Consider the following 72,089-nt stretch of genomic DNA (forward strand, 5'->3'; position numbering starts at 1 on the left):
ACAGTGGTTTGGAAGGGGATCTATAAGCTAAGCTGAAAGCATATTTTCTGTAAATTCACATTATCTTTCTCAGTCATGTGAGAATGAAGGAGTAGTTTCTGTCCTGTAACTCCAGTTCTGTAGTAGGGGTATCTCTGTTATAGTCATAATCTAGTGAATAGTCCCGCTCATGTGCGTGGACCCCGGCAATCAAAAATAATCTCTTAAATTGTCAGAAAATTGCAGAACTGCAAAGACACTTAAGAGAGAATTTAAAGACAAATAATGCAGCCTATATCCACAGGATACACTGTCCAGTACTTCAACTAGAAATTCCACCAAAAAAACAAATAGCACAGCCTGCCCAGTTTCCTCCATAGAGAAACTTGCCGCTACCAGAAAAAGCCTCTGGAATGACAGAGAGGAAGGCATGGACAGACAAGCCCCATAGGCTGCCATTATGTGGCTTAAATAGGATACTGTGCCTTTAAGAGAACTTTCCAGAACTTCTCCCAGTATCCCAGAATGCACAGCAGGTCCCTCTTACTTTCAGTTCTTTTTGAAGGCGTAACACGCCAGACCTGCAGCATTCCTTACATGAATATCTCTCTCCACCGGGGAGGTGGGAGGGCGCTTATGACTATAACAGAGATACCCCTACTACAGAACTGGAGTTACAGGACAGAAACTACTCCTTCTGTAGTAGGGGATCTCTGTGTATAGTCATAATCTAGTGAATAGAATGCCAAGCCCATCCCCACACCAAAGCGGCGGTGGAGAAAAGAGAAACAACACCACTACTGTGCGAACAAATTTCGCAGCGAATCCTGCTCAACCTGAGCGTCTGCCCTGGCATCAGTGTCCAGACAGTAATGCTTAGCAAAGATATGGACCGACTTCCAAGTGGCCGCCTTGCAGATTTCTGCAATTGGAACATCACGGAGCAAAACAGTTGTGGCAGCTTTGCCCCTGGTGGAATGAGCATTAGGTTTACCCCCTAAGGTCTTATTAGCTTTTAGGTAACACAGCTGTATGCAGGACACAATCCACCTAGAGATAGACTGCTTAGAGATCGGAAGACCCGTCCTGACCGATCCATAATTGATAAACAATTGGTCTGACCTACGAATATCTTTGGTTTTATCCAGATAAAATTTCAACACCCTCCTAACATCCAGGGAATGTAAAGACCTTTCCGCTGGAGATGAAGGATTCTGAAAAAACGTAGGCAAAGTTATGGTCTGGTTGACATGAAAATCAGAAATAACCTTGGGAAGAAATTTAGGGTGAGTACGCATAACAACCTTAGCAGCATGAAATACAGTATAAGGTTCTTGGCAACACAACGCCTGAATTTCACTCACCCTGTGGGCCGATGTAATGGCCACGAGGAGCGCCGCCTTCCAGGACAGGTGCTGCAACGAAGCCTTATGAATAGGTTCAAAAGGCTCCTTCATCAATCTGGACAGCACCACATTCAATTCCCATGAAGGCGAAGGAAGCCGGACAGGAGGGAACACTTTCTTCAAGCCTTCCAAAAAATCTTTGATCATAGGGATCTGAAAGAAGGAAGTCTGTGAAGGGCATTTCCTGTAGGCAGTCAATGCAGCCAGATGAACCTTAATGGAATGGACATTAAGGCCAGACTGCGCCAGATGTAGAAGATATGGAAGGATGACATCTTCCTTACATGTCGTCGGGTCATAGTTCTTGGACTTGCACCAGATGCAAAACCTCTTCCACTTGTAAGCATAAGAAGTCCTAGTGGAAGGTCGCTTAGCCTCCATCAGTATGTCCATGCAATCTTCTGGGAGATTAAGATGGCCATATTGCACTATCTCAGGAGGAATGTATGGCTTTACAACGTGGGCTTTTACACCGCGTGCCGTTACAACGCGTTTTTTTCAACGCAAGTCGTTACCACGACTTGCGTTGGAGGGGTGCGGACTTATGAATTTTTTAATTTACTATTCTAACACCAGCCTACGTACAGTAGGGAAGGTATTGGATAGTAAATTTAAAAATTCCTTGTCCTGCAGCGCCCTCCAGCGCAAGTCGTGGTAACGACTTGCGTTGAAGAAACCGCGTTGTAACGGCACGGCGGTGTAACAGCTGCATCGTAAAGGCTGTAAACCCTCAGGAGCCATGCCGCCAAACTCAAAGACGAGAGGTTGGGATGCAACATCTGCCCCCCGAACTTCGTGAGAAGGTCCGGCCTGCACGGCAGCCACATGTGAGGAAGGAGAGACCGGTGAAGCAGGTCCGTGAACCACCACTGTCTTGGCCATTCCGGGGCAATCAGAATCATCCGCGCCCTGGACTGGGACAGCTTGATGAGAACCGTCGGAATCAGGGGAATGGGTGGAAAAGCGTATAGAAAGCTGTTCGACCAGTTGATCCATAACGCATTCCCCAGCGTCCCTGGCTGGTAGTACCTGGAGGCGAAGTCTCGGCATTTGCTGTTTTCGGCGGTGGCAAACAGATCTACGCCTGGAGTCCCCCACCTTGCGAAGACTTCTCCTAGTACTTCGTTGTTTATGACCCATTTGTGGTTTTCCTGAATCAGTCTACTCAGTGCGTCTGCCTGAACATTCTGCACACCTGGTAGATGGGTGGCCGTTATCGCCAGTCCTCTGGCCAGAAGCCAGTGCCAGATCGTCTGCGCCTCCTGTGACAGTGTGCGCGATCTCGAGCCCCTTACTTGTTGAGGTAATACATCATGGTCGTATTGTCTGTTTGCACAAGCAGAGAGTTGGTCTGGAAGGACGGAAGAAAGGCCTTCAGCGCCAAGTGAACAGCTCTGAGTTCCAGGAAATTGATGTGATATGTGTACTCCGTCTGGGACCACGTCCCTTGAATCTGTAAGTCTCCGGAGTGCGCCCCCCAGCCGTGGAGAGATGCATCCATCACGATAGTCTGCGTGGGAATGTCCTTGTGGAAGGGAACCCCTCTCAGGAGATTCTCCGCCGAACACCACCACCTCAGAGACTGAAGAGCACGCAGAGACAGTCGTATCTTGTCGTCCCAAGATCCTCTCCTCTGATCCCACTGATCCTCCAAGCACTCCTGCAATGGTCTCATGTGCAGCCGTGCGTGAGGCATGTGAAAGAAACAAGAGGCCATCGATCCCAGTAGAGAAGACACCGTCCTCACTGTTGTAGATGGAGTGGTCATAAGAGCCTGAGCCTTCCGAAGGAGTGATAATCGTCGATCCTCCGAAGGAGACACGCTTGCTGACAGCGTATTGATGGTGGCTCCCAAGTACTGTATGCACTGGACCGGAGTCGGGACAGACTTGGACATGTTGATGTGCAACCCCAGCTTGTTCAAGAGCACGCACGTCTTCTGGAAGTGCGCTTGAGCTTCCGAGAAGGAGGAGGCCTTGATCAACCAATCATCCAGGTAAGGGTAGACAAACACCTCGAGGCGCTAGGTGGTGCACTAGCGAATGGTAGCATCTGCGTAAGGCTCCCGCCGTCCGGCGATAGTTATCCTACAAAACATCCTTTCTAAGGCACTTCTGGGCGCTATGCTCATGCGAACCTGCTCCACATACCCTCTGGCGCATTCTGGCCAAGTTTCGGGAGAATCGGAGCAGATCTGAGCTGAGGAGCCGTTTCAGAGACTTCGGCGGCCGGGACCAGTGGAGCGCTTTGATTTGGAGGTCGGCCGCACCAACTGCGCGAGACCGAGGTTTCCTTTGCGGCCTGGGCCCTGGGTGACGCGAGACTCGCGGCCTTGCTAACGGCCGCCCGAACGGCCGTGCCCGCCTACGCAGGTGACATCGGGGACGGGATTCCACGGAGCGGTGTGGTGTGTGCCCTGCGGGGGGGCCAAGGACGATTTGGGACAACGATATCCTGGTTATGTGCGGAGACGGGCTGGAGTCCTTCCTACCGCCATTCCACGCTGCACGAGGGATCGGCCTGCGGGAAGGCCCCCCCGGGGACTCGGGTGACAGGTATGAACTAGTGCCGTTTTGATGCTTCCCGAGGATCTTCGCCCCTTTGCTGCTGAACGCTATTAATCTCTCCTCAGAGATCCCAAACTGATACGGCGACATTGCAGTGAATGATTCCCCTGATTGGCGGGAAGCTACTGGGACTGTATCTGAGGTAGGGCTCCAGCGCTCTCAAACAATATAGCGCCAGTGGAGACTTGCCTTATGCGAGACGACTGCGGCGGTGTCTGTTGTGCTGAAGGTATCGGCCTTCCCCCTTCGCCTGGACACTGCGGGTGGAATGCTACAGGGTCGGGACCGCAGCGCCCAGAGCTTTAATGACGACATAGACGCCATTTTGGTTTTTTGGAATGGAGAAAATAGGATCGCGCTAAGAGATTAATACAGCATGCAGTAATACCCTAAAACTGCTGAGGGCTCAACGTGCGAAGGCGAGTTGCATATTGGGTTTGAAGGAGGGTGGAGCGGAGAAACATAGACCAAGTGACGCACAGTGCTCCTTGCATGCCATATCACTAGGAGAGTTTATCCTCCCCTGACTCTTTCTGTGCATAGAACCCACCTCAGACTGCTTACTGACGCTCTGTTGGGAGATAGTTTACCAAGCGTGACGCAAGAATGGGGCGGCCGGACACGAGACAGCCGAAGCTCACCTTTGACTCCACCAAGAAGACGAATCAAGCTGGAGGACCTCGCCATAGTCCAGTAGGAACAAATGACACATCCGGGGACTCCTCGGACGCGACCGCGAGCCTGCAAGAAGTTTTGCGCAAGATGCGGCAAGGATTTGCGACAATTGCTGACAAAGTTGACAGAATGTCGTCGCGCATGGATGCAGTAGTTCATAAATTGGACGCCCACGAAGACCGGCTGAAGGAAGCGGAACAGCGTATATCGGACTCGGAAGATATTACTACGAGACACGCCACGCAGCTATCCAGAATGGACAACCTGGAGGTTATTGCGTCCAAGAACGAGGATTTGGAGGCGAGAAGTAGACGCAATAACGTTCGCATAGTTGGTATCCTGGAAACGGCCAATGTGGGCAGGATGGAGGAATACGTAGAGAAGATGCTCTTGGCGGCAATTGACGCAGAGGTTTTCTCTCCGCAATTCATCGTGGAGAGAGCGCACCGGTCCTTGGCCCCTAAACCGAAACCGGGTGCGCCTCCTAGACCTATCATCGCTCGGCTATTGAACTATAGGGACAGAGATGCGGCCTTGCGTGCGGCCCGCAATACAAAGACGCTCTCGTATGATGGCAATTCCTTCACCATATATCCGGACTTCACGCCGTTGGTGCAGGAGGAGTGGAGGAAGTTTCCATCTGTGAAGGCCAAATTACGTGATTTGCAACTGGACTATGCATTGCTCTACCTGGCTCGGCTGAGAGTCACGTACCAGGGTCGGCAAAAATTATTTTCAAACCCTCAGCAAGTAGAGGATTTCATCAAACAATACAAGCATGCTAACAGGAATGCTGAGCGAGCGGAGGAAGAACCGGATCCACTGCACGATGAGATGGAGAACGGTGAACAGTTAGTGGGTGAGCAATGAAACACTGTCATAACTGAGGCGCTTGAAACATGTGTGGGGGACAGACAATGTGGGATAGGGACTGCTGTCCGATGAAAGTACTGTACTAACATGCGAACTTTAGCATGTCCCCCATCAGTGTGGGCATGGGGTGATATGAGTATCATTATGGTCCTAACAATAAGTGTACTCTTTATCTTCTGTTTTCTATTGTCTACTGATGGTATTGCTTGCTGATGTGGCACAAGAGTTGCCTGAGGTTATGTCGCCGGACACCCCTCTGGGTCACTGGGTCAAACTGCAAGTCACATTGCGGTTTTGGCGAAAGTGAGGGGGTGACGTGTAGCCACCTAGAAATGGACCCCTACGGGAAATACACCAGAAGTTTCTTTATGGGTTGGGAATACACTAGCCCTAGTTCTTGGGGCAATTGTGGGTGGGACGGGGAGGGCACATGGCTGGCAGGTTGGGGTTTGCTTCAGTGGGAGGGGGGTGGATCTGCAATGTTCCAGGAAGGGTATGAACACAGGATTTCATTGTGGGGGGAGGGAGGTTTGGGACAGTTAAGGGTTTTTTTTCTGCAGAGGGGGATGGTGCGGGAAGTTCATTGGAGTATTGTTCTACAAGCTCATGGAAGTGTGTTGCTATGGGTGCTGTGGCTCCTTGTGATCAGACTGTTGGTTCATGTGAAACATGACATACTCTGCTATGGTTGGCTGTTCGGGACATGGAGGTTTGTTTGGACATGGCAGGTGACGACCACTTAGCGAGACTTTCGGTCCTATCCTGGAACGTGAGGGGACTCAATGATGCTCGTAAAGGCAGGAGGGTGGTGGCCTATCTGGAGCAGCATAATGTACAAATTGCGTTATTGCAAGAAACGCATTTGAGTCCACGCACAACTTATTCATTTGCTATCAAGTGGGCAGAGATTAGAAGTTTCTCTTCATACTCCATATGCCAGGTGCACTGCGATATTGATCAGAAAGACTGTGCCGTGTGTAAAATTTGGTGAGCCTACAGATACGGAGGGGAGGTTTGTTGTATTATGGGGTAGACTTGGTACTGATACGGTCACGTTAGTGAATTGCTACGGTCCTAATGTGGACTCGCCTGAATTCTTCACGCAGTTATGGGATAAAATACTGAACACTGGATCAATGCACATTCTGTGGGGAGGAGACTTTAATGTTACGATGGCCCCAGGGTTAGACAGATCCGACGGGAGCCCCCAATATAATAGATGTGCCAGGGATGCATTAGCTGGGATCATTGGTGAAGGAGGACTTATTGATAGTTGGCGGTTTGTGCATGCTGGGATTCGGGAGGGCACACACTTTACTACACATGCCAACACATGGGCGAGATTGGACTACTGCCTCCTGTCCAGGGGACTGATGCTTAATCTGGGTAGAGTGGCTCATTAACCATGATCCTATTCGGATCATTGCCCGGTACTGGTGCAGATATCAATACCGGGATTAAATAGGGCCACACCAACATGGCGTATGCAACCCACGGCGCTTCTGGATGCATTGTTTAAAAAGGAGTTAGGAGAGGAAATTTCAGATTTTTTTCCTCGCAATCATGGGTCAGTAGATAGTGTTGAAATCATCTGGGAGGCGTTTAAGGTGACAGTCAGAGGATATTACATTGCAAAAAGCTTTGGGGTACTTAGAGACATTAGAGGAACGCTTGAGAAACTAGAAAAAGAATTGAAGGAGTTAGAATTCAAGATGACTAGGGAACCAATGGGTCCCATACATAAGGAATTCAGGGATAAGCTCACACAGTATGAGGAAGAAGCAGATAGGGAGGCTAGGTTCAGAGGGAAACATTGGCAGGCACGACGATACTGTGAGGGAGAAAGGCCAGCCCGTGCACTGGCAGAAGTCACTAGGCAACCACGAGGTATCATGCACGTACTGGAAATGCGCACACCGGAGGGTAGGACATGCCGGGATTCGAAGGGTTTTCTAGGCCTTTTCGCGGCTCACTACAAGACGTTATATACAACGCACCAAACTGGGGAATTACACTTTGGGAGCTTCCTGGATGATGTAGCGCAGTGTTGGCTGAGTGACACACATAGGCAATTCCTTGGGGCTCCAATTGAACTTGATGAAATATGTGATGCAATAATGTCCCTTAGTAATGGCAAGGCTACTGGATCGGATGGACTACCGGCCGAATTTTATAAATGCTATATTGCTATAATGGCTCCGGTCTTAAAAGAGGTCTTTGAGGAGTTATTGGAAGTAGGAATATTGCCGAGGTCAATGAGGGAAGTGGTAATCACCTCTTTGTTGAAGCCTCACAAGGAGCCCGCTGATTGCGACTCATACAGACCACTTTCTTTAATAAACTGTGACGCCAAGATATTGGCGAAAGTGCTAGCAACTAGGCTTTCCCTGCTTATGACCAAGATAGTTCTTCCGGACCAGGCTGGGTTTGTCCCGGGCAGATCCACATCTAGTAACTTGCGTCTCTCTGATTCAGACAATAGCGCCCGACCTCCCTGTAGCTGCAGTATTCCTTGATGCTACAAAAGCATTTGATTCAGTTGAGTGGAGCTACCTGTTTGCTGTTCTAAACAGGATGGGGTTCCCACAAATATTTGTTGCATGGATCAAACTGCTCTATACGGATCCAACGGCAAAAGTACTTATAAACGGGGAACTTTCGGACCCGATTTCCCTCACCAGGGGCACCAGATAGGGGTGCCCATTATCCCCACTACTATTCGCGATCGCGATTGAGCCATTGGCATGTCGTATCCGACAACTGCACAAACAGAGCGCTTTTAAATGTTTCCAACGTCAAATAGACGTTTCACTCTATGCTGACGATTTAACGCTATATGTGGTAGACCCACAGACTACCCTCAACCCATTACTCAGGGAATTTTTGTTCTTCGGTCGGCTATCTGGCATACAAATCAAGTGGAGGAAGTCACAATTTTTTCCCCTGACTCCTGCGGTGGCCAGGTTCGCATTGGACTATCCACTGGAGTGATGTGACTCTGATCTCCGATATTTAGGGATCCAGATATCAACTTTGAAAGATGAGACGTTGCGACTCAATTATGGCACTGCCATTACTAAACTGACGGAGGATGTTAAACGGTGGATATCCCTACCGTTCACCATGGCTGGCAGGGCGTCACTAATTAAGATGGTGGTATTACCTCGTTTTTTATACTTGTTTCAGAATATCCCATATTATCCAGGTGCTTTTATTTTACAACATTACGTTCGGAATTGTTGCGACTGTTCTGGGCCGGCAAGCAACCGAGATTGGCATGGTCTGTCATTACACAGCCTTATGCCAGCGGAGGCTTTGATGTCCCTGATTTTCCGCTTTATTACCTGAGCGCTCAAGCACAATTTGCCTACAATTGGTTTAAGCCCACACCATTCATGCCGCAGCTGGCTGTGGAGGAATGGATTGCTCGACCTCTCCCATTGCAAGGCATAATTCATGGCCCAGTTACTGTAATTGAGACGCCGGTTACCACGGTGACATGTACGATTGACGCATGGAGGCGAATACGGCACCATTTGCCAGTCACTCTCCTGTACGCCCTGGCTATGCCACTGGTGTATCACCCAGGTCTATCCCTATTGCAGGAGAGGGGTTTCCAAATGATGTGTACTAAATTGAAAATTTACACCTGGGGCAATCTGTTTGAAAATGGGCAATTCAAAACACGTGAACGATTGTTTCGCGGATGCCAACCTACACCGCTGGACATATTTTACTATGTTCGTCTACGGCAGGGGCTGCGGAATGTTCTACCGCAATTCCCTAAGGAACCTGACACGGTTCTTCCATTATAGTTGCTGCTTGCATCTGAGGATGGTAAGCATTTGGTATCTTACCTGTACCGTAGCATCCGAGGGCAGTGTGAGGGGAGAGAGTGTAGAGCTCTTAAGCACTGGACTATTGATATTGGTAGAGACATCACTGAGGCACAATGGACATATTGCTGTGATCTCACTTCTAAGGTATCGGCCAGTTGCAGATTGCGGATTATTCATTGTAAGTTTTTGCAAAGAATGTACTATACGCCCGAAAAAAAGATGAGGTTTCACCTATCGGATAATGCCAAATGTGAGAGGTGCCAATCAGAGGGCGCAGGCTTCCTACACCTGGCATGGGCATGTCCAAGGGTACTCGCCTACTGGACTCAAGTTCACACAGCACTACAAACGATGGTGGGTGATAGGATTGATAGAGATCCCCTCATAATGCTCCTGGGATATACTATGCAGGTACCCAAAGTGTACAGGAAGTTTGTAGACATTGCACTTTTGCTAGCGAAACGGAGGGTTGCATGTAGATGGGGACGTGGCAGAGCTCCGAAATTTAAGGAATGGCTAACTGATTTATTATACTGTCAGGAGCAGAACACGATATATGCAGATACACAACCATTGCACAGTAGAGCCAGGGACATATGGGATCCATTAAGAGAATACTTATTGGCTACTGCGGATTCACCTGCTGATGGGAGTCAGGGTGCTGCGGACGCAGCATTGGATGTGGAGTAGAGGGATTCTGAGTTATTGATCTGCTGGGTACCAAATGAAGCGTACTTGCACAAGAACTTGGAAGGATAGGATTGAGGTACTGAAGATAAGATGTGTCTTCCTGCTGATTACATAGGGTTATGGAAGTGTTGCAAACCTTGGGGTTTACACGAACCTGACTGTATGGTGCGGATGTATCACACGGTTTCTGAGTAAATGTGAACCCACTCGGGAGGTCCCAATGTGTAACAAGGGTGCTGGCACGGATAATTTAAAATTGAGATTTATAACGCCCCTGTGATTGAGTGTCCCCCCTAGACCTGTCATCCATATTGATATATCATTGCCATAGCAGGACAGAGATAACAGCAACCAAATACTTCTGTTTAGCATGTATCTTCATGGGAACAAATAGAACACACCCCAAACGTACGTTTCTAGTTACTACAGTTCACACCAAAAAGGAAAAACAAAAAACAGCATTTCCTGGACCTTGCACTACAGTTTATCATGCTAAAATGGGAAGAGGCATTGACTACTGCATTCTGCCGCCGGGCCTCCGGGTTGTCGACACATTGGCTGTGTATATATACGGGAGTGTATGATACGTTTTCAAGTATGCAGCCGGCCCATGGGGTTGTAGGCAATGTGCTGTGTACCTCTGTTTTTTATTTGGTGCAATAAAGGTCTTTGAAATCTTTAAAAAAAAAAAGGGTAGACAAACACCTTGTTCTTCCTTAGGTGTGCGGCTACCACTGACATGCACTTCGAGAATGTCCTGGGCGCAGACTTCAGCCCGAATGGCAGTACTGTGTACTGATAATGATTGGCGCCGACTTGGAATCGCAGGAACTTCCTGTGTTTGTGTGCAGTGGGCACATGGAAGTATGCATCCTGTAGGTCTATAGCACACAGCCAGTCTCCCCGTTGCAGTTGAGGATAAATCTGATGCAACAACAGCATGCGAAACTTTTCTCTGCGAATCCACTTGTTTGCTTGGCGCAAATCCAGAATGGGCCTGAACTCGTTCTTGTCCTTTTTGCGAACCAGGAAGAACCGGGAGTACAGACCTCTTCCTCTTTGAGACAGAGGTACGTCTTCTATCGCCCTTTTCCTTAACAGGATATCGGCCTCCGCCTGGAGCTCGCGCAGCTGAAACTGCGAGCTGACCGGAGGGATTGATGGAGGCGGGCTGGTAAACCGAAGACTGTATCCATTGCAAACAATATTCAACACCCACTTGTCCTGAGTAATTTTTCTCCACTCTGCCGGAAAAAATTGAACGCTTCCCCCCACACGAGTGGGTAACGGATGTAGGGGAAGTAAGCGCTCAGGGCCTAGACCCGGCCGGGCCTTTAGTCGCTGTTGCTGACTGTTGGCCGCCTCTGCCTCTCTGGCGCTTCTGGAACGGTCTTCGGAAGTGTTGCTGTTGTTGCTGCTGCTGCTGTCCCGAAGACTGGCCACGCCCTCTGCCCTGTCCACCGAACCGTCTCTGCAACGGGCGGTACGACTTCTTGTTATCTTTGGGTTTTTCCAGACCCACAGCCGTGAGCGTTTCGGCCTCCGCCTTCATGCGGGCCATTTCATCATCCGCATGTTTTCCAAATAGGGTTTCGCCAGAGAATGGTAGATTGGCATCCCTTTGTTGTGCGTCAGGTTTTAGTGACGTGAGGCGGAGCCAGGCGTGTCTTCTCTGGTTAATCCCATGACAGAAACCATGCGCCGCCAGCAAGGAAGAGTCGGCTGCAGCACTGATGACCTGATTCGCCACCAACATCCCCTCATTCAACACCTCTTGGAAATCTACTCTCTTATCACGTGGCAGATGTTCTACAAACTGCTGGAGGGATTCCCAGAGGGCTCGGTCATACCACCCCAACAAGGCCGTGGCACTCGCAGCCTTCATGGAAGTTGCCAACGTCCCACAAACCTTTCTCCCAGACGAATCCAGCCACCTAGATTCCTTATCTGGTGGAACTGTGGATGATGGAGTGGTGGCATGCTGTTTACAAGCCGCCGTCACTATCACAGAGTCTGGAGGGGGTTCCACCCTTAGAAAAGCCGGATCCGAGTCGGGAGCCCGGTATTTTTTCTGCAGTCTCGAAGGGGCCGCCTTAGTCACCGCCGGGGTGAGGAAAAGGTCCATGGCCGGGTACCAGTGGTAGCAATGGCCGAGACAGATGTTTCTGGTGAAGCGTCTCGAAGATCACCGATGTCTTGGGCGTGGGCACCGTCAACGAGATGCCCAATTTTGCTGCACCTCTTTAAAGGACATCATGAAAGGACACCAGATCGTCAACCGGTGACTCCGACAAAGTCGGAGAATAGTCCCTGGTCCCCGAGGACCTCGTCTGGTAACGAGACCTGCCCCTCCTGTGGCGTCATCTCGACCGCGTGGACGACCTGTTGCGCAATCGTTCCCTCCTCCTGAAGCGAGATCACGATCTCCCAGTTCGTGGACACTCTGCAGGCCTCTGTGGAGGCGTCTTCCTTGGCCTATCCTGGGGTAGTGGTTTTGGAGTCCCCTTAGGCGGTGTAGGGAGCGGAGGCAGTGACACCGACCTTGGCGGAGGAACAGGAGGTATCTCCGACCGAGGAGCAGGCCCACGTGGCGGAGGCGGTGGTGGTGGTTGCCCTTCGGGAGGAAGTGGTGGAAGAGGAGGATTGATGGGAGGATCCTCTCTAGGTAAAGGAGGCGGGGGCGTCTTAGGCCGAGGTGGTGTATAAACCACCGAGTACACCGAGTCCGGTGACTTCTTCGGGGGAGGTGACTGCGAATCAGCCCCTCCAGTAGGTGATCGCCGTCTCCGGCATCCTCCACCAGACCCAGCATGACTTCTGGCACCAGAAATCCTTCTGCGCCGCTTAGGAGAGTTGGAAAGTCTCAGAGACGCTGATCTCTTTCTTTTCGACGTCGAGCGTCGCTTTTCCGGCATCGAACGCTTCTTCCTCGACGCCGAACGCCACTTCCGCGACGTCGAACGTGCAGTCCTCGACGATGAGCGTCGACTCCTTCTCGGTGCCGACCGCTTGTCCGAGGTCCTCGACGTCGAGTATCACCTCGACGCCGACCGACTGGTGGTGTCGCTTCGACGGCGAGCGCCGGTGCCTGTTGGCCCTTCTTCGACGTCAATGACGCTGACGTCGATGACGATGACGAAGACGCCGTCGACGGTGATCTCAACGGCGGCCTACCCCTGCCTTTCGACGTCGAACTTCCACGCTGTCTCGACCCGGAGCCCCGGGGAGATGGGGAACACACCGTCATCATCCCTCTCGACGTCGTCGTCGATGCAATCGACGTCGACGGAGACCGGGACCGTTTGCTGGGCTTCCTGACTCTGGGGAGCCCCCCAGAGGCCTCAGCAGAGGCAGAGGGAGCCTTCCCAGCCTGCCCAGACCCACCTGCAGCCGTCTCTCCTCTAGGCCCTGAAGCCTAATCTTCAGCCTGTCCCTCAGGGTCCTTGATGAAAAGGTCTGACAGATGTCACATTCTTCAGGGACATGTGCTTCAGGGAGACAGAGTATGCAGACATCGTGTGGATCAGTCTTGGCCTTCTTCCTTCCACATGCTGGGCACTTGTCGAAGAGAGCAGGCATTTTAGAGCCCTAAAAAGCCTGAACAAATACACAGGAGTGAAGGGAAACACCAAGTACACAAACTGAAAACACTTTTAAAGCCAAAAGTGCACACAATTCCAATAAACCCTTGAAAAAGGGAGAGCTCAATGCACCAGGGTCCTGTTAGCAGGAGCTGGAAAAAAGAACTGGAAGTAAGAGGGACCTGCTGTGCATTCTGGGATACTGGGAGAAGTTCTGGAAAGTTCTCTTAAAGGCACAGTATCCTATTTAAGCCACATAATGGCAGCTTATGGGGCTTGTCTGTCCATGCCTTCCTCTCTATCATTCCAGAGGCTTTTTCTGGTAGAGGCAAGTTTCTCTATGGAGGAAACTGGGCAGGCTGTGCTATTTGTGTGTTTTTTTGGTGGAATTTCTAGTTGAAGTACTGGACAGTGTAGCCTGTGGATATAGGCTGCATTATTTGTCTTTAAATTCTCTCTTAAGTGTCTTTGCAGTTCTGCAATTTTCTGACAACTTAAGAGATTATTTTTGATTCCCGGGGTCCACGCACATGAGCGGGACTATTCACTAGATTATGACTATACACAGATATCCCCTACTACAGAAGTCTGACATTCTCAGTAAAACATGTACATCCAACAAGGACAGAGACTGTCAGTTGATTCCTTTGTGTTCTACTGCAGCTTCCCAGAGTGTTCTAAAGAACAACTAGAGCGCTAACATTCCTACTTATTTCAAAGGTATGGCACACCTGAAGTCATCTTGATTGGAATAAAGTGGTAACTCTTAAAACATTTAATTTAAAAAGGAACAACATGAGGGGGTATATTTTGCCATAGAAAGTATGATTAGTGCTGCAGAAAGAAAAATGAGGGCACATTTTGAGTGACTTCTCAAATCCTCTTCTATTTCATTAAAAAATTCTGACATGCAGTCTCCCAATATGGCCACCAGAGACAAAAGAGCCCAAATGTAGCCCAAATATCACCCAGATGTAGCCCAAGTATATCCCAATGACAGAATGTCCCAGAGTGTTCTAAAGAACAACTAGAGCGCTAACAGTCTTACTTATGACAAAAGTATGGCACACCAGAGGCCATCTTGATTGGAATGAAGTGGTAAGTCTGAAAACATTTAATTTAAAAAGGAACAAAATGAGGGGGTTAATTTTGCCATAGAAAGTATGATCAGTGCTTCAGAAAGAAAAATTAGGCCACATTTTGAGTGACTTCTCAAATCCTCTTCTATTTCATTAAAAAAATTCTGACATGCAGACTGAAACATGCACTTTGTATACCAGCAGCAGACTTCCCTGGTGAGCAGTAGCTTTACTACAGTGATCTAATGAGCAACTAGAGTGCTAACATTCAGAATTTATGGCAAATGTGTGACACATCTGAATGCCTTCTTGATGGAACCAAAGTAAACAAACATTGAAAATGCAATAGATCTCGCCCTCGTTTAAGTTAAAGCCATTCTGTTTGTAATGAGGTGGCTTTTTAGCTTTGCTTTTATTAGTGTTTTTCAAACTTTCATGTAAATAACATGCATATGTATACATATATGTATATGTATGCATGCATTTATATTTGTATTTATATAGATATGCAGATTATATATGTTTATATATGAATGTATATATATATATATATATACACATACATATATATAAATGCATATGCATATATATGTGTATATGTGTGCGTGTTGAGAGAGGTAGAGAGGTAGAAGTTGAGAGGTAGAGGTAGAGGTAAAGAGGTAGAGACTAGTGGAGAGAGGTAGAGAGGAATCAATGAGTGGGTTCATGACATGGTCAGTGACATCACTGATCACATCTCAAATGACATCAATGATGACATCACTGATGACATCATCCACGTGACAATCACATACACATTTTCATGCACTAGTAAAATCTTTCATCACTCTTTGAAAAATACAGAGTATCATATTTGAATCCATTGACACAGCAATACAAGTATTTAAAAACCCACTCATTGATTCCTAGATGTATTCACACATCTAATCACTTACATGTAGATTCACTCATACATGCTGTCAATCAAAAATAGAACACTATCAAAAATACTTATACACATATATCGACATTACACACCAGCACACAACCTATTCACATATGAAGTTATCCTACTCACTTATGCAAACAATGGATCATACTTGCATACTTAGTTAGCTACACACTTATACAAACACCACTTCATCTATTCATTTAGATAGTAAGTCATATTTAGTATATTATAAAATCATTATTACAAGTATACAGTTATCCATACAGTCACTCGCACAATCATTGAGTCTTATGTATACTTATTTATGTACAACAACTGCCTTTTATTTTTCTAGTCTGTTGGACATGTACCATTGAGAAATATATTTGCTCATCACCACACCCATAAAGAAATTCACTCACCCAAACAACTGTTAGAATCATGTAGTTTTAACTTCATATATCTACTGAATCAACTATTCACACATCTTTGGGCAGTCACACACCCTCCACCGAACCACACACACATTCACTCTCCCATACAAATACTCAATTAACTAATCAATAACTAATATAGACTTTCACATAGCTAGTAACCAACTGGAGAACCAGTTTACACAACAACTGACGAAGTGATACAGATATTCACACAGTTTAGTCACTATCCACTATATTTAGTGAGACACTATACATTGTTAAAGTCCTCTAGCCAAATATTTATTTTTATATATCCACTCATACTTCAATGCAAATTGCTATGTAAATGTAAATGTAAATGTACAGGAATTTATATAGCGCAAATCACCAAGCGGTTTCTAAGCGCTTGCTTAGGGAACCCTTCCTGGTATTCCCCTGTGAGATAACCCCGGCAGGGTATCCACAAGGTGAAAGCCAGGCATCCCGCCACGAGGGGCCGTTGTGGAGATTAAGCAAGCTATTGCCCAGAGTCGCAGAGTGTGAACCCATGAATCGAGTAGGCACCGGAGCGAGAATTGTCGAGTCCATGGACATTTTAGGACTCAAGACCCCGCCGAGCCGGGAATTGAACCCTGGTCCCAGGCTGACCTCTGCTTCCAGGTCTGCCTCCTCTAACCAGGGAGCCACACTTCTCCTCTATATATATAATGCATATTTAAATAACGAAGCAAACCACATTCACTGGATGATGTCATCAGTGATGTCATCATTGATGTCATTTGAGATGTCATTGGTGATGTCACTGACCATGTCATGAATGATGTAATATGTGACATCATCAGCAGTGGATTGCGGTTGCGCGAAATATAGTTAGTACAACTAACTATATAGGAGCAATTTCAATGGTTTGGTATGAGTGAAATGTCCAGCTAACTATAACACCCCTAAAACTTATAGTTTTTTTAGTGAATTTCAAAGGTTTTTTAAAAGCTAATTCCTAACTATATAAGGCCTGAAACCTATGTTTTTTTTAGTGAATATATATATACACACACACACACATATATATGTATATTTATAAGTTATAAGCAAACCAAAAATGCTCTACCTCTGGAAACGCAGACCTAACTCATTTTTACATATATATATATATATATATATATATTCACTGAAAAAACCAAAGGTTTTAGGCACGTTACAGTTAGGAATTAGCATTTAAAAAACCTTAGAAATTCACTGAAAAAAACATAGGTTTCAGGGACGTTATAGTTAGTTGAACATTTGACTCATATAAAACCAGAGAAATTTGCCTGTTATAGTTAGTTGTGCTAACTATAACTTGCGCGCCCGCAATGCACTGCTGATGATGTCACATATTACATCACTCATGACAGGGTCAGTGACTTCACTGATGACATCTCAAATGACATCACTGATGACATCGCTCATGACATGATCCAGTGAAGTTGTGTTTCTGTAAAGGTTAAATATGTTTTATATATATATGCCAAGGTGTATTGAAGAATGAATGCATTTACAAGTGCCTAAAGGAATTATTTCGTATGTGCGCGACTGACTGTTTAAGTGAGTGATTGAATGTGTCTTACTGAATGCAAGGGTTAGTGATTAAACTGTGTAAAAGTCTGTATTAGTCTCCATTGGTGTGTAAGCATCTGCATGGATTGCTGAATAGCTACATGAGTGTCTATCTAGGTTAAATTATTTGTAGCCTGAGTATCACTATGGGTCCCTGAGTATGGATTAAAAAGTGCATCTGCAAAGGGCTGTATGGGTGAGTTAGTGTTTCTATAGGTGTGTGTTGGTGAGTGAATAAATGTCTCAGTGGTATATCTGTGAGTAACTACATATGTTTTAAGGCAGTAGATGTGAGAGTTGGAGTATATTAAGTTATTTTAAGAGTGGGTGTATAAATAGGTGTCTGCTTCTATCAGTGATTGTATAAGACTGTAAATATGTGTTAGTATCCGTATAAATAAGTGATGTGGTATGTCTAAAAATAACGAAGTTGGTGTGTATAACTGTATACATGACTAAATGAGTATGTGATTGATTCTTTGCATGACTGACTAGGTGTGTGAGTAACTCTATGGATGAGTGGCAGAGTGTGACTGTATGTATACGTGGCTGGATGTGTGTGTAGACCTAGGAAATAGTGAGTGCTATATAGTATATGGCATTCTTCTGTGTATGGTTTCAAAAATAGTAGTCAGCATTTTAGAATGGGTGTATCAAATTTTACATTAGAGCATCAGTATGTGCATCAGATTGTCACGTGTATGATGTCATGAGTGATGTTATGAGTGATGTCATTTGATACGTCATGAGTGATGTCATCAGTGATGTCACTGACCATGTCATGAGTGATGTAATATGTGACATCATCAGCAGGGCATTGCGGGTGCGCAAGTTATAGTTAGCTCAACTAACTATAACAGGCGAATTTCTCTGGTTTTATATGAGTCAAATGTTCAACTAACTATAACGTCCCTCAAACCTATGTATTTTTTAGTGAATTTGTAAGGTTTTTTAAATGCTAATTCCTAACTACAACGTGCCTAAAACCTATGGTTTTTTCAGTGAATTTCTAAGGTTTTTTTAAATGTTAATTTCATATTTTACTGTTTCTAAAACCCATATTTTTCCAAATATTTTTAAAAATATTTTGCAACTCTCTTACACTTCTTTTTTGTAACTTCAAAAATTATGTACTGTTTTATATCTTCCCCAAAAATATGTATATACTTTATTCCGGAGAATACTGCACTCCCATACCGGTAGGGTACTAAGCTCCATCAACTAGCAAATCCTATACGCCATATTGCTAAACTTGTAAATGATGTGCATTTCGTATCCGATGACTTCGCGGCACTGCATCCTGCGTAACATCATTTAAGCATGAAGTCACCCCAGCTGCTACTTTGGTATCCGAGGGGTACACAGTACCAAGCCACGCGTTAAGTCATGTACGTATGGGGTCGTGCCTGCTGCGCGTTGCGTATGTGACAAGTACACGCTGGCAGGACCTGTGTTACGTCACAGACGTATGGAGTCACGCCAGGTACGCCATTCCCTCATTTTTTTTTGTCTCAAAAGTATATCTAAATACCTTTAAACAGTATATGAGAGCAAGCGATAATCTAAAATATTTAAAACATTTATATATTTCTAACTGTAATAAACTTATATAATGATAAATATATTTTGTCAAAACCGCGTTGGGTGCGGCCTCCTTGCGTGCTTGGTGCGCGATTGCCATGTGACCTTAAAAAAAAGCATTTCATTGCTTCATAACATTTCTTATTGTAACAGTTGGACGACCCCACCCATTTTACTCATTCTCTGTACAGCGTTTGACGAGAGACACCACTTCTGCTTAGAGAGCTTTTTTAAAAAACTTGTTTTGCTGTGTATACATATCTTATACTACACACAACATGCAACGATCATCTTGATCAAGATTCATGGTCTGTACATTAACCTTCCACATGTGATTGCCATGCATCTCAAACGTTCCATTAAAAAACAAATATGTGTTACACGATGCCCCTGGTGTGTGTGTGCACATTATCGTGCTCCCTTTCGGCCTGGGTGTTCGTGGCTCTAAGAAGTATCACGAGCCACAGGCAGAGTGCACATCCTAGATTACATGTGATAAACAGTAAATAGCAATGTGTAGATTTATTTTTCTTTACTCTCTGTTGACAGGCTTTACCTATATACTAATGTGTTATATATGAGACTTTCAGATTCACATTTGACATGTATTCCTTGACTGTAATGAGTGTTATCACTGTGCATGACGTAGCCTCACTGCTGACCCTCCCTCCATTTGACCACATCTACATGTGTACGCTTCGCGATAGTAACACTTTCAATAATATCGCACACCATTGACATGTGTGTCTGCAAATATCCACAACCTTGACAATGACATGTAATGTTCACCATTCAATCTTTTCAAACACCATCTCATTAACAATAGTTTCCACCCTCCCGACACATGCTACACTATTGTAAATTGCACACTCTGCGAGGTCAAAACTACAAAAGAAACACACATAAGTACACTTCCTGGTCATACAGCAACTGAACAACGCCCAGGTCCCTGGAATAATTATTCACACCCCTACGCTGGCCTGGTGTACGCAAGCCCAGTCCGCTTTGCGTACGTATAAAAAGGATAACCATGATGACGCACGTCCCTCTTCTTCCACACTGCCTCAGGTGATATGGCCGCATCCACCTCGCATATCACAATGTGCAATAAAAAAAAGGGATCCATGAGGTGTACACCATCCTGGCAATCAACATGGGCTCTAAATTGTAAGCCCTACTGACCATCATCTACAAAAGGGATCCATGAGGTGTACACCATCCTGCAATCATCCCTCCACCTGAATTGTGAGCACTACTGCCCATAGTGTTTGCTCACACAACAATGACAGCAGGTTACCAGAGCAGCCTGGGTGCACAAGGCCTCAAATTGAGCGCGGTGTGGCGGGAGGGGTGGGGTGCATCACCCTGGCTGCGCAGGTGCGAACAAACAATGTTGCTGTGCGTAATGATGTGATCTCTGACCTGATTCAGTGTCATCTCTGTCTCATTTTAAAGACCTGCTGGACCGTACTGTAGGCCTGAGCCAGCGGGCAGCACTGCCCTACAGACACCTCTTGAGCGCAGGGCTGCGGAAGGGGTAGGGTGCATCAGCCTGAGTGCGCACGTGCGAATAAGCAATGTTGCCGTGTGTAATGATGTTATCTCTGACCTCATTCAGTCACATCTCTGTCTCATTTTAAGGACCTGCTATACCATACTGTAGGCCTGAGCCAGCAGGAAGTGCTGCCCTACAGACACCTGTTGAGCGCGATGCTGCGGGAGGGGTGGGGTGCATATCCCTGAGTACGCACGTGCGAAAAAGCGATGTTACAGTGCGTAATGATGTGATCTCTGACCTCATTCAGTCACATCTGTCTTATTTTAAGAACCTGCTGTGCCATACTGTAGGCCTGAGCCAGCGGGCAGCGCTGCCCTACAGACATGTGGCGGTGGCTTTTAGGACACTGTAGAGAGCTTGTTACTAAGTGTACATGCACACAGGCTTCCGCCACTGCATTACACGTGTACATTATGCTTCTAGCATGCGCTCTGTTTCTTTCTACATGAATCTTCGTATAACGTATTATTATTTAACCTTGTGAATTCTCAAGCACTCCAACTCCTCTTTGAACCACGATTAACACTGACAGTTGGTAGATCGTACTTCAAAAACGAAGGATGCACTCAACTCCTGTTTTCTATCAAGCTTGAAATAATCCTTCATTTACCTCCAGACGTTTCCACCATTAAATTATTACTCCCTTTTCAGACATTCAATTGATTGGCTCAAGAAGGGCGGAGGGGAAGCTGATCCCCCAATGATGCCCTGGGCATTCTGACACCTTCCACTGTGGTATCAAAACACCTTTCCCGACCGGAGACCTGGTCTTCTATCGTACAAACGTACCCCGGACTCGGAGCTTGTATCAACACTTCGTGGGACACACCGGTGGTGGCAGATGAGCAGTGAAGCCTCGGTGTGCAAGACCTACAATTGAGAACAGTGCGGGGGAAGGGGCTGGGGTGCAGCACTCTGGGTGCACAGGTGCATGCAAGCAATTTTCCCGTAGCTAATAATGTAGGACTATATTATCAAAGAACAGTGATAACATTATCGTCGCTTTAGCGGCAGGAAACTGCGGCTAAAATGGCAATAATGGGCTTGATAATATGCCCTTGGGAATTCCCATAGAAGCCCAAGTTCTATGGGAATTCACAAGGGCATATTATCAACCCCTTATCGCCACTTTAGCTGCAGTTTCCTGCCGCTAAGGCGGCAATAATGTTATCGCGTTCCTTGATAATATGGCCCCTAATCTCTGGCCTCATGTGTTTCATTTTAAGGACTTGCTGAACCACACTCTTTCTCGCGGACCCCAGCGTCCTGGACAAACAGGTGACGGGAGGGTAGAAACTAAGGGCAAGGTGCAGTAGGCCGACGCTCTGTCTCCTCCTCCCTCTCTTATTTTGACTCTGCCTCCCATTCTCCCTTCCACCCACTCCCCCTCCCTTCCATTCTCACTATTGTCCTTTCATTCGGACTACCTTTCTTTACCTCTTCCACACAGCACACATAATTATGTTTCATTTTTGTCTTGCAGGTTTCCTACGCTGCGTCCACTGGAGTCAACCCACGTTTTTTATATTATACTGTTTGTTCTATTAAACTTAAGTTTCTATTTATTTATGTTTTAATAAAGGTAATTTTCTTTAAAATGAATAACTGAGTGTATAGGTCTTCTTTTTCTGACAACACTTGTCTATTATTTATTGTGAAAATCATTTGTTTATAGGAGATGTTAAGGGCAAGCATTTCTAATATTACAGTGCACCTACCAAACATGGAAACTGGTGTGGGAGCACACTGCTTCACCTCCCAGCAGAGTCGCCACTGGACATCATGGTAGATGCAGTGCAGATCGACAAGCAAGTACACTTGGAAAGTCTTGAGTGTTTCACCAGGCGGGTGCAGATTAGTGCTGGCCATCTCTGGACACGTGTTTCTGGATTATTATCCGTCACCAGCAGACATTAGGCAAAATTATTTGGGGTTGCTGAGCAGGCTGCCGTATTCTTGGAACGCAGTATCTCTCCAGGCGCGCAGGTGCCTCTCCATGAGCTCGTCAGCTCAAAGCGGCTCTCGGGAGCCTTTAAGTAAGAAACTGGTGCGGGAGCACACTGCTTCACCTCCCAGCAGAGTCGCCCCTGGGCATCATGGTAGATGCAGTTCAGATCGACAAGCGAGTACACTTGGAAAGTCTTGAGTGTTTCACCAGGTGGGTGCAGATTAGTGCTGGCCATCTCTGGACACGTGTTTCTGGATTATTATCCGTCATCAGCAGAGATTAGGCAAAATTATTTGGGGTTGCTGAGCAGGCTGCCATATTCTTGGATTGCAGTATCTCTCCAGGCGCGCAGGTGCCTCTCCACGAGCTCGTCAGCTCAAAGCGGCTTGAGGGAGCCTTTAAGTAAAAAACTGGTGTGGGAGCACACTGCTTCACCTCCCCGCAGAGTCGCCCCTGGGCATCATGGTAGATGCAGTTCATATCGACAAGCGAGTACACTTGGAAAGTCTTGAGTGTTTCACCAGGTGGGTGCAGATTAGTGCTGGCCATCTCTGGACACGTGCTTCTGGATTATTATCCGTCATCAGCAGAGATTAGGCAAAATTATTTGGGGTTGCTGAGCAGGCTGCAGTATTCTTGGAACGCAGTATCTCTCCAGACGCGCAGGTGCCTCTCCACGAGCTCGTCAGCTCAAAGCGGCTCGAGGGAACCTTTAAGTAAGAAACTGGTGTGGGAGCACACTGCTTCACCTCCCAGCAGAGTCGCCCCTGGGCATCATGGTAGATGCAGTTCAGATCAACAAGCGAGTACACTTGGAAAGTCTTGAGTGTTTCACCAGGTGGGTGCAGAATAGTGCTGGCCATCTCTGGACACATGTTTCTGGATTATTATCCGTCATCAGCAGAGATTAGGCAAAATTATTTGGGGTTGCTGAGCAGGCTGCCGTATTCTTGGAACGCAGTATCACTCCAGGCGCGCAGGTGCCTCTCCACGAGCTCGTCAGCTCAAAGCAGCTCCAGGGAGCCTTTAAGTAAGAAACTGGTGTGGGAGCACACTGCTTCACCTCCCAGCAGAGTCGCCCCTGGGCATCATGGTAGATGCAGTTCAGATCGACAAGCGAGTACACTTGGAAAGTCTTGAGTGTTTCACCAGGTGGGTGCAGATTAGTGCTGGCCATCTCTGGACACGTGTTTCTGGATTATTATCCGTCATCAGCAGAGATTAGGCAAAATTATTTGGGGTTGCTGAGCAGGCTGCCGTATTCTTCGAACGCAGCATCACTCCAGGCGCGCAGGTGTCTCTCCACGAGCTCGTCAGCTCAAAGCGGCTCGAGGGAGCCTTTAAGTAAGAAACTGGTGTGGGAGCACACTGCTTCACCTCCCAGCAGAGTTGCCCCTGGGCATCATGGTAGATGCAGTTCAGATCGACAAGCGAGTACACTTGAAAAGTCTTGAGTGTTTCACCAGGTGGGTGCAGATGAGTGCTGGCCATCTCTGGACACGTGTTTCTGAATTATTATCCGTCATCAGCAGAGATTAGGCAAAATTATTTGGGGTTGCTGAGCAGGCTGCCGTATTCTCCGAACGCAGCATCACTCCGGCGCGCAGGTGTCTCTCCACGAGTTCGTCAGCTTAAAGCGGCTCGAGGGAGCCTTTAAGTAAGAAACTGGTGTGGGAGCACACTGCTTCACCTCCCAACAGAGTCGCCCCTGGGCATCATGGTAGATGCAGTTCAGATCGACAAGCGAGTACACTTGGAAAGTATAGCGTTTTTCACCAGGTGGGTGCAGATTAGTGCTGGCCATCTCTGGACACGTGTTTCTGGATTATTATCCGTCATCAGCAGAGATTAGGCAAAATTATTTGGGGTTGCTGAGCAGGCTGCCGTATTCTTGGATTGCAGTATCTCTCCAGGCGCGCAGGTGCCTCTCCACGAGCTCGTCAGCTCAAAGCGGCTTGAGGGAGCCTTTAAGTAAGACACTGGTGTGGGAGCACACTGCTTCACCTCCCCGCAGAGTCGCCCCTGGGCATCATGGTAGATGCAGTTCATATCGACAAGCGAGTACACTTGGAAAGTCTTGAGTGTTTCACCAGGTGGGTGCAGATTAGTGCTGGCCATCTCTGGACACGTGCTTCTGGATTATTATCCGTCATCAACAGAGATTAGGCAAAATTATTTGGGGTTGCTGAGCAGGCTGCAGTATTCTTGGAACGCAGTATCTCTCCAGACGCGCAGGTGCCTCTCCACGAGCTCGTCAGCTCAAAGCGGCTCGAGGGAACCTTTAAGTAAGAAACTGGTGTGGGAGCACACTGCTTCACCTCCCAGCAGAGTCGCCCCTGGGCATCATGGTAGATGCAGTTCAGATCAACAAGCGAGTACACTTGGAAAGTCTTGAGTGTTTCACCAGGTGGGTGCAGAATAGTGCTGGCCATCTCTGGACACATGTTTCTGGATTATTATCCGTCATCAGCAGAGATTAGGCAAAATTATTTGGGGTTGCTGAGCAGGCTGCCGTATTCTTGGAACGCAGTATCACTCCAGGCGCGCAGGTGCCTCTCCACGAGCTCGTCAGCTCAAAGCGGCTCCAGGGAGCCTTTAAGTAAGAAACTGGTGTGGGAGCACACTGCTTCACCTCCCAGCAGAGTCGCCCCTGGGCATCATGGTAGATGCAGTTCAGATCGACAAGCGAGTACACTTGGAAAGTCTTGAGTGTTTCACCAGGTGGGTGCAGATTAGTGCTGGCCATCTCTGGACACGTGTTTCTGGATTATTATCCGTCATCAGCAGAGATTAGGCAAAATTATTTGGGGTTGCTGAGCAGGCTGCCGTATTCTTCGAACGCAGCATCACTCCAGGCGCGCAGGTGTCTCTCCACGAGCTCGTCAGCTCAAAGCGGCTCGAGGGAGCCTTTAAGTAAGAAACTGGTGTGGGGGCACACTGCTTCACCTCCCAGCAGAGTCGTCCCTGGGCATCATGGTAGATGCAGTTCAGATCGACAAGAGAGTACACCTGGAAAGTCTTGAGTGTTTCACCAGGTGGGTGCAGATTATTGCTGGCCGTCTCTGGACACGTGTTTCTGGATTATTATCTGTCATCAGCAGAGATTAGGCAAAATTATTTGGGGTTGCTGCGCAGGCTGCCATATTCTTGGAACGCAGTATCTCTCCAGGTGCGCTGGTGCCTCTCCACGAGCTCGTCAGCTCAAAGCGGCTCGAGGGAGCCTTTAAGTAAGAAACTGGTTTGGGAGCACACTGCTTCACCTCCCAGCAAAGTCGCCCCTGGGCATCATGGTAGATGCAGTTCAGATCGACAAGCGAGTACACTTGGAAAGTATAGCGTGTTTCACCAGGTGGGTGCAGATTAGTGCTGGCCATCTCTGGACACATGTTTCTGGATTATTATCCGTCATCAGCAGAGATTAGGCAAAATTATTTGGGGTTGCTGAGCAGGCTGCCGTATTCTTGGAACGCAGTATCTCTCCAGGCGCGCAGGTGCCTCTCCACGAGCTCGTCAGCTCAAAGCGGCTCGAGGGAGCCTTTAAGTAAGAAACTGGTGTGGGAGCACACTGCTTCACTTCCCCGCAGAGTCGCCCCTGGGCATCATGGTAGATGCAGTTCAGATCGACAAGCGAGTACACTTGGAAAGTCTTGAGTGTTTCACCAGGTGGGTGCAGATTAGTGCTGGCAATCTCTGGACATGTGCTTCTGGATTATTATCCGTCATCAGCAGAGATTAGGCAAAATTATTTGGGGTTGCTGAGCAGGCTGCCGTATTCTTGGCACGCAGTATCTCTCCAGACGCGCAGGTGCCTCTCCATGAGCTCGTTAGCTCAAAGCGGCTCGAGGGAACCTTTAAGTAAGAAACTGGTGTGGGAGCACACTGCTTCACCTCCCAGCAGAGTCGCCCCTGGGCATCATGGTATATGCAGTTCAGATCGACAAGCGAGTACACTTGGAAAGTCTTGAGTGTTTCACCAGGTGGGTGCAGATTAGTGCTGGCCATCTCTGGACACGTGTTTCTGGATTATTATCCGTCATCAGCCGAGATTAGGCAAAAATATTTGGGGTTGCTGAGCAGGCTGCCGTATTCTTGGAACGCAGTATCACTCCAGGCGCGCAGGTGCCTCTCCACGAGCTCGTCTGCTCAAAGCGGCTCGAGGGAGCCTTTAAGTAAGAAACTGGTGTGGGAGCACACTGCTTTACCTCCCAGCAGAGTCGCCCCTAGGCGTCATGGTAGATACAGTTCAGATCGACAAGCGAGTACACTTGGAAAGTCTTGAGTGTTTCACCAGGTGGGTGCAGATTAGTGCTGGCCATCTCTGGACACCTGTTTCTGGATTATTATCCGTCATCAGCAGAGATTAGGCAAAATGATTTGGGGTTGCTGAGCAGGCTGCCGTATTCTTGGAACGCAGTATCACTCCAGGCGCGCAGGTGCCTCTCCACGAGCTCGTCAGCTCAAAGCGGCTCCAGGGAGCCTTTAAGTAAGAAACTGGTGTGGGAGCACACTGCTTCACCTCCCAGCAGAGTTGCCCCTGGGCATCATGGTAGATGCAGTTCAGATCGACAAGCGAGTACACTTGAAAAGTCTTGAGTGTTTCACCAGGTGGGTGCAGATGAGTGCTGGCCATCTCTGGACACGTGTTTCTGAATTATTATCCGTCATCAGCAGAGATTAGGCAAAATTATTTGGGGTTGCTGAGCAGGCTGCCGTATTCTCCGAACGCAGCATCACTCCGGCGCGCAGGTGTCTCTCCACGAGTTCGTCAGCTTAAAGCGGCTCGAGGGAGCCTTTAAGTAAGAAACTGGTGTGGGAGCACACTGCTTCACCTCCCAACAGAGTCGCCCCTGGGCATCATGGTAGATGCAGTTCAGATCGACAAGCGAGTACACTTGGAAAGTATAGCGTTTTTCACCAGGTGGGTGCAGATTAGTGCTGGCCATCTCTGGACACGTGTTTCTGGATTATTATCCGTCATCAGCAGAGATTAGGCAAAATTATTTGGGGTTGCTGAGCAGGCTGCCATATTCTTGGATTGCAGTATCTCTCCAGGCGCGCAGGTGCCTCTCCACGAGCTCGTCAGCTCAAAGCGGCTTGAGGGAGCCTTTAAGTAAGACACTGGTGTGGGAGCACACTGCTTCACCTCCCCGCAGAGTCGCCCCTGGGCATCATGGTAGATGCAGTTCATATCGACAAGCGAGTACACTTGGAAAGTCTTGAGTGTTTCACCAGGTGGGTGCAGATTAGTGCTGGCCATCTCTGGACACGTGCTTCTGGATTATTATCCGTCATCAACAGAGATTAGGCAAAATTATTTGGGGTTGCTGAGCAGGCTGCAGTATTCTTGGAACGCAGTATCTCTCCAGACGCGCAGGTGCCTCTCCACGAGCTCGTCAGCTCAAAGCGGCTCGAGGGAACCTTTAAGTAAGAAACTGGTGTGGGAGCACACTGCTTCACCTCCCAGCAGAGTCGCCCCTGGGCATCATGGTAGATGCAGTTCAGATCAACAAGCGAGTACACTTGGAAAGTCTTGAGTGTTTCACCAGGTGGGTGCAGAATAGTGCTGGCCATCTCTGGACACATGTTTCTGGATTATTATCCGTCATCAGCAGAGATTAGGCAAAATTATTTGGGGTTGCTGAGCAGGCTGCCGTATTCTTGGAACGCAGTATCACTCCAGGCGCGCAGGTGCCTCTCCACGAGCTCGTCAGCTCAAAGCGGCTCCAGGGAGCCTTTAAGTAAGAAACTGGTGTGGGAGCACACTGCTTCACCTCCCAGCAGAGTCGCCCCTGGGCATCATGGTAGATGCAGTTCAGATCGACAAGCGAGTACACTTGGAAAGTCTTGAGTGTTTCACCAGGTGGGTGCAGATTAGTGCTGGCCATCTCTGGACACGTGTTTCTGGATTATTATCCGTCATCAGCAGAGATTAGGCAAAATTACTTGGGGTTGCTGAGCAGGCTGCCGTATTCTTCGAACGCAGCATCACTCCAGGCGCGCAGGTGTCTCTCCACGAGCTCGTCAGCTCAAAGCGGCTCGAGGGAGCCTTTAAGTAAGAAACTGGTGTGGGAGCACACTGCTTCACCTCCCAGCAGAGTCGTCCCTGGGCATCATGGTAGATGCAGTTCAGATCGACAAGAGAGTACACCTGGAAAGTCTTGAGTGTTTCACCAGGTGGGTGCAGATTATTGCTGGCCGTCTCTGGACACGTGTTTCTGGATTATTATCTGTCATCAGCAGAGATTAGGCAAAATTATTTGGGGTTGCTGCGCAGGCTGCCATATTCTTGGAACGCAGTATCTCTCCAGGTGCGCTGGTGCCTCTCCACGAGCTCGTCAGCTCAAAGCGGCTCGAGGGAGCCTTTAAGTAAGAAACTGGTGTGGGAGCACACTGCTTCACCTCCCAGCAAAGTCACCCCTGGGCATCATGGTAGATGCAGTTCAGATCGACAAGCGAGTACACTTGGAAAGTATAGCGTGTTTCACCAGGTGGGTGCAGATTAGTGCTGGCCATCTCTGGACACATGTTTCTGGATTATTATCCGTCATCAGCAGAGATTAGGCAAAATTATTTGGGGTTGCTGAGCAGGCTGCCGTATTCTTGGAACGCAGTATCTCTCCAGGCGCGCAGGTGCCTCTCCACGAGCTCGTCAGCTCAAAGCGGCTCGAGGGAGCCTTTAAGTAAGAAACTGGTGTGGGAGCACACTGCTTCACTTCCCCGCAGAGTCGCCCCTGGGCATCATGGTAGATGCAGTTCAGATCGACAAGCGAGTACACTTGGAAAGTCTTGAGTGTTTCACCAGGTGGGTGCAGATTAGTGCTGGCCATCTCTGGACACGTGTTTCTGGATTATTATCCGTCATCAGCCGAGATTAGGCAAAATTATTTGGGGTTGCTGAGCAGGCTGCCGTATTCTTGGAACGCAGTATCACTCCAGGCGCGCAGGTGCCTCTCCACGAGCTCGTCTGCTCAAAGCGGCTCGAGGGAGCCTTTAAGTAAGAAACTGGTGTGGGAGCACACTGCTTTACCTCCCAGCAGAGTCGCCCCTAGGCGTCATGGTAGATACAGTTCAGATCGACAAGCGAGTACACTTGGAAAGTCTTGAGTGTTTCACCAGGTGGGTGCAGATTAGTGCTGGCCATCTCTGGACACCTGTTTCTGGATTATTATCCGTCATCAGCAGAGATTAGGCAAAATGATTTGGGGTTGCTGAGCAGGCTGCCGTATTCTTGGAACGCAGTATCACTCCAGGCGCGCAGGTGCCTCTCCACGAGCTCGTCAGCTCAAAGCGGCTCCAGGGAGCCTTTAAGTAAGAAACTGGTGTGGGAGCACACTGCTTCACCTCCCAGCAGAGTTGCCCCTGGGCATCATGGTAGATGCAGTTCAGATCGACAAGCGAGTACACTTGAAAAGTCTTGAGTGTTTCACCAGGTGGGTGCAGATGAGTGCTGGCCATCTCTGGACACGTGTTTCTGAATTATTATCCGTCATCAGCAGAGATTAGGCAAAATTATTTGGGGTTGCTGAGCAGGCTGCCGTATTCTCCGAACGCAGCATCACTCCGGCGCGCAGGTGTCTCTCCACGAGTTCGTCAGCTCAAAGCGGCTCGAGGGAGCCTTTAAGTAAGAAACTGGTGTGGGAGCACACTGCTTCACCTCCCAACAGAGTCGCCCCTGGGCATCATGGTAGATGCAGTTCAGATCGACAAGAGAGTACACTTGGAAAGTCTTGAGTGTTTCACCAGGTGGGTGCAGATTAGTGCTGGCCATCTCTGGACACGTGTTTCTGGATTATTGTCCGTCATCAGCAGAGATTAGGAAAAATTATTTGGGGTTGCTGAGCAGGCTGCCGTATTCTTGGAACGCAGTATCTCTCCAGGTGCGCAGGTGCCTCTCCACGAGCTCGTCAGCTCAAAGCGGCTCGAGGGAGCCTTTAAGTAAGAAACTGGTGTGGGAGCACACTGCTTCACCTCCCAGCAAAGTCGCCCCTGGGCATCATGGTAGATGCAGTTCAGATCGACAAGCGAGTACACTTGGAAAGTATAGCGTTTTTCACCAGGTGGGTGCAGATTAGTGCTGGCCATCTCTGGACACGTGTTTCTGGATTATTATCCGTCATCAGCAGAGATTAGGCAAATCTATTTGGGGTTGCTGAGCAGGCTGCCGTATTCTTGGAACGCAGTATCTTTCCAGGCGCACAGGTGCCTCTCCACGAGCTCGTCAGCTCAAAGCGACTCGAGGGAGCCTTTAAGTAAGAAACTGGTGTGGGAGCACACTGCTTCACCTCCCAGCAGAGTCGCCCCTGGGCATCATGGTAGATGCAGTTCAGATCGACAAGCGAGTACACTTGGAAAGTCTTGAGTGTTTCACCAGGTGGGTGCAGATTACTGCTGGCCATCTCTGGGCACATGTTTCTGGATTATTATCCGTCATCAGCAGAGATTAGGCAAAATTATTTGGGGTTGCTGAGCCGGCTGCCGTATTCTTGGAACGCAGTATCTCTCCAGGCGTGCAGGTGCCTCTCCACGAGCTCGTCATCTCAAAGCAGCTCGAGGGAGCCTTTAAGTAAGAAACTGGTGTGGGAGCACACTGCTTCACCTCCCAGCAGAGTCGCCCCTGGGCATCATGGTAGATGCAGTTCAGATCGACAAGCGAGTACACTTGGAAAGTCTTGAGTGTTTCACCAGGTGGGTGCAGATTAGTGCTGGCCATCTCTGGACACATGTTTCTGGATTATTATCCGTCATCAGCAGAGATTAGGCAAAATTATTTGGGGTTGCTGAGCAGGCTGCCGTATTCTTCGAACGCAGCATCACTCCAGGCGCGCAGGTGTCTCTCCACGAGCTCGTCAGCTCAAAGCGGCTCGAGGGAGCCTTTAAGTAAGAAACTGGTGTGGGAGCACACTGCTTCACCTCCCAGCAGAGTCGTCCCTGGGCATCATGGTAGATGCAGTTCAGATCGACAAGAGAGTACACCTGGAAAGTCTTGAGTGTTTCACCAGGTGGGTGCAGATTATTGCTGGCCGTCTCTGGACACGTGTTTCTGGATTATTATCTGTCATCAGCAGAGATTAGGCAAAATTATTTGGGGTTGCTGCGCAGGCTGCCATATTCTTGGAACGCAGTATCTCTCCAGGTGCGCTGGTGCCTCTCCACGAGCTCGTCAGCTCAAAGCGGCTCGAGGGAGCCTTTAAGTAAGAAACTGGTGTGGGAGCACACTGCTTCACCTCCCAGCAAAGTCACCCCTGGGCATCATGGTAGATGCAGTTCAGATCGACAAGCGAGTACACTTGGAAAGTATAGCGTGTTTCACCAGGTGGGTGCAGATTAGTGCTGGCCATCTCTCGACACATGTTTCTGGATTATTATCCGTCATCAGCAGAGATTATTCAAAATTATTTGGGGTTGCTGAGCAGGCTCCGTATTCTTGGAACGCAGTATCTCTCCAGGCGCGCAGGTGCCTCTCCACGAGCTCGTCAGCTCAAAGCGGCTCGAGGGAGCCTTTAAGTAAGAAACTGGTGTGGGAGCACACTGCTTCACTTCCCCGCAGAGTCGCCCCTGGGCATCATGGTAGATGCAGTTCAGATCGACAAGCGAGTACACTTGGAAAGTCTTGAGTGTTTCACCAGGTGGGTGCAGATTAGTGCTGGCAATCTCTGGACATGTGCTTCTGGATTATTATCCGTCATCAGCAGAGATTAGGCAAAATTATTTGGGGTTGCTGAGCAGGCTGCCGTATTCTTGGCACGCAGTATCTCTCCAGACGCGCAGGTGCCTCTCCACGAGCTCGTTAGCTCAAAGTGGCTCGAGGGAACCTTTAAGTAAGAAACTGGTGTGGGAGCACACTGCTTCACCTCCCAGCAGAGTCGCCCCTGGGCATCATGGTATTTGCAGTTCAGATCGACAAGCGAGTACACTTGGAAAGTCTTGAGTGTTTCACCAGGTGGGTGCAGATTAGTGCTGGCCATCTCTGGACACGTGTTTCTGGATTATTATCCGTCATCAGCCGAGATTAGGCAAAATTATTTGGGGTTGCTGAGCAGGCTGCCGTATTCTTGGAACGCAGTATCACTCCAGGCGCGCAGGTGCCTCTCCACGAGCTCGTCTGCTCAAAGCGGCTCGAGGGAGCCTTTAAGTAAGAAACTGGTGTGGGAGCACACTGCTTTACCTCCCAGCAGAGTCGCCCCTAGGCGTCATGGTAGATACAGTTCAGATCGACAAGCGAGTACACTTGGAAAGTCTTGAGTGTTTCACCAGGTGGGTGCAGATTAGTGCTGGCCATCTCTGGACACCTGTTTCTGGATTATTATCCGTCATCAGCAGAGATTAGGCAAAATGATTTGGGGTTGCTGAGCAGGCTGCCGTATTCTTGGAACGCAGTATCACTCCAGGCGCGCAGGTGCCTCTCCACGAGCTCGTCAGCTCAAAGCGGCTCCAGGGAGCCTTTAAGTAAGAAACTGGTGTGGGAGCACACTGCTTCACCTCCCAGCAGAGTTGCCCCTGGGCATCATGGTAGATGCAGTTCAGATCGACAAGCGAGTACACTTGAAAAGTCTTGAGTGTTTCACCAGGTGGGTGCAGATGAGTGCTGGCCATCTCTGGACACGTGTTTCTGAATTATTATCCGTCATCAGCAGAGATTAGGCAAAATTATTTGGGGTTGCTGAGCAGGCTGCCGTATTCTCCGAACGCAGCATCACTCCGGCGCGCAGGTGTCTCTCCACGAGTTCGTCAGCTCAAAGCGGCTCGAGGGAGCCTTTAAGTAAGAAACTGGTGTGGGAGCACACTGCTTCACCTCCCAACAGAGTCGCCCCTGGGCATCATGGTAGATGCAGTTCAGATCGACAAGAGAGTACACTTGGAAAGTCTTGAGTGTTTCACCAGGTGGGTGCAGATTAGTGCTGGCCATCTCTGGACACGTGTTTCTGGATTATTGTCCGTCATCAGCAGAGATTAGGCAAAATTATTTGGGGTTGCTGAGCAGGCTGCTGTATTCTTGGAACGCAGTATCTCTCCAGGTGCGCAGGTGCCTCTCCACGAGCTCGTCAGCTCAAAGCGGCTCGAGGGAGCCTTTAAGTAAGAAACTGGTGTGGGAGCACACTGCTTCACCTCCCAGCAAAGTCGCCCCTGGGCATCATGGTAGATGCAGTTCAGATCGACAAGCGAGTACACTTGGAAAGTATAGCGTTTTTCACCAGGTGGGTGCAGATTAGTGCTGGCCATCTCTGGACACGTGTTTCTGGATTATTATCCGTCATCAGCAGAGATTAGGCAAATCTATTTGGGGTTGCTGAGCAGGCTGCCGTATTCTTGGAACGCAGTATCTTTCCAGGCGCACAGGTGCCTCTCCACGAGCTCGTCAGCTCAAAGCGACTCGAGGGAGCCTTTAAGTAAGAAACTGGTGTGGGAGCACACTGCTTCACCTCCCAGCAGAGTCGCCCCTGGGCATCATGGTAGATGCAGTTCAGATCGACAAGCGAGTACACTTGGAAAGTCTTGAGTGTTTCACCAGGTGGGTGCAGATTACTGCTGGCCATCTCTGGGCACATGTTTCTGGATTATTATCCGTCATCAGCAGAGATTAGGCAAAATTATTTGGGGTTGCTGAGCCGGCTGCCGTATTCTTGGAACGCAGTATCTCTCCAGGCGTGCAGGTGCCTCTCCACGAGCTCGTCATCTCAAAGCAGCTCGAGGGAGCCTTTAAGTAAGAAACTGGTGTGGGAGCACACTGCTTCACCTCCCAGCAGAGTCGCCCCTGGGCATCATGGTAGATGCAGTTCAGATCGACAAGCGAGTACACTTGGAAAGTCTTGAGTGTTTCACCAGGTGGGTGCAGATTAGTGCTGGCCATCTCTGGACACGTGTTTCTGGATTATTATCCGTCATCAGCAGAGATTAGGCAAAATTATTTGGGGTTGCTGAGCAGGCTGCCGTATTCTTGGAACGCAGTATCTCTCCAGGCGCGCAGGTGCCTCTCCACGAGCTGGTCATCTCAAAGCGGCTCGAGGGAGCCTTTAAGTAAGAAACTGGTGTGGGAGCACACTGCTTCACCTCCCAGCAGAGTCGCCCCTGGGCATCAAGGTAGATGCAGTTCAGATCGACAAGCGAGTACACTTGGAAAGTCTTGAGTGTTTCACAAGGTGGGTGCAGATTAGTGCTGGCCATCTCCGGACACGTGTTTCTGGATTATTATCCGTCATCAGCAGAGATTAGGCAAAATTATTTGGGGTTGCTGAGCAGGCTGCCGTATTCTTGGAACGCAGTATCTCTCCAGGCGCGCAGGTGCCTCTCCACAAGCTCGCCAGCTCAAAGCGGCTCGAGGGAACCTTTAAGTAAGAAACTGGTGTGGGAGCACACTGCTTCACCTCCCAGCAGAGTCGCCCCTGGGCATCATGGTAGATGCAGTTCAGATCAACAAGCGAGTACAGTTGGAAAGTCTTGAGTGTTTCACCAGGTGGGTGCAGAATAGTGCTGGCCATCTCTGGACACATGTTTCTGGATTATTATCCGTCATCAGCAGAGATTAGGCAAAATTATTTGGGGTTGCTGAGCAGGCTGCCGTATTCTTGGAACGCAATATCTCTCCAGGCGCGCAGGTGCCTCTCCACAAGCTCGCCAGCTCAAAGCGGCTCGAGGGAACCTTTAAGTAAGAAACTGGTGTGGGAGCACACTGCTTCACCTCCCAGCAGAGTCGCCCCTGGGCATCATGGTAGATGCAGTTCAGATCGACAAGCGAGTACACTTGGAAAGTCTTGAGTGTTTCACAAGGTGGGTGCAGATTAGTGCTGGCCATCTCCGGACACGTGTTTCTGGATTATTATCCGTCATCAGCAGAGATTAGGCAAAATTATTTGGGGTTGCTGAGCAGGCTGCCGTATTCTTGGAACGCAGTATCTCTCCAGGCGCGCAGGTGCCTCTCCACGAGCTCGTCAGCTCAAAGCGGCTCCAGGGAGCCTTTAAGTAAGAAACTGGTGTGGGAGCACACTGCTTCACCTCCCAGCAGAGTCGCCCCTGGGCATCAAGGTAGATGCAGTTCAGATCGACAAGCGAGTACACTTGGAAAGTCTTGAGTGTTTCACCAGGTGGGTGCAGATTAGTGCTGGCCATCTCTGGACACGTGCTTCTGGATTATTATCCGTCATCAGCAGAGATTAGGCAAAATTATTTGGGGTTGCTGAGCAGGCTGCCGTATTCTTTTCTATTATTTATTGTGAAAATCATTTGTTTATAGGATATGTTAAGGGCAAGCTTTTCTAATATTACAGTGTACCTACCAAACATAATCTAACTGACTATTAGACAAATGAAGCCTGGGTAATTCTACAACTGCAAGAGTTCTACGAGTTTATCACTTTATAACACCATAACTACTGCCCTTGTGATTACAGAACAAATAAGGCACTACGTAGGACCACCGAGGCTTCAGGGACTGCCGAGGGCCACCCTGCATATTTAAATAAAGCCCCGGAGTGTGGCGATCCCCGGATTTCAGTTGGCCTCGACCCCCCCGAACAATTAGTAAACAATACCGGGGAAGGTGGCGGTCACCTAGGTTGCAAAACGTCTCTAAGCCCTTCTGTGCCTAATTTACATGTGACATTAGGATCCCCAGTCCTACAGAGACCCCGCAATATAATAATTGGATTGGCCATGAAACATTACCCACCAGGGGCCTCATTCAAAAGAATGGGTGAGACCCTGCTTTTTTTTCTTCTTTTTTTCTCTCCATTTTTACCACCCACATCCCCTCTATTAAAGCGATATAAGGTTTTCCTCCTCTCGCTTCAAGTAGTCAAACAACGATTTGCTATCACAGGGTGGAAGCCATGCACCAGCCCTCTAATAGCAAACACAAATGTCCCGCGAATGCACACCCTGGGACATTGTATGAGCTGCTCCTGACATGTCGCCCTCTCTAGGACCATGATGCATTTGTTAGTATAAACACATACTAACACTACTTACACATGTAGTAAAGCGACCAGAATGTAGTGAAGAAGCAGAGGAAGCGCAAAATCTAGACATATAAATCCTACCAGAAGTCGGATGACATAGTTCAATGAGCCGACGACCATGGCATGAGTAGAAACAGCTACACGAAGAAAACGGGTCTTCAGCACAACGCAAGCAATTTTGAAATATTGGTGAGTGCTGCTTTCTTTTTAACTTCTCCCGCTCGCTGACAAATTTATGTAGTGACGAGGCAGACAGCAGTGGATCAAATAAGTTGATTTATTACGGAAAAACAAGACACCTGAAACAGCCACCAACAGGAGCAGACAGCAAGGCAACCGTCTTCTCCAGCACTGTGTACAAACTCCTGAAGGTTCCCCTCATGATAGCCCTCCATTCTAACGTTACATACTTAGGGCCCGATTCACAGAACTAACTTAAGACAAAATCCTAAACATACTACCATTTTCGTATTCACAGAAGGCACTTACTCATTTTGGTATTCACAGAAGACACTCATTTCGGTATTCACAGAAGTTAGGAGTCCTAACTTTAGGACTCCTAAATGCCTTCTGTGAATACCGAAATTCCTAAAGTTAGAATTTTTCTCAATTTAGTAGTAGCAAAGTTAGGACTCCTAACTTTAGGACTCCTAAATGCCTTCTGTGAATACCGAAAGTCTTAAAATTAGGATTTTTCTCAGTTTAGTAGTAGTAAAGTTGAGAAAAATCCAAATTTTAAGACTTTTGGTATTCACAGAAGGCATTTAGGAGTCCGAAAGTTAGGAGTCCTAACTTTACTACTACTAAATTGAGAAAAATCCTAATTTTAAGACTTTCGGTATTCACAGCAGGCCTTTAGTAGTTCTAAAGCAAGGAGTCCTAACTTTACTACTACTAAACTGAGAAAAACCCCAATTTTAAGACTTTCGGTATTCACAGAAAGCATTTAGGAGTCCAAAAGTTAGGAGTCCTAACTTTACTACTACTAAATTGAGAAAAATCCAAATTTTAAGACTTTCGGTATTCACAGAAGGCATTTAGGAGTCCTAAAGTTAGGAGTCCTAACTTTACTACTACTAAATTGAGAAAAATCCTAACTTTAAGACTTTCGGTATTCACAGAAGGCATTTAAGAGTCCTAAAGTTAGGACTCCTAACTTCTGTGAATACCGAAATGAGTAAGGGCCCGATTCACAGAACTAACTTAAGACAAAATCCTAAACTTACTACTTTTGGTATTCACAGAAGTTAGGATTTTGTCTTAAGTTTGTCTTAAGACAGACTTAAGTTAGGATTTTGTCTTAAGTCTGTCTTAAGTCTGTCTTAAGTCTGTCTTAAGACAAAATCCTAACTTCTGTGAATACCAAAAGTAGTAAGTTTAGGATTTTGTCTTAAGTTAGTTCTGTGAATCGGGCCCTCAGTGCTTCTGTGAATACCAAAATGAGTAAGTGCCTTCTGTGAATACCAAAATGGTAGTAAGTTTAGGATTTTGTCTTAAGTTAGTTCTGTGAATCGGGCCCTTAGATTCTAGTAGAATTACATACTAACATTCTACTATGACTTACATTGGATTACTACACAGAGCACATGACTTTACAGCAATGAGCTAGTGGTTTCATCCACGAGTCCTGAGACCTGTAGGGGTAAGTATTTCGCTTCCCACTCCCTATATTGTATAAACCCAAACTAACACTACTTCCACAGGTATGCTACAGCGCCCAGAGCACATCACTTTACAGCAATGAGCTCACAATTTAGGCTCACGGTTTAATCCCCGAGTCTTCACACCAGTAGGGGTGAGTAGTTCGCTTCCCACTCCCTATATACTATAAATGCATACTAACACTACTTACACACTTATACTACAGAGGATAGTATCTTACAGCGCCCAGAGCCCATCACTTCACAGCAATCAGCTCGCTTTGATGCCCGAGTCTTCACACCGGTAGGTGTGAGTACTTAGCTTCCCACTTCTGGTATAGTAAAAACGCACGGTACCGGTCAGTAGTTTGCTTCCCACTTCCTGTATGGTATAAACGCCTACTAACACTACTTGCACACGTATACTACAGCGCCCAGAGCCCATCCTTTTACAGCAATCACCTCGGTTTCATCCCCAAGTCTTCACACCGGTAGCCGTAACTACTTCGCTTCCCGCTTCCGGTATACTATTAACACACAGTAGTGGTCAGTAGTTTGCTGCCCACTCCCTGTATAGTATAAAAGCCTACTAACACTACTTGCACACGGTAAACATCGTTTACAACGATGTTTTCACAACGCGGTACCTTTACACCGCGGCTGTGACAACGCAAGTCGTTACCACGACTTGCGCTGGAGGGCGCTCAAGGTCTAAAAATAGTTAATTTACTATCCTAACACCTTCCCTAGGGTCCACGGGGACTGGTGTTAGAATAGTAAATTAAACTATTCGAAATCCGCGCCCCCCCAACGCAAGTCGTGGTAACGACTTGCGTTGTCACGGCCGCGTTGTAAAGGTATGCGTTGTGACGGTACGCGTTGTACCGTCATATATCCCTTGCACACGTATGCTGCAAACGCCACACCACATCACTTTACAGCAATGACCTCACGGTTTAGACTCTCGGTTTCATACCCGAGTGTGGCACCATATCATATCAGCACCATGTCACTCTGAGCAACACCGCACTTTCAGACTGGTAACAGTGACTACTTCGCTTCACACTCCCCCACAAAGCTTACAGTGCTTCTACCGTCCTTTCCTACTTTCTTCGCCCTTTTTTCCCCTCACTTGCTTTAACGGAATTACGAAATAGCGGCCAACACTTCCTAGTTGCAACACCATCACAGCCAATAAGCAGCAAGCTCCTGCTCGTAACGCCTCAGCCATTCAGATGGCAGAATTCCCAAATATCGATATCTGTAAATTTTGATATTTCTCAAAAACTACTGAATGGATTTACACCAAATAAACAAAAGTGTGCTTTCTACACCAAGACCCTTCTCCCAGCCAAATTTGGGGTAATTCCGTTCACCCGTTCGACTTGTAGCCTTATCTAAACTTTCCTATGGAAATTAACATGGAGTAAACACGTTTTGGGACCCCCCTTTTATCCTGGCCCCCCTTGAGGAATCACCCCAAAACTTTCAACATAAGTGCTGATATGAAGAAAGAATTTGTTTTAAAAATTTCATGAAGATTCATCAAATGACGCCAAAGGTATAAGCAAAAAAAAAAATACTCTTCCCATGGAAACTCGGTCCTAACTCTATAACTACCTACTGGCAACCGCCAGTAGGTAATAAAGAACAAATTAGAATAGTTCCTTGATTCTTTTAGCTTTCAAAACTTCTCTCTATTACTGTCTTTCTAATTTTTCACGTAAAGAATTTTATTAATATTTAAGTACACATAGAAGTCAGAAATGCAACGTATTCTATCAACACATATCCTAAACATTCTACAGCACGGGAGGTTAATAGTTCATCAATTTTTTTAAACCTAACTATATTTTTTTGCAACATTTTCTCGAACATTTAACGGCACGTGCAGGTTAAAAGTTCACGATTGTTTTAAGTTCGAACACTGCATTCCAAATGCAAGTAGCAGGTGTGGTTGAGTTGATCACATTTTATCCTATAATATGTACTCCATGTTCAACCTGCTTTTTCTTAACCAATCACAAAGATGCTTTTCTACAAAACGAATATGCACCCTACTTTTAAAAAACAACAATTTTCAACTCCCAATCAGGTACCGTTTTGAATGCGAAAAAAAAACTAGTTCCCCATCTTTAAACATACCTCTTATACTACGAAGAAACTGCATGAGCTACAGACATCTTCCCATACCTTCCAGCCATACCTTCAAAATGCTAGTGTGGATCGTAGGGCATAGCTATGTTTTCTGGTGCACGAGGTATGCAGAACAGAGACGAATTGACTTATACCTAGGTTTACAAAATATGGACATTAAATGGTTTGGACTGAGAGGATTGAAGTGGCACCAATTGTTGCCTCTGGTTAAAACCTGTTTGCATCTCCAACACCCTGACCTCATGATTGTGCACTGTGGTGGAAACGACCTAGGCACATTGACTGGGGTAGGTTTGGAAACGCTTATGATGGACACCTTTGGACAACTGATGTTACTTTACCTCAAACTGTCTTTGTATTCCAATATATGCCAAAGACTGAAGTGGAAATGGTCCAAACAATTTTGTCCTAAGATTGAAAAATCTCGGAAGAAAGTCAAAAAGCTGTCTGCATACTTCAGAGACCACAAAATGGGCTCCATCTACAACAACAACATATGTTTTGATATGGTGGATATATACAGAAGTGATGGAGTACACTTCACAGATCAGGGAAACCGAGTTTTCCTGAATAACCTGAAGCTGTGCATCCGCACTTATATGTAGCTCCAACTAAAGCACCATGAGACTCTAGACAATACCTCACAAATTTTCCGTACCCCAGGAGTTTCAGACCAGAATGGGTCAGTAATTCATCCTAGTAGGTATAAACACATGCTGACACTACTTTCATAGGTGTAGTGCAGCGGCCTTGGCACATGAATTCACAGCATAAGACACACAATTTGAGCTCACGCTTGACGACCGGGTCGACTGGAGGATATGTGTATTCGTGTGGACGTGTTAAAATCTATATCAAAGGCCTAGCGGACCCTCATTGCTAAAGGAAACTCCGTTTGTTTGCATTTACATGGAGAAATAGGAGATGCTTCGGTGAACAGCAATTCCGCATTTTATAAGTTACGACGTACTGTGATTGAGAATTTTTGTGCCCTATGTACACTAATAGAAGGAGTCATCTTTCAGTGCAATTTCGCCCTCAGAAAGGCTAGCAGAGCTTGATATTGTGGCAATCTTCACGAGAAGTGGCATAATACTGTCCTCAGTCGTCCCAGCATACTGAATATTTGGATAATTGAAACAGCCAATTGTACTAAAATAGATGACCCTGGAAATATATCATTAGTTGTTTTTTCCCCCTGGGTTGAGTGGCTTTTTATGGTTCTATATCTGGCAGGTCCTGAGGAAGGTGTCATTTCATCGCGCTGCAGCCACCGAAACGCGTCGACCACTGCCTTGTTAGACCCTTCTATATGCAGTTGTTGTATTTGGTCACCCAGACTACTATGTTATTCTGTAGTTAGCTCTCCAGATAAATGTAAATAGTGTGGAGGCTGTATTGGGAGTGTAGGAGTATGGTATGAAAGAGAGTGTGTGAGTTTGGTTTTTGTCTCTCTACCTGGGGATATTGTTTATTTATTGCTCTATTGTATTTTCCACTGAGATGTGATTATACTATTATCTGAAGGATAATGTGTTGAGTTGTTTATATATAGTAAGAAATTCATGAATACAGAATCATGATGAAAACATTTTTGATAAAAGAAATGAAATAAATGAATATATTTTTGTTAACTGTCTGAGTACTTTGTCATTAAGGGATTCTGAGCTCACGCTTTGTATTTGTGTGAAAAAGGAATATAGGTCAAGAGGGAGACTTTCTTCTTGTTGTGCCTCAGGAGTTTCAGACCAGAACGGGCCAGTATTTCTTCCTAGTAGGTATAAACACATGCTGACACTACTTCCATAGGTGTAGTGCAGCGGCCATGGCACATGACTTCACGGCATAAGACACACAATTTGAGCTCACGCTTTAATCCCTGAGTCCCGCACCAGCTCACCTTAGCAGCAACATACTCTAGGCAATACCTCACTTAATTTCCGTAACCCACCACTTTCACACCAGTAGGGGTGAATACTTTGCTTCGCACCCCCTCTATAGCACACCCTAAACACCCCACAGAGGTTACAGTGCTCCTACCCTCCTATTTCCCACTTTTTTCGCCCTTTTTTCCCCTTACTCGCTTCCACAGAATCACAAAATGGTGGCCAACACTTCCTAGTTGCAACCGCTCGCACCGCCCGCAGCCAATAAACAGCAAGCTCGTGCTCGTAATGCCTCAGCCAATCAGATGGTAGAATTCCCAAATATTGATATCTGTAAATTTTGATATTTCTCAAAAACTACTGAACGGATTTACACCAAAATGAACAAAAGTGTGCTTTCTAGACCGAGACCCTTCTCCCTGCCAAATTTGGGGTAATTCCGTTCACCCGTTCGACCTGTAGCCTTGTCTAAAGTTTCCTATGGATATTAACATGGAGAAAACATGTTTTGGGACCTCCTTTTTTTCTCAACCCCCATGATGAATCACCCCCATCTCAAATGACATCACTGATGACATGACTGATGACATCATCCATGTGATAAATTGATGCATCGTCTCACACCCTGATATAATCTTTGATACACCCACTCTAAATTACAGACTGCCATTTTCAAAACCATAGACACTCCAACAGCAATAACTACATACACACTCACTGATTCTCAGGTTTACACACACGTCCACTCACCAGTACAGTCACTCATACTTATGGTCACTCAGTACAGGACTATCATATGCACTCATACACCAATATAAACACTCACACACCACCACTCATCCATAGAGGTACTCACACACCTAGTCAGTCATGAAAATAATTAATCACACTGCCATTTACTCACCTATACAGTTATACACACACCAGCTCAATCACTCATACAAATACTAGCACATTCTTACGCTCTCATACAATCAATGATACAAGCACACACACATCCATACAGCCACTCTCAGAATCACACACTCTCACTTATAGCCATTTATATACTCCCAACACACATATATACTGCCTTTCACATATGTAGTTACTCACACATGTACCACTGGGATATACATTCACTCACTAACACACTCATACACACACTCACCCACCCATACAGTTCATCACAGATGCACTTTTGAAACCCTGCACCAAGTGAATCACCCACTCACACGTCTATGCACAGAGTCACAGACACCCCACCCACATAAACACTCAGGCACCCATACAGATTTTCAAACAACCAATCAATAACACATATATACACTCATGTAGCTGTTTATAAAGCCATGTAGCTGGTTACACACCAACAGACATACGGATACAGACATTCACACAGTTTAGACACTAGCCCATGCATTCAGTAAGATATGTTTAATCACTCACTTATAGAGTCAGTCACACACCTACTAAATCATCCATTCAGACACTTATACACCCATTCATTCTTCAATACGCCTTTCCCTATATATATTAAACACATTTAAACTTTACAGAAACACACAGTCACTGGATGATGTCATCAGTGATGTCATCAGTGATATCATTTGAGTTGTCATCAATGGTGTCATCAGTGATGTCACTGACCATGTCATGAGTGATGTTATATGTGACATCATCAGCAGTCCATTGTGAGGGTGCGAGTTATAGTAAGCTGAACTAACTGTAGCGGGGGAATTTCTCTGGTTTTGTACGAGTGAAATGTCCAACTAACTATAACTTTCCCTAAAATCTATGTTTTTTTCAGTGAAGTTCTAAGGGTTTTTAAATGCTAATTTCTAACTATACCGTGCCTGAAACCTATGGTTTTTTCAGTGAATATATATATATAAATCAAAATGCTTGACCATACACGCATGCTTCTCCAAATGATTGAGATTTGCTTAACTGAAAATGTTTTCATGTTCAATGGGAGGTGGTATAAGCAACTATAGGGCACTTCCATGGGTACCTGCTTCGTTCCCAGCTAAGTGAACCTTGTCGTGGGCTGGAGGGAAGAGCAGGTACTCTGGGGAAGGAGCTTGAGCCATGGTCCAGTAACATCGGACTATGGCTCAGATATATCGATGATGTGTTCTTTGTGTGGGAGGGAAATGAGAATGACCTTCTGGAATTTGTATCACGATTGAATCAAAACACCATGAACCTAAAATTGACTATGCAGCACAGCCAACAAAATATTGATTTCCTAGACATCAGGCTTACGATAGATGAGGGTAAACTCACCACTGATCTGTATAGAAAAAAGACAGCTGCCAACTTTATACTACACTCAGCCAGCTGCCATCCACCCAACTTCAGATGGAGTGTTCCTTACAGTGAGTTTTTACGCGCCAACAGGAACTGCAGCACTAATGTCACTTATCAAAAGAATAAGGAAGGCATGATTAAGAGATTCAGAAACAGAGGTTACCCTATCAAAATGCTGCACTGAGGGGCTAAAAAAGCTGACTGCGTTAGCCAACATGATGCCCTTTATGCACCACCCAAACCACCAACAGAGAGGACGATGCAGGGACACCCGTCAGAGTCATCACTACCTACAGTACACAGGCCAATGAACTGAGGAATATCCTTAGGAAGAGATGGAATATCCTCACACAAGATCCACTCCTGAAGGTGAAGTTAGGGCACTCACCAGCAGTGACTTATAGAAAAACCACCTCACTCAAAGACATCCCAGTGAGCAGTCACCTACACCCCATCTCCAAGAAAACGTGGCTAGACCAGAGGGGGGGCTTTCATAAATGCAACAAATGCAAAGTCTGCAGCCATAGTGACAACGTAAACGAAGTCACACTGAGGAGATCTAGAAAGAAATGGAATATAACCAAACCTATCACTTGTGGCACTGACTTCGTGGTCTATGCTATCACTTGTCCGTGTGATAAGTGGTACGTAGGATCGACCACTTTCCCAGTGAAAAAAATAATTATTGAGCACTGGAGAGTGATCACTAACCACGATTTCAGCTATAGCACATCAAGACACTTCAGTGATGCACTCGAGGGCGACTTGACCAAAGGTAAATACTTTGGTCTGGCTACCATCCCTAGAAACCCAAGAGGCGGCAATAGGGTCCAGGCCTTACGCCAACTTGAATCCAGACTAATACTGCTGGCTGGTAGTACGTTCCCCAAAGGCATGAATAACAACGAGGAATTATATGTACACCTGTAAACCAACTGTTGCTTCCCTTAAATCATTTCTTGAATCCCTCTTCCCTTTCCCATTACTAACAATGGTTACTGTCATTTTAACTCACTTGCTGCAACTTTGGGTCATGTCACACACTCGTTTGTTAAATTTGTGAGACTGTGTAAGCTGAAACTGGGGTCATTTGCCAAACAGAATGTATATATGTAGTCACTATCCAGTGATTTAATATCATTATAAAGTTTGTAAATGTACTGACCTGCCAAGAGATTAGTCGGTGGGTATTGTGAATAAGTACTATAACTAAAACTCATGTTACTGACATCTTTGTTTATATTTTGACAGACCGTCATTTTGAACCCGTATGAAGAAATTAGCCACCGTTTAAGATTATGAGCACATGAGAAACAGCATGTTCCTATGAACTGTCATCTCTACTATAGTCTAACTCACCTATCAAGTCGCAGGAGCACGACATTTTCTCAGACCCATAGTCACTACTACGGTCATCACCCTGGAGGACTGTACTTCCTTTGAACTTGGAATAATGTACCATACCTCTACTCCATTTTTTCACGCACACTCATAGATATTTATTACTGGGTAAAATATATATCCCCCCGGATGACTACCAACAGTCCCCAGCTACCCTATGGTTTCAGCCCGTCCCATGTGTACCTATGTTAATCTTGTACTATACATAACATGGACTAATTCTAATGAACATTCTGTCTCACGTACTATTTACTTTTCTTAATATTAAAACAAACTGATATTTTGTGTGCAAATTTAACAAAACATTACCAAACAAATGAGGACATGCTGACTCACCCAATATGTATTTCTTTTATTTCCATGCACGCTGCGTCATGCTTCACTGTATCTTTAAATGTGTGGTGAATTCACAGAAGGTTATGTGACCAAGATCTCAGCAGATATCGAAACACGTCTTCTGCTGCTTGCCAAATAAACCCGCAACAATTTCTTTTGCAAAACAACCTGGTGTGGCTCGTTTTTCTTGCTAGATGAGCAGGAATGTTCGCTGGATATATATATATATATATATTCACTGAAAAAACCATAGGTTATAGACCATATATAGTTAGGAATTAGCATTTAAAAAACTTATTTTACTCACACAAAACCATTGAAATTCCATATATAGTTAGTTGCACTAACTATATATCGCGCACCCGCAATCCACTGCTGATCATGTCACATATTACATCATTCATGACATGGTCAGTGACATCACTGATGACATCTCAAATGACATCACTGATGACATCACTGATGACAACATCCAGTGACTGTATGTTTCTGTAAAGTTAAAATATGTCTTACATATTGAAGAATGAGTGGATGTATAAGTGTCTGGATGAAGGATTTAGTAGGTGCGTGACTGACTGTATGAGTGAGTGATTAAATATGTCTCACTGAATGCATGGGTTAGTGACTAAACTGTCTTAATTTGTGCATCATTATGTCTGTTGTGATGTAAACTGCTGCATGTGTTGATCATTAGCTATACGAGAGGCTATATGTGTTATTAATTGGTTGCCCAAGTATTTCTATGGGAGATTGAGTTTGTGTGGGGGTGGCTGTAAGGTGTGTGACTCTGTGCATAGATGTGTGAGCAGTTTATTCACTAGGTGTATGAGTTCAAGAGTGCATGTGGAAACAGCTACATGGGCAGTTGACTGTGTGCATGAGTGTATTGATGAGTGAATGGATATCTCAATGCTACATGTCATACTAAATACATATGTAAAACACAGTACATGTGAGAGTTGGCATATATAAATAACTGTGCATGAGAGCCACTGAATGAGTGAGTGGTTGTATCGATCATTGTGAACTTGTATCAGGGATTGTATAAGAGAGTAAATATGTGTTAGTATATGTTTCAATAAGTAAGGTGTGTTTAACTGTATAGTTCAAGAAATGGAGGTGAGATTGTTTCTTTGCATGACTGACTGGGTGTGTGAGTAACTCCATGGATGAGTGGCAGTGTGTGAGTGTCTGTATACACTGAGTGTATCTAAGGTTATATTAGAGTCTGAAGAGGTTTATCGTATTAGCACAAGAATGATGTCAAATGAGATGTCATCAGTGATGTCATCAGTGATGTCATTTGAGATGTCATCAGTGATGTCATCAGTGATGTCACTGACCATGTCATGAATGATGTAATATGTGACATGATCAGCAGTGGATTGCGGGTGCGCGATATATAGTTAGTGCAACTAACTATATATGGAATTTCAATGGTTTTCTGTGAGTAAAATAAGGTTTTTTAAATGCTAATTCCTAACTATATATGGTCTATAACCTATGGTTTTTTCAGTGAATTTCAATGGTTTTTTAATAGCAAATATCATAAGCTGTCGAATGTCAAGTACGTGGTAAGTAAAAACATTTTCGTGTTTATGCACACTGATCTGCTTTGAATGCTGCCCCCCACCCCTCATTTCTATTAGGAGTACTCTCTCTTTGCAGATAGTGAAGGGTAGTTAACGCAGGCCTTTGCCCCCGTTGTAATCCGTCGTGCCTGCTTCTCTCTCCATTTGATTGATTGTTCTCTTTGGTTCATTCTCTATTTACAAACAAGCACAGAGTCGCAATACTCTGTTTAGTCTTTGCAGATAGCGGAAAATCGTGTAAAAAAAGAAAAGGAATCGAGCAAAATCAGTAGGCCACTAATGGGATCTCATTTTGACCTCCCTAAAATAGAAACATTAGGAACAACCTGTTGATAATACCAATGTGTATGTACATAAGCGGCGTTCATTTGTGTTCACAGTACCCCTTCTTGATTGTTTGAATCGAGCATTGAATTGTTCGAAGTTGGTTCTCTTAAGAATCTTCTCTGCAAACGAGGAAGAATAGGAATATTCTCTCTCCCTTTGCAGATAGTGAAGGGTAGGTAACGCAAACCTTTAACACGTCGTGCCTATTTCGTTCCTCATTGATTGATTGTTTCCCCAAACATTGACTGTTTGGGAATTGGTTCTTTTTGGAGGTATTCCCTGTTTGCAAATATACGTAGGAAAATCTTTGCAAATAGTGAAAGGGTACGTAATGCGGACCTTTCTCCCCCGTTGTAATCTGTCATGCCTATCTACTCCCCACTGATTGATGCACCTGTTTCACCCGGACCATTTACTAGAGATACGTCATCTGGCCCGACCAGAGAGCACCCCTAGTGAAAAGGACATATGCAATAATAACGAAGTGATCACTGTATCCTGTTAACAGAAACTTTAGCATGAAACAACCTGGAAAGAAAAGAATAGGAAAACGAAAATCAGTAGGCCACTGATGAACATAAACTTTTATTAAACAACGAACAAAGAAACGATAACATAACGTAATGATAAAACCTATTAATGTCCTAGAAACAAGAAAACGTTAGAAATATGCCAGTGGTGAGAGACCAGAAAAACAGTAAGAGAAACCAAATCTCCCCTCGCTGTCCCACCGCCTGCCACGCCAAAAAAATCGATAGACTAGGGAAAATGCAAGTCAGTAGAACATCCGCCCCCACTCTGGAAACTTCCAAGGTGGGGCAGGGTTGCGGCTACGCCCAGCCGGGAGCAGCCCATATAAGGCGGATCCTGCTGCCACGCCTCGGCCAGGAGATCCTAACGTAGGGTGTAGCCGGAGGAGAGGCCGAGGCCAGCGGGACCCGGCCAGGGGATTGCCTTTACAACGCTGAAGAGTTTCAGGGGGGGGAATGTCTCCTCGACCCTCCCCTCTCTCTCCCAGTCCGGCCGCGGTGGCCCTTGAGAGTTGCAGGTAGTCCCGCCACATGCTCTTCCGGTCCGGCCACCAACGGTCGGGGGGCCGAGGCCGACGGGATCCGGCTGCAGCCGATAAACCAAGAAACCCGTTCATGGGGCCAGAGCCAGGGGCGTCCGGCCGACATCCACCGGAAGCCCGGCCCGAAGACGGACGGGACACTTCTTCTCTCTTGAATAATGGCTGCGACAACACTGGGGGGGGATGTCTTGCACATGCCTCCGACACCCCCCCCCCCCTCGTCCTCATCGCCTGGTCCGGCCATAACAAATCTCAAGCGAGACGCCGTGGGGTGCACTGGGAGGGAGAGACGATGCGAACAGGCCTCTCCCGCCTCCCCAGTGGAGGCTTCCCACCTGCACCCTCGGCGCTCCAAGCGCCCGGAAAAGGGTTCTTCCACTGTGGCGATGCTGCAACGTCTCGCCCGGCAGGGTGGAGCCCGTCCGCTCATTTGACCCCGCGATCGCCAGTAGCTACCGAACTCTCAAAATGGCGGTCGACCTGGCAAGAGCGGGCCCAGCATAAAGAAATGGCCCGGTCACTGGTTGACTCCACCACCGTAGTCCTCCACGACCTTGAAGATTCTACAGGAGCCGCGGGAGTCTCCGACCCCCGCAGACACCCCCGATGGGGAATGACTGCCATGATCGCCCGTGGAGTGATGAAACTGTATCCGCGGGACGTCGGCGCTCCCATACTGGCGCCAGCCTCACTTTGAATTACTAGAATCCTGCAGACCTCAGTTCCGGTGAAAGCACAGTGTGACCCGGTAGGAAAAATTGTTGCACCCCCTCCCCTTTTTGACTGATAGTTCAAACCACCGATCCTTTCCTTTACCCTTTTAACGGAACTTTGGACTGCCTCCCCCTCTTTTACAATTTCTAGAGAAAACAAAACATTAACCACTACATTAGCATAGCAATTGACACCAGAACTGTTTTCAAATTGAAAACCAACAACATCTTCAACAGAATCCTTTTTGTTTCTGCTGTGACCCTGCTACAGCACAGGCATTGTCCCCAGCAGTAATTCTGCAATGCCGGTAAGAATAGCTGTGGTGCCTACTGGACTCACTCACCCCCGCGGCGCCCCACGCCGTTATTTGCTGGGCGGCAACTTACTAGACATCACCTTCGTGACATCCAGATTTCAGCGCTTTCTGCTGCCTTGGAACTATTCGCACAACAGACCGCTACTGACAATCCACCCCCCGCGGCGCCCCACGCCGTTATTTGCTGGGCGGCAACTTACTAGACATCACTTTCGTGCCATCTAGATTTCAGCGCGTTCTGCTGCCTTGGAACTATTCGCACAACAGACTGCTACTGACGACCCACCCCCAGGCAACATCTTCTGAATTTTCATAATTTGAAAGAACTAGTAACATGTCCTCATCAGGAATTCAAAAGAAATTGCCACGGTCTCTTCGTTGTTTAAATGTTTTTACTGTTTTTGTTTTGTTGTATATATTTATATGTTATTAAAGTTTTATATTCCTACTACTTTGTTGGAGTGCTATATATTTTTAATGTGACACATAATTGTAAAAACGTTGATGTACAAAGAGTCATTCCTGGAATCTTCCGCTTCAGGCTCGGTCCCCTCCCCAATCACAATACAGGATGGTTTTCAGATAGTAGGAACACGTGTGGTGTGACGGATCTCATCGGGTGTGGGCCTTGATCTACTATAACTCCTTTAAAGAGGGGTGATTCTTTACAGCTGGAGCCATAAACTACATCTGCAGGGCTAGCTGATAGCCTGGACAATCGGACACAGAGGAAGAGGAGTGTCAGAGGGTGCGGTAGTGAATAGGGCGAAAGGGAGGTGTCGGGCGGGCACAGAGTGTGATTCTCAGGGAAGAGCAGCGCAGATGGGGGGAGGTTTATTGCCCATGCATAAGACAGAGAGCGGGGGTGACCAGTGCCTGGGGAAGATGCTTGCGAGGGTGGGGAGCCATGCTACGAATCGACAGCGTGCAGAGAGTGGGTCTGGTCAAGGCATCTAAAATGGCTGCCGTGCACGACAAAAGTGTGGCATTTCAAAAAAGGCAAGATGGCGCAAACAATGTTTTTCAACACTTCCTCATTTCCTTCGAATCGAACGTTAACAGACGTTGGTGCATATTACCAAAGTTAAGCGATATTTATCGCTAACGATGCTTACCAACGAATTTTTTACCGCTAAGCATCGTCAGAAATTATCGAAGATAAACCTTGCTATTATCAAGGTTTATCGCAAATGCGATAAAAAACGGCCGCAATGCATGAATATCGCTAAAAAGTCAGCGATATTCATGCATTACCGAGCTAATGCTCTTAGCCATGTTATCCACCTCCCATTGGATAACATGGCTAAGAACTGCTCAGGGCAGGTATAACTTAGCGCGAATATCTCCAAAAGTTGGTAATAGGAGATAGATATCTTGCATGTTGTAATGCAAATTATTGTGGTATATGGAACTCATACCATAATCTCTCAGGAAAGCAGAAACTGATCCTTTTGGGACCGCCTGAAAAGGCCTACGGGGTGAGGGGTACTCTACTTTGCCCCCTTTTCACGTTCCGAACTATTTTATTTTACTCTCTTCTGTAATTACACAAAATAGCAGCGATAAGATGCATCGGAGACACACAGTGAGAGAAAGGAGGCCGGAGATGAAGAAGAGATGTCAAATACACATTGGAGATAATATAGTGGCAGAAGGGAAGTAAATATGAGTAAACTTACCATGTAACATAAAAATGTTGCACTCTATACTATAAGTCTCATTTTATACTACAATCACTTCGCTACAACCTCATGAATTAAAAATAAAAATGAATAATGTCTCAAACAATTTTTGATTCCTAAATATAAATTTATTCTTCAGAATTTTCTAAATTTGAAAGAACTAGTAACATGTCCTCATCAGCAATTTCCTCATGAAAAGTCTGCAATGATGATTCTTGTAACTCTATGGTCTCCAAACATTCGATAAATTCGCCATCAACAGATTGATCAAAAAAATCATTCAAGTCATCTCCTCCTTGTGACAATATTTCATTATTGGTGCTGTCAATTTCAATCAATGTAGTGGAATCATTCAAGTCATCTCCTCCTTGTGACAATATTTCATTATTGGTGCTGTCAATTTCAATCAATGTAGTGGAATCATTCAAGTCATCTCCTCCTTGTGACAATATTTCATTATTGGTGCTCTCAATTTCAATCAATGTAGTGGAATCATTCAAGTCATCTCCTCCTTGTGACAATATTTCATTATTGGTGCTGTCCATTTCAATCAATCTAATGGAATCATACAAGTCATCTCCTCCTTGTGACAATATTTCATTATTGGTGCTCTCAATTTCAATCAATGTAGTGGAATCATTCAAGTCATCTCCTCCTTGTGACAATATTTCATTATTGGTGCTGTCCATTTCAATCAATCTAATGGAATCATACAAGTCATCTCCTCCATGTGACAATATTTCATTATTGGTGCTCTCAATTTCAATCAATGTAGTGGACAATTCAAAAGAAATTGCCACGGTCTCTTCATTGTGAGCCATTTTATTTTGAAATTGCTTGCTGTAAATTGCAGAAAAAAATAATCACTTTCATTTATCGTTTTTAGTAATACATAATATAAAACTAACTTTATCAAGTATTTAGTATAACAGAAAGGACTGCAAATAAATAACAGAAAACATTTTTCAAATTATCTTCAAGTGTACAACATAGTTCCCCTTACAAATTAACAACTCACCTTTTTAAAAGTAGGAGAAGTGTTAGTACTGTGTAAATCAAACACCAGAAATTCACCACCAAAAATTCCTCACAAATGTACCTCAGACAGTAGTATCACAAAATGGCTGTGGTTTCCTCTCATTTGACATATATACATAACCAATTAACTTTCATCACACACAAATACAAAACCAAAGTAACATTTTAATTGGTTCTAAATTTCAACACTTTCAAATGTGTTTTCCCCATGCAATTTTCTATAGGACATTTACCTACGTCTACAGCCTGAATGGCTGAACGGAATTACACTAAACTTGGCAAAATGGTACATCAAACCTAAGAGGTCAGGAAGGATCTACTATGCCCCCTTATGGTCATTTCCCCCTTCGCTTTGGCCTCCTCTTGTCTCTCGATCCTACCGAGAGACAAGATGGCGGCCGCTACGGACTGTTTGGAATGTTGACAGACGCCGGAGAACCAATCAGCTTCGCAAAGCTCCGTAACGCGAAAAGTACGCGAAGCGGAGCGCTGTTACAGATATATATCTTTTTTTGAACGTTAATTTCTCAAAATCCACTGGAGCACATATATTGAGACCTAGCAAAGGCACATCGGGCTACCAGTCCCTAATATTTTGCCAAGTTTCGTGCAAATCCATTCAGCCGTTCGATTATTGACATTTAGATACGTCTACAGCCTGAATGGCTGAACGGAATTACACCAAACTTGGCAAAATGGTACATCAAACCTAAGAGGTCAGGGAGGATCTACTATGCCCCCTTATCGTCATTTGCCCCTTCCCTTTCGCCTCCTCTTGTCTCTCGATCCTACCGAGAGACAAGATGGCGGCCGCTACGGACTGTTTGGAATGTTGACAGACGCCGGAGAACCAATCAGCTTCGCTTCACAAAGCTCCGTTGCGCGAAAAGTACGCGAACTGGAGCGCTGCCCGGTCCGCTGTTACAGATATATATCTTTTTTTAAACGTTAATTTCTCAAAATCCACTGGAGCACATATATTGAGACCTACAAAAGGCACATCGGGCTACCAGTCCCTACAATTTTGCCAAGTTTCGTGCAAATCCATTCAGCCGTTCGGGCTAAAAGTGAGGCCAACCGCCCTATGGAAAACTCAATGTTAAAAACACGTTTTGGGACCCCCCTTTTTTCTCGACCCCCCCTGGACGAACCCCCCCCCCAATTTTCAGGGGCTGCTCAGAAACAAAATGTGCCATTTTCCTGAAAATTTCAGCCAATTCCGTCCACAAACGCCAAAGTTATTAGACATAGAATTTTCAAAAAACCCATAGAGAAAAAATCCTAACTATATATACCTACTGGCGACCGCCAGTAGGTAATATATATGTATGTATATATATATATATATATATTCCACGCTCTCTTCCCTGCCAGAACAACGGGTCACTCGCGAGTGGGTGCAGTCTGCGGCGGCGGGGCCCCGCAATCACATCACGCTCAATTTCCTCCAATTAGTCAGAAAATCAGCACTCGTAGACACGCTGGAAATGCTCTCCTGGACTTTATTTCACAGTGTCAACAGACGCGTTTCAGCTACAAGCCTTCGTCAGTGTTGTTTACGCGCTCCTAGCAGCCAGCCATTTAAAGGGGTGTCACATGCCAGTATCTAACATAAAAGAGGGACTCAGACAGGTATGCTAGGGGTCGCGCCATCTTGTAGAGTGCAATACAACTTCAATAGCGTTTTGTGTGCGTCTCCCTGCTCTTAAAAGCATAAAGCCGTGTATCGGCTTTTCATCCTGGTATTAAAGCATGTATTATTCACGATCACCCATGTTGTTATACATCCATACCACTTAATGTCATTGTATTGACATTCAGATATTTATGAATTAACATATCGCCGTGTATCGGCATGTCACCCCGTTAAGGGGTTATTATTATGGATGATAGGCAAAAGTCGCTAAAACCAGGATGGAATAAAGGGCCCAACTTGCCCCGACCTTAGTCCCTGATTGCTGCATTCTATACCATAACCTCTTCATCGTGTGGCAGGGGACGATGGAGACGGCTCACCAGTATACCGAGGTCCTGAACAATAACACCTGTAACTTACACTTCTCTGGGACAGTAAGTCCGGTGGCAGCGGACTATCTCGACCTTAGAGTGTTTGTGAGTGAAGGCAAACTACACACCTCGCTATACCGAAAGCCCACGGCCGGCAACTCCACTTTAAGGGCTAACAGCAACCATCCCACTAGACTCATTCAGAGCATCCCCTACGGGGGACTATTAAGACTGAAAAGAAATAGTAGTAGGGATGAAGACTTTGAAGTGGCAGCAAAAAACTGTATTGAAGACGCCAGACGAGGAGTGCGTCTCGCCTTGGGCATTGTGAACTTCAATGTATTCCGGCCAGCCCTGGTCGGGAGACGCACCGCCGCTCAGCGGGCGGTTCCGCGGCTTTGTCAACACAGAGCTGCAGGCCAAATTGGTGAGAGGCTGAATGGAGGAAGGTCGTGTGGACTCACCATCAATCTAAAAAACGTTGTTATTTGCCCCGAAGTTTGCTGGCAACCCACTTGGGTAGTTTTATATGTAAGAACTTCCAGTCCCAGAATTCATAGAGACACTGAATCACCTGAGTTCGATCTTGAATTTAAATAAAAGGGCGTATTTTGGCAGTTCTGTTTGTCGGCATTCTTTGGGGGAGCAGCACAAACCCAGGAAGAAGGGCGGAGGCCCAAAACGCGTCGGTTGCTGTGTGACGCTGGTGTCTTCCACAAACCTTCCTTGACCTGAAGACGCCAGACGAGGAGTGCGTCTCGCCTTGGGCATTGTGAACTTCAATGTATTCCGGCCAGCCCTGGTCGGGAGACGCACCGCCGCTCAGCGGGCGGTTCCGCGGCTTTGTCAACACAGAGCTGCAGGCCAAATTGGTGAGAGGCTGAATGGAGGAAGGTCGTGTGGACTCACCATTAATCTAAAAAACGTTGTTATTTGCCCCGAAGTTTGCTGGCAACCCACTTGGGTAGTTTTATATGTAAGAACTTCCAGTCCCAGAATTCATAGAGACACTGACTCACCTGAGTTCGATCTTGAATTTAAATAAAAGGTCGGATTTTGGCAGTTCTGTTTGTCGGCATTCTTTGGGGGAGCAGCACAAACCCAGGAAGAAGGGCGGAGGCCCGAAACGCGTCGGTTGCTGTGTGACGCTGGTGTCTTCCACAAACCTTCCTTGACCTGAAGACGCCAGACGAGGAGTGCGTCTCGCCTTGGACATTGTGAACTTCAATGTATTGCGGCCAGCCCTGGTCGGGAGACGCACCGCCGCTCAGCGGGCGGTTCCGCGGCTTTGTCAACACAGAGCTGCAGGCCAAATTGGTGAGAGGCTGAATGGAGGAAGGTCGTGTGGACTCACCATCAATCTAAAAAACGTTGTTATTTGCCCCGAAGTTTGCTGGCAACCCACTTGGGTAGTTTTATATGTAAGAACTTCCAGTCCCAGAATTCATAGAGACACTGACTCACCTGAGTTCGATCTTGAATTTAAATAAAAGGGCGTATTTTGGCAGTTCTGTTTGTCGGCATTCTTTGGGGGAGCAGCACAAACCCAGGAAGAAGGGCGGAGGCCCGAAACGCGTCGGTTGCTGTGTGACGCTGGTGTCTTCCACAAACCTTCCTTGACCTGAAGACGCCAGACGAGGAGTGCGTCTCGCCTTGGGCATTGTGAACTTCAATGTATTCCGGCCAGCCCTGGTCGGGAGACGCACTGCCGCTCAGCGGGCGGTTCCGCGGCTTTGTCAACACAGAGCTGCAGGCCAAATTGGTGAGAGGCTGAATGGAGGAAGGTCGTGTGGACTCACCATCAATCTAAAAAACGTTGTTATTTGCCCCGAAGTTTGCTAGCAACCCACTTGGGTAGTTTTATATGTAAGAACTTCCAGTCCCAGAATTCATAGAGACACTGACTCACCTGACTTCGATCTTGAATTTAAATAAAAGGGCGTATTTTGGCAGTTCTGTTTGTCGGCATTCTTTGGGGGAGCAGCACAAACCCAGGAAGAAGGGCGGAGGCCCGAAACGCGTCGGTTGCTGTGTGACGCTGGTGTCTTCCACAAACCTTCCTTGACCTGAAGACGCCAGACGAGGAGTGCGTCTCGCCTTGGGAATTGTGAACTTCAATATATATATATATATATATATATATATTACCTACTGGCGGTCGCCAGTAGGTAGTTATAGTTAGGATTGTTTTCCATAGGGAAATCGCAACATTCTATTGGGAATAACTTTGGCGCCGATTGAGGAATCTGCCTGAAATTTTCCTCAAATTTGCCTCGTGGCTCTCCGCTCCTTCCCTGAAAGTTTGGGGGGGATTCGTCAAATAAAAGGGGGGTCCCAAAACGTGTTTTCCCCATATTAATTTCCATAGGGCGGTTGGACTCACTTTTAGCCCGAACGGCTGAATGGATTTCCACCAAACTTGGCAAAATTGTAGGGACTGTAGCCCGATGTGCCTTTGCTATGTCTCAAGATATGAGCTTCAGTGGATTTTGAGTAATTTAGGTTCAAAAATATATATATATCTATAAGCGCGCCCCGGTACGCGCACCGGGTAGCGCAATAGCGCGTACCGCGAATACGCGAGCGGAAAGCTGATTGGCTATCGGGTGTTTGTAAACATTCCAAACAGACTGGAGCGGCCGCCATCTTGTGTCTCGGTAGGATAGAGACACAAGAGGGGCCAAAAACAAAGGGGGAAATAACCAAAAGGGGGCAGGGTAGACCCCCCCTGACCCCCTAGGTGATGTGGGGGACATAAAAGGGCCCCGGCGTAGAAAACGCGGGGGGAGCGACCTGTACGTGCCCCGGTACGCGTACCGGGGAGCGTACCGTGGAGAAAAAAGCATGACAGAGTTTCCCAAAAAAGTTGCTTTTTTTTATACATTAGAGGTAGTTCTAAAAAGAACTGTTGTCTTTATTCTTTTTGTTTTTTTATATTTTTTTATTGTTTTTTTGAACATTTTTTACTTTTTTTGACTTTTCCGAACAGTTTTATATATTTTTTGTATTTTTTAAGGGGAGAAACAAAAAATAGAGAATTCTAAAGGGCTCAACAGGAGCATAAAAAAAAAGCGGAAAAAATGAATGTTTCCTTGGGCACTCGTGGGTATCCCAAGCATGGTTAATGAGTGTGATGCTTTTCTCTCCATAGCATATTGTTTGTCCACAAAAAATACAAACCATTTTAAAATTGTAAAACTTTGTTTGTATGGTGGAGCACATCTCCCTAACTTCCGGTCCCGATGGGGTGGGAACATTAGTTTGGGAGGTGCTGGCAGAAGATTGGACAGTGTTTTTGGCCAGTTCCCTGACCTCTGCCCTAGCATAGTTATTTGGATGCTTCCGTTGCATATGTCTGATCATGGTATGGTTGCCAAAGGAGTATTTTTTGTTGGGATTCCCCCTTGACAGCTCCTGATGACATATTAAGCAGGTTGCCTTAGGCGCATTTACTTTTTTCTTGTCCATGGGGATTGAAAAAAACTGCCAGATGATGTGCTCTTTAGGTTTGTAGGTAATATTGTCCTCTCTGACGAATCTCCTCTCCTCCTCCTCCTCCTCCTCCTCCTCCTCTTCTTGATCTCCACCACTGTGAAGTTGTGGTGGTCCTTGTGGTGGTGGTGGTGGTGGTCCTTGTGGTGGTGGTCCAGAAGCTCCTGCAGCTAATGTAGCCATTTTCTACTGAAATAACTGCAGGTCTACCTCTCTCAAAGCACAAAGGTAGAATAAGGAAAAAAGGTGGGGTCTTTCATCATTTGGAAAAGAAAACTGTTCTGAACCAATGAAAAATGTTATTTTTAGGTCACATGACCTGGCCTTACATCATTAGGAAACCAAAAGTGAAATGAACCAATAAAAAGTTTTATTTTCAGGTCACATGACCCGACGCGCTTACGCTACGCGCCCCGGGGCGCGCCCAGGGACGTGTATGCCGCGGGCGTCATACGCACCGCGCGGTTACGCGAAACGTCACGATGTTGTTTTCGTTCGCGAGAATAGCGCTAACGGGACGCTCACCGGTACGCGCCCCGGGGCGCGCCGTAACATTACGCTTACCCGTGCGTTCACCGGTACGCGCCCCGGGAGCGCTCCGGGCCAAAAATTAAAAAAAATAAAACTAAATAAATAAATTACATAATTATACAATATAAAATTCGTTATAAAATGTTTTACTTTTTATAGCTATAGAGATTTGCTATTAAAAAAACATTGAAATTCACTGAAAAAACCATAGGTTTCACACCAGTTATAGTTAAGAATTAGCATTTAAAAAACCTATTAAATTCACTGAAAAAACCATAGGTTTCACACCAGTTATAGTTAGCTGGAAATGTTACTCGCATAAAACCATTGAAATTCCCACGTTATAGTTAGTTGGACTCACTATAACTTGCGCGTGCAATGCACTGCTGATGACGTCACATATTACATCACTCATGACCTGGTCAGTGACATCACTCATGACATCACTGATGACACCATCCTTGTGACAGAGTTACAGACCTCCTTTCACTGTAATGTAACCCTTGAAACACATATTCAAAAATAGAAACTAACATTTTCAAAAAAATGGAGATACCCATACCAGTTACAACATCCAATTCAATATTTCCACTATCTATATACACATCCACTCCTTCACCAACAGTTCTATATACTCACTCATACATATACTCACTCATCATATGTAGTGATACATCTATACATCCTGTTACACACCGACAGTCATCTAAAAGATACTCTGACACATACTCACACATGCAAATAAACTATTAAACATCCATTTATTTGCATATACAGCTATACACACACTACCACTTTATTTCTAAAGAAACTTACACATACTTATTCTCTTAAACAATCACTTATAGAAACACATACTAATTTAAACAGGAACTCTTACAATCTCTTACTCTCACATATACTCACTTATATACATCAATATTCACATATACTAGATTAAAACATATGTAGTTACTGATAAAGACACTAGTGAAACAGTCATTCACTCACTAACACACACATATACACACTCATCCACCCATGCAGTCCTGCACATATGCTGTCTTTAAAACACATACAAAAAGAGAGTCAGTCATTCATGCATCTATGTGCTAGGTAATACCCCCACCAAACCATACAAACACTCATACTGATACTAAGAAAAACATCTAATAACCCATATACATACACATGTAGCTACTCACCAACCCATGCAGCCACTTATACACAAAGTGAAACACTAATACATATATTTAAATATTTAAACATTACTCACTAATATATGTATTCACTAAGATACACTTAATAAGCCAGTTAACCAATGCATTTTTGTTTTAAAAAACATCCATGTAAACACTTATTTAAACATTTATTTTTCCATAAACTTTTACATATACAAATATAACACATATTTATTTTTCAGAAAGACACACATTCACTGGATGGTGTCATCAGTGATGTCATGAGTGATGTCACTGACCATGTCATGAGTGATGTAATATGTGACGTCATCAGCAGTGCATTGCACGCGCAAGTTATAGTGAGTCCAACTAACTATAACGTGGGAATTTCAATGGTTTTATGCGAGTAAAATTTCCAGCTAACTATAACTGGTGTGAAACCTATGGTTTTTTCAGTGAATATATATATATATATATATATATATACATATATATATATGTATATGGTTTCTTGCTCGAACACACAATCTGTCTCGCAGAAAAGACGAGCGTGGACCTAGGTATTTGCGCAGAATTTTTGGTTATTTAGCCAGCTCTGCCACTACGCGTTTCGGGCGCTCCTGCCCTTGATCACATATATATACACACACACACACACACACAGACATATAGGCCCTGGGCAGGGTAGTTTTTAATAAAAAAAACTGCTGCTATCTCACAAGTTGGGACAATAGCATTTACAAAAAAGATTAAAATCAAAGGGGAGGGGGTACATAACATCCCCTTGCTAAACCATTTACGGTTTCAGGGATCCCATCTGTCCGGGAGAATTCTTTATAAAAAAGTAAGAGGGGGTGCAGTTCTCCTCTCTTTGCCGGTATTGACCCTGAGGACATCATCCCTGGGGTTGGAATGTATTCTAATGGACAAGAGGGTGCACACCTCCCCTCCCTGAACTAGCAATGGTCTCCTGGGACCCTATCCTCAGGGCCAACATTTTAGTATAGTGGAGGGAGGTGTGGGGACCCCCTCCTCGAGCCTTAAAACATCCCTAGGACCCTATCCCCCAGGGCTGGCTCTTGTACTGGGGAGTCCACCCTAGGGACAAAAAAAGGTTTCCATGCCCACAGGAGCACAGGAAGGGAAAGAAAGGGTGTTCCCACTTGGCGGGAGCTTTCACAATTCTCCTGCAGAATAGGAGCAGGCTTTTGTTTTTCTGTCCATACACTTGCAGGTAGGGAAACTCAGATTTCTCACACTGGGTGGGAATATGCCAGCTCTGTGGCACCCAGGATGGTTGCATGCGAGGAGCCAGTGGAGCCATGGAGGCCTTGGGCTTCTCTCCGCAGCCTCCAATGTATTGTTTTGTGGGTGTGGATTGAGTTCCTGGAACCACTATAGATGACCCCTTCCCTTTTTAAAAAAGAAAAATGCCCCTGGGGATGTGGTCCGTGGGGCCCATAGCGTTTTAAAGAGGTGGCTGAGTGCCCCCCTGACCCCTTAATAAAAAAGGGTGGCCCTGTGATCGGGTTGCAGGCCCCCCGACTTATAGTTTTATGGGCACATGTTAGAATTACAGTGTTTTTTTCAATTATCACTGAAATGTGCACCTAACTATAGCTTCACTTTAGCCTTTGGATTTTTCAGTTAATATATAGCCCAATGGTAGTTGCACACTGGGTAGTCATAGTTAGGACCATGTTTCCATGGAATAGGGATTTTTGGGTTTATTAATAACTTTAGGCTGCTTGATGAATCTTCATGAAACTTTCCTAAAAAGAAATTCAGCTACTTCAGCTCCATCCTGGAAAGTTTCGAGGTGATCCATCAAGCGGGGGCCCAAGAAAAAAGAGGTGTCCCAAAGGGCATGTCTCCCATGCAATTTCCCTTAGGAAATTTAGACAACACTGCAGCCAAAATGGCTTAAATGAATTACAAAACATCTGGCTCGAAGCTTGATCCTTACCCAGAATGCGTGGTTTTTGTGATTTGGTGGAAATCCGTTTAGAGGTTTTAGAGAAATTAATTTAAAATGTTATCTAGCGATGCAGTATTACAAAGGGAGTGCTGAATAAGTACCAATGCAGGACCGAGGAAGTACTGAGGTACTAAACGGCAAATGAAGCATACTAATTGCCTGAATCTCCAGGACTGAGACCAGTCCATGTCCTTTTAAAATAACCCTCACCCACCAGGGTTACCCTGTGGTGGCATGCTTCATCATAGGGCTAATCCCTGACCTGCTAGGCAGAGGGGCGTGCTCTGACCTGTGACTACAGGGGAGCACTAAACCATGATGTTCCTATATACTCATGCTGGTTAAGATGGTAATGGAGTGGTTACGTGATACTCAAGGAAACTCTAAAAATATCTAGCTAGTGGTAGAAAATTGATTTTATTTGCTCCCCTACCTGATATGATTAAAAACTGAGAATGTGGGAAACTACTAGAGTATATGACCTATTGTTTCCCTGGTCAACTAGTTTCAAGCCCTACCCCAAGGCTTTTCTTCAGGACCGTAGGCATAGGGGATTGTTCCCACTCCTATAGTTATTGCATTAATAGCTAATAGCAAAGATAAAGGTGCACAATAAGGAATGAAAAAAAATAGATATACAAATATATACTGCACCAAATTAGTTTGTTCTCAGAATGCCAAGTTACTGTGGTGGTTGGAGAGGCAAAGGAAAATCATTAAAAATATGCACGTCCCTTAGGCCTTATAAAAGTTTTTTTCTGCATGCGTGCTTATTGTGGTTAGTGATATATTTTTTCTCATAAAATTATGAACACGCTGTGTAGTGTAGGGTATCCCACTCAGTTAGTTATGGATAATGGGACTCAACTGGTTTTGGACCAGCTGAAGTAATTTCTGGTTGAGCATGGCATACTTCATACTCTGTGAGTGAAATGTTTTAGAGTATATGTTCTACACCCAATGAGACCGATGGTGTCTCTCCTTTTGTCCTTCTTAGATGGCGGATTCCCGGATCGAAGTTGAACAGAGAAAGGATAGGTCATGTCAAAATTGATTCTTTTAAATTTGGGAGGGTGGTAGATGTTGGGAAAAAAGTCATGGACAGATATCGTGGTGCAACCAACAATGCAGTGGAAGTGAGTGCCGTATGTACTAGTGACTGTTGTATATGGAACAAGGACAGACTTATTGTCATTCCAGATGACACAGTGGATGAGGTACATAGACGCTTGGGTGAGGTTAATGATGAGGACTGTGAGGATGTATCAATTTCTCATCCTAAGCATTCTTCTGATGCTAGGCACTTGTCTGGTTGGTTTGATGACTTTATCACGAGTTAACTATCACACACTTGCATGGCTGAGGTTGAGTTATTTATGTGACATATGTGCTGAATTTATTTACGAGACATATGCTGAACTTCTATTTTTGCTTTGTTCTTACTGATTATTTTGTTAGTTTAGTCATGTAGATTTGTTAATTATAATGTTTTTACTATAGCCTTATAGCCCGCCGTAGAGGGCTATACCGGCTATTAAAGGCCCTCTCCAGCGTTAAAGGCCCCGAGCCGAAGGCGAGGGCCTTTAACAAGGGAGAGGGACTTTAATAGCGGTATAGCCCATCTACGAAGGGCTATAAGGCTATTAGAACATTCTTTCACTAGAGGACAGAATGTTCTAACAAAAAAAACAAAGCCTTTTGGAAGCGTGAGGGGATTGGAATCCCCTCAGGCTCCCTGAAGCCTTTGTTCACAGCCAGAGCTGTGAACAAAGACACATTGGAATGTTGGAGCTCCAGGCTTATACCAGCCATTATAAGCCCGAAGCAGTCCATTGTTTTCAATGGAGCTCCCAACATTCCAATGTTCTAATAGGGTGTAATACTTTTCAATGTTGTTAATTATAAAAGGGGGGAAATGTTGTGTTGGCGACTTCAGCAGTTTTTATGGAGTGTTTGATTTGGAGATTCCATGGAAGGCACTTTAGACATTTGTGGGAAAAGTGTGACGGAGTGACACCTATCACAGAGGCTAGGAGTGAACTGTTTTATTCACAAATCTAGCATTCCGACTCATTTTCATACTTCTTTTCAGAAAATGTGCACATACTGAACTGTTTAGTGCTTCTGACCCTCGCTCTGCATGAGGTCAGACACTTTAGAAGGGCACACGAGCTACTGCGCATGTGCCTGCCATTGCAGGTTTTACAGGGCTTACCTGATTACAGCCCTTGTCCTCTGTGCCTTAAAAACTGCAAGGCCACTGTCTCCTATGAAACCAGTGCACCCTCACTTATTGTAAACACCCTGAGCTCTTAAAACGTAATCCCTTGGTTTCCCAAGGAAATTTGTCAATCAGCGCGGCTGCACTGTGTACCACTGCAACCCCGCCCATTTCCTAACTCATCACAGGGTGGGGTGGGAACAAGCCTTCATGGCCCCACCTCATACTGGGAGGAGTTGGAAAATGTGTGCAGTGCATATAAAGCTGTGAACTGGAGGAGATCGCAGCCTAGAACTGCTGCCGGTTGATTTTTAAGGCAAGTTTGGCCAAACAAACAAAAAAAGGGTCCCTAAAGGGCCTTGATTTTTTGTTCGACTCCATGCTCACATCAAAAAACAAAAAGTAGTGGAAGACTCACAGAGGTAGGAGCATTCTCGAGTTCCATGGTTTCTGCTCCTCTTGGCTGCATTGTTGCGCCATGTTCACTCACCACGTAGTATAACAATTAAAATAAATAGTACATAGAAATTATAATACTGGACAAATGTGCTGGAGCTTCGACAGACATTTGTACAGTTTGATAAGTGTTCATACTGTACACCATTTTTTAAACTATTTAACTTTATGGTGGGTGAACATCAGGACTGGCTTTACTGCAGTTGGCTCTGAGCTCTGGTGCTGTTCTTAAAAAGAGCTTATGGTTTTAAGAACACCTGCTGCAGAGTTCCTTATTTGTCCAGCTGTTTCAAGCTACAATAAAAATGTCCCAATAAAGCTGGTGATTAATCGCCCTGCTGAAAGGAGATTGGAGTTTTGTCTAGTGGCAGTTTTGACTCATCATAAAAGTAGCGCAGAGTGGTAATGTACCTGCTGCAGAGAACCGGTACCATGAAAATGAGAGAACTGTATTTTATGATGATGGCTCAATGGCTTACTGCTTTTTGTCACTGAGACTTTTTTTCTCTTGCAATGTATAGGTTACAATCCTAACATAGCACACTGACCTATGAACTGTCATCAAAGAGCTGCATCCACACTGCAAGGTATAGGTTAAAATGTTAAATTTTTCTCTTGTCTTTCATTGTCCTAATGTTGCAAAAAAGGAGTTAGTTTGAATAGAAATACATTCTTATTAGGGTTCACTGACACAACATTGATGTAAAAAATATCGATGTTAATATTATCGAGTAAAAAATACAGACTAGGCCTGGGCGGTGAACTTCTGCACTCTGCACTCCGCAGAGATCGCAAAGTGCAGAAAACTCCACTTCGTGATGTGCAGCGGAGTTTTTTCCCTGCTCGTGATCGCGAACGGTAAGTCCGCTATCCACCCGAGCACGAGCTGCTGTTCGGATGGAATTTCTACCTGTGTGGCAGGAATACCACCACAAACTGCAGTTCACACTACACTCTGCCACTCGCAGAACTTTGCAGAGTTTTTTTGTAACTTTGCGGAGTTCCGGGTAGCAAAACTCTGCAAACTAATCCCAGGACTAATATAGACAACAAAAATATCGACTCCTATACCTAAACAGGTAAGTGCAAAATAATTGACAAAACAATTCATTGTAAAAAATATAGATGTATAAAATATCAACTTTTATGTAAATATAAAATAAAAAATATATAAGAATAATATCAAATATTAAATATAATGTTAACAGAATGAAATACATGTAATATACATTTTAATAAAATATAACAAATAAACGTAATAAAAAAATAAACACATACATAATAATTTATACACATATATTTACTTTAAAACAATTAAGAAATAAATATTTTTAATCTATGTTACAATTTTAAAATAATATATAATAAAAATAGATATAAATGATTTAAAATATAAAAAAATAAAATGTATAATAAATTAAAACATTAACTATAAAAAATAATTAAACTTACATTTCACAATACAATCAGTGCAACAGTAGGGAAAGTGTTGGATAGCAAAGGGGTAAAAATACCTATTCCCACTCCAGTAAGTGTGTGTTGCATAGCGGAGAAATTAAATGTACTATTCCAATTCCAGTGAATGCAACAGTAAGGAAATTGTTGGATAGTAGGGTGGTAAAAATTACTATTCCCACTCCAATGAGTGCAACAGTAGGGAAAGTGTTGGATAGCGGAGGGGTAAAAACTACTATTCCAACTCAAGTGAGTTTAACAGTAGGGAAAGTGATGGATAGCGGAGCCGTAAAATGAACTATTCCTACTTCAGTGAGTGCAACAGTAGGGAAATTGCTTGATAGCAGAGGGGTAAAAATTACTCTCCCACTCCAGTGAGTGCAACAGTAGGGAAAGTGCTGGATAGCGTAAAGGTAAAAATTACTATTCCCACTCCAGTGAGTGCAAAATTAGAGAAAGTGTTGGATAGCCGAGAAACAAAAACTACTATACACACTCAAACAGTTATAAAAAATATAACTTTTTTTTAAATCATAAAAATAAACAAACAATATTTAAAAATGAAAAATCAAATATGTTAAATATATATAAAAATAATTATTATAATAATTACATATAACAAAAACCAACACAATTATATAAAATAAAATATGTAAATTTACAAAAATAAAAGTAAACTAGAAAATATACAAAAACATAATTAGTACATAATTGTATTTATTTCATTTCCTACCCTATAACACCACACTAAAAATAAAACAATTCTACATTTTAAATTTCATGTACTTCCATAATTAACATAATTAATAATTAATTAAAAACATTATTAATAAAAAACTAATAAACATTAATTGACTACACACACTTTAACACTATAATATCCACAACACACACCTGACTTAAACTATAAAATTATAAAACACAATTAAAACTTATTTTTAAATTAAAAACTGTTACTATTAACAACTAATAATTAAAGTAGTTAAAATGTATTTAATACCCACCCTTTACCCCTTTAAAAGTAAAAACAACACACACAAAATGAACAATATATTAATTAATTAAATACAAATGAATTCCTACCCTTTACTCCTATAAACAGCACAATACACACCTAGGGGTCCATTAGGATGGCGGGCTGGCTGGTAGCCACCGCCAGCCTTGCGGGGGCAATCCGCCCGCCATCCTCACTCGTTTCCCCCCCCCGCCATATTAGTATGGCGGGGGGAAAGACCGTCCGCCGCTTTTCCGCCCCGGTAGCCTTGCGGCCGGGGCGGAAAAGGATTAATATGGTGGCGGTGTCTATCAGACATGGCCAGCCATATTACAATGGGCAATTGACAATGCCGCCACAGAAAGGCATGCGGAGGGGTGGGGGCTGCACACGGGGGGTACCTATGGTGCCCCCCCACATTTGCATATGCAAAGCGACAGGCACCACGTGGTGCCTGCCGCTTTGCATATGCAAATGCGTTTAAACATTTTTAGCATTGTGTCGGGCGGTGCAGAGTGCACCGCTCGCCACAATGCTAAAGATGAAGGATGTGCTCGCCACTGTGGCGGGCACATCCTAATTCCCCCAACGGGAACCCCGCCCTTATATTGTCCGCCCGTCATCCTAATGACCCCCCTAATATTAATTACACAATTACCATAATAAAATTTTTATTAATTTAATTAATAGCAATTAACAAAACGTTAGTAATAAAAATAAACTACTTAACACCCTTTACCCCTATAAACTCCAAAACACACACCTAAAATAAATTACACAAATACAATTATTCATTACCAATTGATTATTTAAAATCAATTAACAACTAATTATTAATTCAGCCATTACAAATAAATTACTTCCCACCCTTTACACCTATAAACACCACAACACACACCTAAGATTATTTACACGATTACTCTAATTATTTACCAATTAATTAATATAATTAAATTACTTCTCACCCTATACCCTTATAAACCCACAACCCACTACAGAACTAAAAACGCAAAATTCTAATAAAAAATAATTAATAACTACTAAAAATGTAACACATATATTAAAAATACAAACAATTCCTATACAAAAAACAAACATCACATACATATAAAACATATACTAAAATACATAACATTAATTAAAAAAACAATATTTTTGCAAACAATAATAAACACTTTGATATTTTTAAAATCGATATTACTTACCTTAAGTCGATATTCTTGACCAAGATGTTCTTGCTGTCGATATATCTGAACCACGATATTGTTTACTAGATATTTGCGCAACTCAATATTTTTTACTCAATATTCTGTCTACACACCCTTATTATTAAAGCCAACCCCAACTACTATGGTATGTTTTAAATCCCGAGTTTGTTCTTCTCCATACCAAACACTCTTTAAATGTAATGCCTACTAATATGGATGACAAGTGACTCCTACACCTTGTAGTCCTCATTGACTTCGGTAACATTTCCTATAGAGTGACTTATACACGTATGAATTATTGTCTCTGTATAATGTGTGTGATGTAAAATGATCTGACACTCTACACTGGTATTAGTAGTGCTATAAAACAAATGAAATGCATGTGGCAGAGGGCCTATGGAATCTGTGGAGCAGGAGGTCATTGAGTGGAGGTGGCGTAAAAAACGATTGTCACTGCAGGTGCCACGCAATGCTAAAGTTGGCTCTGGTGAAATGCATAGTGAGCAGATGGTCTTTTCACCAAACAACCTTGAAGTTTGCAGTTTGTTGCTCAGGGGATAGGTAGTGTTGTGTAGATCCTTCTAATCTGTAGGATCTGTGCATTTGTTAGACAACATAAACTAGGGGCTTGGTGTCAAGATTGATTCCGGACTCCTCGCAGGATATTTTGGCCTATAGACCTATCAGGGAACGAATGGTTTATAGCAGCCACTGAACATGACAACCCAGACCCCTCAGTGATCGTGGAAACAGTAGAGAACCTTTCCCTCAGTCACCTGTGCACCTGTGCTTATTCTCAGAGAAGTATGCAGAGAATACATAGTGGGACGTTTGAAATAGTTTATTGAACAAAGGTTATTCTTGTATAAAATATGTGTGCTGCAATGAATAATAGACAGAAGCAGTTAAACGTGATAAAAAGCACCAATATTGTAAATAGTAGATATAATTCTACCATGGTGCTAAAATAGCGTATATATGCAGGCATATAAAACAAGCAATTAATCAAGCGTATTCCTACGATGCAAACCCTACTCTAAGTGTACATAGAGTGTGAGTAGGTGTAAAGCCAAGATTCTCCCAAGGGACGATTCAACCCCATTACCTGATGGGATAGAATGAAGGACCACATCTTGGTCACGAATTGGACACCCCTCATGACATGTCAGACCGATGTATAGTTCTCAGCATGCAGGGACCCTCGGTGTCAGCTGAAGTGCCTCCCCTACTAATCTATGAGGATGCTCATCTTTTATATTTGAAAGCAGCCTTGCGGTGTGCATACAGATTAGTGATGTTATGGATATGTGGATAGCCCTGTCGGCCCGTGGATGAAGATAGAGATGACATTTGTACACAGTGCAAAAAAAGACCTTGTACATGATATTCAGGGCATTGTGATAATGTTGTGCGAAGTTAGATGTGTAAACAAGTTTAGTTTTGGGGAAACTAATCCAACATTTTCATGCACACAAATATGTGCATAAGGTCACAGCTGAAATGCTATTGTGAGGACAATGTAAGAAATGAGCGGCTTTGCTACATGGGCCTAACTTGGGAATATAACAGTAGAAGAGGTTGACATTCCCTCCTGCCATTTCCTTCCTGGTGCATTTAAGGGGTATGCACAATGCACCGTCCCATGACTGTGCACCACTCTGCAATGTTAGTGGGGGCTGAAGTGCTATTTTTCTATTGCACTCTGAGGCTGAGAGTGATGTGACACTGAAGTGTGGGTTGGGGAAGAGAGAGGACAATGTGCGGAAGAAAAAGGTTCTGCAGTCCCAGCCAAGAGCTGGGTCTTATGTCTGTATGGTGCTGCAAGTGGTAAACTCTCCTCAACTATATAAGCACGCAGACATCAGGACTTTATCGAATGCAGAATTCTCAAGTTTCCAAGGCCAATACATGAGCAGATCATCCAGTTCAGGCTTTTTACTTGCATTCTTGAACGTGCAGTCTTATAAATTGGCGCACTGTAAAATTGGGACTACAAGTCCCAGAATGCTAAGTAACTGTCATCCAGGATACCTCATTATAAACCCACGGGAATCATGCCCTCTTCATGGGGCCATCTGTGCAAGTTTTCTAGAATCTGGCTTGTGAAAGTAGGAGGCAGATCCTTCTCACTTCTTGACCCAGAAGCCTGAAATAGGCTTCCTGTGAACTGCATCAAATTAAAGGCAAGAGGACCTTTAAAAAGATACTTAAGGCCTGGCTTTTCACACTTTAATCTCTCTGCACTCTCTCTTATCTTACCTTTTGCATAGTGCTGGGACACTCTCGCTGAGTAGCTGCACACTCAATAAATTCTTGCATTCATTCAAATCCTTGCATTCATAAATTCCTGGTCTCAATAAGCTACTCCCTCATAGTGAAGCTGTGCTCCCTCATTCATGTATATTTAGTATTTTGTTTTGTGCCCCACTATCTGTGAAGTTCATCAGACACCACTGCAGTGGCCGTTGCCACAAAGCATGGTGTCACACCAGACCCTGCATCAAACACACAGTAAGGGTTAAGTGGTGGACTCACCCTATGTCCAGACCTTGTGCTCAATCCTCTGCAAGTGGTCATGGCCTTTGGACATGCACAGTAGGGGTCAGTCTCAGGGGCTCACCTGTGGCTAGACTTTTTACCTACCCCTCCATAACACCCTGCTTGCTAAGCCTTCAGCTCTTCACAGCAAAAGTTGATCAAAGTGTCAATTTGTTCAATGATGTTCCATGGTCAGATCCCTGGAAGGGATCTACCCTCACTGCACCCATCCTTTCTGTGAACATCAGTAAAACAAAGAAACTTCCATCAAAAGAGCATCACTTCTAAAATATCCAATTTCATTTGCATCTTTCGAAAACTTTCAGACAAGCTTATAAGAATCCTCTTACCAATTTAGGTTGCATTTCTCCTCGTTCACCAAGCCTCTAGCATACTGTCAGAATCATTGGCTGATCTTATTACTACTTTCAACAATGTTGCTATTTTAAATTAAATAAATATGCCATCAGTTATGTCATTTAACATGTCATGAGTGATGTAATACATGATCAGACATAATCAGTGCATGACAGGGACGCAAGTTATAGTTAGTTCACTATACTGGGTTTTGCAACATCAGCTTGTGTCGTATTCCAACACCTAACTATAACATCACCTTAATAGTTGATTTTTTGAGCAAAGAAAAAGTATGTATATATAGTCCAGCTGAGGTGTCAACCGGCACTTCGGCAGAGGAACAGAAATGGTGATTGAGCGAAATGAAGTGGCAATCTGGTAACCTGCATGCAGCTTTTCACACCCCACTTGGGATTTATTGTATTTTAACAAGCGAGGAACTTTGCAGCTCACTGTAGAAAGAAGAGCACTACATCGACCATCAGGCCGCGGGGGCGGCCACGCCCACATGGGCGGGGAAGTTATCATAAAATGTCGTGCTTCAAACAATGCCGGTTCCTTCGCTTGGTAGTCCAGAACCTCATGAAGA

The sequence above is a fragment of the Lissotriton helveticus genome, chromosome 5_1 (genome assembly GCF_964261635.1).
Source record: "Lissotriton helveticus chromosome 5_1, aLisHel1.1, whole genome shotgun sequence".
Taxonomy (NCBI): domain Eukaryota; kingdom Metazoa; phylum Chordata; class Amphibia; order Caudata; family Salamandridae; genus Lissotriton; species Lissotriton helveticus.